Below are 64,914 nucleotides of genomic sequence, written 5' to 3' on the forward strand. Positions count from 1 at the left end.
GGCTGCTGTTTGTGGTTGTGAGGTCAGAGGTGGCTCAGTGCCTGCTAGGCCAGTGCTAGGTGCGTGGATGCTGTTTTCAATTGTGAGGTCACTTGTGGCTCAGTGCCTGCTAGGCCAGTGCTAGGTGCGTGGCTGCTGTTTTCAATTGTGAGGTCAGTGGTGGCTCAGTGCCTGCTAGGCCAGTGCTAGGTGCGTGGGTGCTGTTTGTGGTTGTGAGGTCAGTGGTGGCTCAGTGCCTGCTAGGCCAGTGCTAGGTGCGTGGATGCTGTTTTCAATTGTGAGGTCAGTGGTGGCTCAGTGCCTGCTAGGCCAGTGCCAGGTGCGTGGCTGCTGTTTTCAATTGTGAGGTCAGTGGTGGCTCAGTGCCTGCTAGGCCAGTGCTAGGTGCGTGGCTGCTGTTTGTGGTTGTGAGGTCAGTGGTGGCTCAGTGCCTGCTAGGCCAGTGCTAGGTGCGTGGCTGCTGTTTGTGGTTGTGAGGTCAGTGGTGGCTCAGTGCCTGCTAGGCCAGTGCTAGGTGCGTGGCTGCTGTTTGTGGTTTTAGGTCACCTGTGTCTCAGTGCCTGCTAGGCCAGTGCTAGGTGCGTGGGTGCTGTTTGTGGTTGTGAGGTCACTTGTGTCTCAGTGCCTGCTAGGCCAGTGCTAGGTGCGTGGGTGCTGTTTGTGGTTGTGAGGTCAGTGGTGGCTCAGTGCCTGCTAGGCCAGTGCTAGGTGCGTGGCTGCTGTTTGTGGTTGTGAGGTCAGTGGTGGCTCAGTGCCTGCTAGGCCAGTGGTAGGTGCGTGGCTGCTGTTTTCAATTGTGAGGTCACTTGTGTCTCAGTGCCTGCTAGGCCAGTGCTAGGTGCGTGGCTGCTGTTTTCAATTGTGAGGTCAGTGGTGGCTCAGTGCCTGCTAGGCCAGTGCTAGGTGCGTGGATGCTGTTTGTGGTTTTAGGTCACCTGTGTCTCAGTGCCTGCTAGGCCAGTGCTAGGTGCGTGGGTGCTGGTTGTGGTTGTGAGGTCAGTGGTGGCTCAGTGCCTGCTAGGCCAGTGCTAGGTGCGTGGGTGCTGTTTGTGGTTGTGAGGTCACTTGTGTCTCAGTGCCTGCTAGGCCAGTGCTAGGTGCGTGGGTGCTGTTTGTGGTTGTGAGGTCAGTGGTGGCTCAGTGCCTGCTAGGCCAGTGCTAGCTGCGTGGCTGCTGTTGGTGGTTGTGAGGTCAGTGGTGGCTCAGTGCCTGCTAGGCCAGTGCTAGGTGTTTGGCTGCTGTTTTCAATTGTGAGGTCAGTGGTGGCTCAGTGCCTGCTAGGCAAGTGCTAGGTGCGTGGCTGCTGTTTTCAATTGTGAGGTCAGTGGTGGCTCAGTGCCTGCTAGGCCAGTGCTAGGTGCGTGGTTGCTGGTTGTGGTTGTGAGGTCAGTGGTGGCTCAGTGCCTGCTAGGCCAGTGCTAGGTGCGTGGGTGCTGTTTGTGGTTGTGAGGTCAGTGGTGGCTCAGTGCCTGCTAGGCCAGTGCTAGGTGCGTGGCTGCTGGTTGTGGTTGTGAGGTCAGTGGTGGCTCAGTGCCTGCTAGGCCAGTGGTAGGTGCGTGGCTGCTGTTTTCAATTGTGAGGTCACTTGTGTCTCAGTGCCTGCTAGGCCAGTGCTAGGTGCGTGGCTGCTGTTTTCAATTGTGAGGTCAGTGGTGGCTCAGTGCCTGCTAGGCCAGTGCTAGGTGCGTGTGTGCTGTTGGTGGTTGTGAGGTCAGTGGTGGCTTGTGCCTGCTAGGCCAGTGCTAGGTGCGTGATTGCTGGTTGTGGCTGTGAGGTCAGTGGTGGCTCAGTGCCTGCTAGGCCAGTGCTAGGTGCGTGGCTGCTGTTTGTGGTTGTGAGGTCAGTGGTGGCTCAGTGCCTGCTAGGCCAGTGCTAGGTGCGTGGCTGCTGTTTGTGGTTGTGAGGTCAGTGGTGGCTCAGTGCCTGCTAGGCCAGTGCTAGGTGCGTGGGTGCTGTTTGTGGTTGTGAGGTCACTTGTGTCTCAGTGCCTGCTAGGCCAGTGCTAGGTGCGTGGGTGCTGTTTGTGGTTGTGAGGTCAGTGGTGGCTCAGTGCCTGCTAGGCCAGTGCTAGGTGCGTGGCTGCTGGTTGTGGTTGTGAGGTCAGTGGTGGCTCAGTGCCTGCTAGGCCAGTGGTAGGTGCGTGGCTGCTGTTTTCAATTGTGAGGTCACTTGTGTCTCAGTGCCTGCTAGGCCAGTGCTAGGTGCGTGGCTGCTGTTTTCAATTGTGAGGTCAGTGGTGGCTCAGTGCCTGCTAGGCCAGTGCTAGGTGCGTGGATGCTGTTTGTGGTTTTAGGTCACCTGTGTCTCAGTGCCTGCTAGGCCAGTGCTAGGTGCGTGGGTGCTGGTTGTGGTTGTGAGGTCAGTGGTGGCTCAGTGCCTGCTAGGCCAGTGCTAGGTGCGTGGGTGCTGTTTGTGGTTGTGAGGTCACTTGTGTCTCAGTGCCTGCTAGGCCAGTGCTAGGTGCGTGGGTGCTGTTTGTGGTTGTGAGGTCAGTGGTGGCTCAGTGCCTGCTAGGCCAGTGCTAGCTGCGTGGCTGCTGTTGGTGGTTGTGAGGTCAGTGGTGGCTCAGTGCCTGCTAGGCCAGTGCTAGGTGTTTGGCTGCTGTTTTCAATTGTGAGGTCAGTGGTGGCTCAGTGCCTGCTAGGCAAGTGCTAGGTGCGTGGCTGCTGTTTTCAATTGTGAGGTCAGTGGTGGCTCAGTGCCTGCTAGGCCAGTGCTAGGTGCGTGGTTGCTGGTTGTGGTTGTGAGGTCAGTGGTGGCTCAGTGCCTGCTAGGCCAGTGCTAGGTGCGTGGGTGCTGTTTGTGGTTGTGAGGTCAGTGGTGGCTCAGTGCCTGTTAGGCCAGTGGTAGGTGCGTGGCTGCTGTTTTCAATTGTGAGGTCACTTGTGTCTCAGTGCCTGCTAGGCCAGTGCTAGGTGCGTGGCTGCTGTTTTCAATTGTGAGGTCAGTGGTGGCTCAGTGCCTGCTAGGCCAGTGCTAGGTGCGTGTGTGCTGTTGGTGGTTGTGAGGTCAGTGGTGGCTTGTGCCTGCTAGGCCAGTGCTAGGTGCGTGATTGCTGGTTGTGGCTGTGAGGTCAGTGGTGGCTCAGTGCCTGCTAGGCCAGTGCTAGGTGCGTGGCTGCTGTTTGTGGTTGTGAGGTCAGTGGTGGCTCAGTGCCTGCTAGGCCAGTGCTAGGTGCGTGGCTGCTGTTTGTGGTTGTGAGGTCAGTGGTGGCTCAGTGCCTGCTAGGCCAGTGCTAGGTGTTTGGCTGCTGTTTTCAATTGTGAGGTCAGTGGTGGCTCAGTGCCTGCTAGGCCAGTGCTAGCTGCGTGGGTGCTGTTTTCAATTGTGAGGTCAGTGGTGGCTCAGTGCCTGCTAGGCCAGTGCTAGGTGCGTGGGTGCTGTTTTCAATTGTGAGGTCAGTGGTGGCTCAGTGCCTGCTAGGCCAGTGCTAGGTGCGTGGCTGCTGTTTGTGGTTGTGAGGTCAGTGGTGGCTCAGTGCCTGCTAGGCCAGTGCTAGGTGCGTGGCTGCTGGTTGTGGTTGTGAGGTCAGTGGTGGCTCAGTGCCTGCTAGGCCAGTGCTAGGTGCGTGGGTGCTGTTTTCAATTGTGAGGTCACTTGTGGCTCAGTGCCTGCTAGGCCAGTGCTAGGTGCGTGGCTGCTGTTTGTGGTTGTGAGGTCAGTGGTGGCTCAGTGCCTGCTAGGCGAGTGCTAGGTGCGTGGGTGCTGTTTGTGGTTGTGAGGTCCGTGGTGGCTCAGTGCCTGCTAGGCCAGTGCTAGGTGCGTGGCTGCTGTTTGTGGTTGTGAGGTCAGAGGTGGCTCAGTGCCTGCTAGGCGAGTGCTAGGTGCGTGGTTGCTGTTTGTGGTTGTGAGGTCAGTGGTGGCTCAGTGCCTGCTAGGCCAGTGCTAGGTGCGTGGGTGCTGTTTGTGGTTGTGAGGTCAGTGGTGGCTCAGTGCCTGCTAGGCCAGTGGTAGGTGCGTGGCTGCTGTTTTCAATTGTGAGGTCACTTGTGTCTCAGTGCCTGCTAGGCCAGTGCTAGGTGCGTGGCTGCTGTTTTCAATTATGAGGTCAGTGGTGGCTCAGTGCCTGCTAGGCCAGTGCTAGGTGCGTGTGTGCTGTTGGTGGTTGTGAGGTCAGTGGTGGCTTGTGCCTGCTAGGCCAGTGCTAGGTGCGTGATTGCTGGTTGTGGCTGTGAGGTCAGTGGTGGCTCAGTGCCTGCTAGGCCAGTGCTAGGTGCGTGGCTGCTGTTTGTGGTTGTGAGGTCAGTGGTGGCTCAGTGCCTGCTAGGCCAGTGCTAGGTGCGTGGCTGCTGTTTGTGGTTGTGAGGTCAGTGGTGGCTCAGTGCCTGCTAGGCCAGTGCTAGGTGTTTGGCTGCTGTTTTCAATTGTGAGGTCAGTGGTGGCTCAGTGCCTGCTAGGCAAGTGCTAGGTGCGTGGCTGCTGTTTGTGGTTGTGAGGTCAGTGGTGGCTCAGTGCCTGCTAGGCCATTGCTGGGTGCGTGTGTGCTGTTTGTGGTTGTGAGGTCAGTGGTGGCTCAGTGCCTGCTAGGCCAGTGCTAGGTGCGTGGGTGCTGTTGGTGGTTGTGAGGTCAGTGGTGGCTCAGTGCCTGCTAGGCCAGTGCTAGGTGCGTGGGTGCTGTTTGTGGTTGTGAGGTCAGTGGTGGCTCAGTGCCTGCTAGGCCAGTGCTAGGTGCGTGGGTGCTGTTTTCAATTGTGAGATCACTTGTGGATCAGTGCCTGCTAGGCCTGTGCTAGGTGCGTGGCTGCTGTTTGTGGTTGTGAGGTCAGTGGTGGCTCAGTGCCTGCTAGGCCAGTGCTAGGTGCGTGGCTGCTGTTTGTGGTTTTAGGTCACCTGTGTCTCAGTGCCTGCTAGGCCAGTGCTAGGTGCGTGGGTGCTGTTTGTGGTTGTGAGGTCAGTGGTGGCTCAGTGCCTGCTAGGCCAGTGCTAGGTGCGTGGCTGCTGTTTGTGGTTGTGAGGTCAGTGGTGGCTCAGTGCCTGCTAGGCCAGTGCTAGGTGCGTGGCTGCTGTTTTCAATTGTGAGGTCAGTGGTGGCTCAGTGCCTGCTAGGCAAGTGCTAGGTGCGTGGCTGCTGTTTGTGGTTGTGAGGTCAGTGGTGGCTCAGTGCCTGCTAGGCCAGTGCTAGGTGCGTGGGTGCTGTTTGTGGTTGTGAGGTCACTTGTGTCTCAGTGCCTGCTAGGCCAGTGCTAGGTGCGTGGGTGCTGTTTGTGGTTGTGAGGTCAGTGGTGGCTCAGTGCCTGCTAGGCCAGTGCTAGGTGCGTGGCTGCTGGTTGTGGTTGTGAGGTCAGTGGTGGCTCAGTGCCTGCTAGGCCAGTGGTAGGTGCGTGGCTGCTGTTTTCAATTGTGAGGTCACTTGTGTCTCAGTGCCTGCTAGGCCAGTGCTAGGTGCGTGGCTGCTGTTTTCAATTGTGAGGTCAGTGGTGGCTCAGTGCCTGCTAGGCCAGTGCTAGGTGCGTGTGTGCTGTTGGTGGTTGTGAGGTCAGTGGTGGCTTGTGCCTGCTAGGCCAGTGCTAGGTGCGTGATTGCTGGTTGTGGCTGTGAGGTCAGTGGTGGCTCAGTGCCTGCTAGGCCAGTGCTAGGTGCGTGGCTGCTGTTTGTGGTTGTGAGGTCAGTGGTGGCTCAGTGCCTGCTAGGCCAGTGCTAGGTGCGTGGCTGCTGTTTGTGGTTGTGAGGTCAGTGGTGGCTCAGTGCCTGCTAGGCCAGTGCTAGGTGCGTGGCTGCTGTTTGTGGTTGTGAGGTCAGTGGTGGCTCAGTGCCTGCTAGGCCAGTGCTAGGTGCGTGGCTGCTGTTTGTGGTTGTGAGGTCAGTGGTGGCTCAGTGCCTGCTAGGCCAGTGCTAGGTGTTTGGCTGCTGTTTTCAATTGTGAGGTCAGTGGTGGCTCGGTGCCTGCTAGGCAAGTGCTAGGTGTTTGGCTGCTGTTTGTGGTTGTGAGGTCAGTGGTGGCTCAGTGCCTGCTAGGCCATTGCTGGGTGCGTGGGTGCTGTTTGTGGTTGTGAGGTCAGTGGTGGCTCAGTGCCTGCTAGGCCAGTGCTAGGTGCGTGGCTGCTGTTTGTGGTTGTGAGGTCAGTGGTGGCTCAGTGCCTGCTAGGCCAGTGGTAGGTGCGTGGCTGCTGTTTTCAATTGTGAGGTCACTTGTGTCTCAGTGCCTGCTAGGCCAGTGCTAGGTGCGTGGCTGCTGTTTTCAATTGTGAGGTCAGTGGTGGCTCAGTGCCTGCTAGGCCAGTGCTAGGTGCGTGGATGCTGTTTGTGGTTGTGAGGTCAGAGGTGGCTCAGTGCCTGCTAGGCCAGTGCTAGGTGCGTGGGTGCTGTTGGTGGTTGTGAGGTCAGTGGTGGCTCAGTGCCTGCTAGGCCAGTGCTAGGTGCGTGGGTGCTGTTTGTGGTTGTGAGGTCAGTGGTGGCTCAGTGCCTGCTAGGCCAGTGCTAGGTGCGTGGCTGCTGTTTTCAATTGTGAGGTCAGTGGTGGCTCAGTGCCTGCTAGGCAAGTGCTAGGTGCGTGGCTGCTGTTTGTGGTTGTGAGGTCAGTGGTGGCTCAGTGCCTGCTAGGCCAGTGCTGGGTGCGTGGTTGCTGTTGGTGGTTGTGAGGTCAGTGGTGGCTCAGTGCCTGCTAGGCCAGTGCTAGGTGCGTGGCTGCTGTTTGTGGTTGTGAGGTCAGTGGTGGCTCAGTGCCTGCTAGGCCAGTGCTAGGTGCGTGGTTGCTGTTTTCAATTGTGAGGTCACTTGTGGCTCAGTGCCTGCTAGGCCAGTACTAGGTTCGTGGCTGCTGTTTGTGGTTGTGAGGTCAGTGGTGGCTCAGTGCCTGCTAGGCCAGTGCTAGGTGCGTGGCTGCTGTTTTCAATTGTGAGGTCAGTGGTGGCTCAGTGCCTGCTAGGCCAGTGCTAGGTGTGTGGCTGCTGTTTGTGGTTGTGAGGTCACTTGTGGCTCAGTGCCTGCTAGGCCAGTGCTAGGTGCGTGGGTGCTGTTTGTGGTTGTGAGGTCAGTGGTGGCTCAGTGCCTGCTAGGCCAGTGCTAGGTGCGTGGCTGCTCTTTTCAATTGCGAGGTCACTTGTGTCTCAGTGCCTGCTAGGCCAGTGCTAGGTGCGTGGCTGCTGTTTGTGGTTGTGAGGTCAGTGGTGGCTCAGTGCCTGCTAGGCCAGTGCTAGGTGCGTGGCTGCTGTTTTCAATTGTGAGGTCACTTGTGGCTCAGTGCCTGCTAGGCCACTGCTAGGTGCGTGGCTGCTGTTTGCAGTTGTGAGGTCAGTGGTTGCTCAGTGCCTGCTAGGCCAGTGCTAGGTGCGTGGCTGCTGTTTGTGGTTGTGAGGTCAGTGGTGGCTCAGTGCCTGCTAGGCCAGTGCTATGTGCCTGGCTGCTGTTGTTGTTGTGAGGTCAGTGCTGGCTCAGTGCCTGCTAGGCCAGTGCTAGGTGCGTGGCTGCTGTTTTCAATTGTGAGGTCAGTGGTGGCTCAGTGCCTGCTAGGCCAGTGCTAGGTGCGTGGCTGCTGTTTGTGGTTGTGAGGTCAGAGGTGGCTCAGTGCCTGCTAGGCCAGTGCTAGGTGCGTGGCTGCTGTTTTCAATTGTGAGGTCAGTGGTGGCTCAGTGCCTGCTAGGCCAGTGCTAGGTGCGTGGTTTCTGTTGGTGGTTGTGAGGTCAGTGGTGGCTCAGTGCCTGCTAGGCCAGTGCTAGGTGCGTGGCTGCTGTTTGTGGCTGTGAGGTCAGTGGTGGCTCAGTGCCTGCTAGGCCAGTGCTAGGTGTGTGGCTGCTGTTTGTTGTTGTGAGGTCAGTGGTGGCTCAGTGCCTGCTAGGCCAGTGCTAGGTGCGTGGCTGCTGTTTTCAATTGTGAGGTCAGTGGTGGCTCAGTGCCTGCTAGGCCAGTGCTAGGTGCGTGGGTGCTGTTTTCAATTGTGAGGTCAGTGGTGGCTCAGTGCCTGCTAGGCCAGTGCTAGCTGCGTGGCTGCTGTTTTCAATTGTGAGGTCAGTGGTGGCTCAGTGCCTGCTAGGCCAGTGCTAGGTGCGTGGCTGCTGTTTGTGGTTGTGAGGTCAGTGGTGGCTCAGTGCCTGCTAGGCCAGTGCTAGGTGCGTGGCTGCTGGTTGTGGTTGTGAGGTCAGTGGTGGCTCAGTGCCTGCTAGGCCAGTGCTAGGTGCGTGGCTGCTGTTTTCAATTGTGAGGTCAGTGGTGGCTCAGTGCCTGCTAGGCCAGTGCTAGGTGCGTGGCTGCTGTTTGTGGTTGTGAGGTCAGAGGTGGCTCAGTGCCTGCTAGGCCAGTGCTAGGTGCGTGGCTGCTGTTTGTGGTTGTGAGGTCACTTGTGGCTCAGTGCCTGCTAGGCCAGTGCTAGGTGCGTGGCTGCTGTTTTCAATTGTGAGGTCAGTGGTGGCTCAGTGCCTGCTAGGCAAGTGCTAGGTGCGTGGTTTCTGTTGGTGGTTGTGAGGTCAGTGGTGGCTCAGTGCCTGCTAGGCCAGTGCTAGGTGCGTGGCTGCTGTTTGTGGTTGTGAGGTCAGTGGTGGCTCAGTGCCTGCTAGGCCAGTGCTAGGTGCGTGGGTGCTGTTTTCAATTGTGAGGTCAGTGGTGGCTCAGTGCCTGCTAGGCCAGTGCTAGCTGCGTGGCTGCTGTTTTCAATTGTGAGGTCAGTGGTGGCTCAGTGCCTGCTAGGCCAGTGCTAGGTGCGTGGCTGCTGTTTGTGGTTGTGAGGTCAGTGGTGGCTCAGTGCCTGCTAGGCCAGTGCTAGGTGCATGGCTGCTGTTTGTGGTTGTGAGGTCAGTGGTGGCTCAGTGCCTGCTAGGCCAGTGCTAGGTGCGTGGCTGCTGTTTTCAATTGTGAGGTCAGTGGTGGCTCAGTGCCTGCTAGGCCAGTGCTAGGTGCGTGGCTGCTGTTTTCAATTGTGAGGTCACTTGTGTCTCAGTGCCTGCTAGGCCAGTGCTAGGTGCGTGGCTGCTGTTTTCAATTGTGAGGTCAGTGGTGGCTCAGTGCCTGCTAGGCCAGTGCTAGGTGCGTGGGTGCTGTTTGTGGTTGTGAGGTCAGTGGTGGCTCAGTGCCTGCTAGGCCAGTGCTAGGTGCGTGGCTGCTGTTTTCAATTGTGAGGTCAGTGGTGGCTCAGTGCCTGCTAGGCCAGTGCTAGGTGTGTGGCTGCTGTTTGTGGTTGTGAGGTCACTTGTGGCTCAGTGCCTGCTAGGCCAGTGCTAGGTGCGTGGCTGCTCTTTTCAATTGCGAGGTCACTTGTGTCTCAGTGCCTGCTAGGCCAGTGCTAGGTGCGTGGCTGCTGTTTGTGGTTGTGAGGTCAGTGGTGGCTCAGTGCCTGCTAGGCCAGTGCTAGGTGCGTGGCTGCTGTTTTCAACTGTGAGGTCAGTGGTGGCTCAGTGCCTGCTAGGCCAGTGCTGGGTGTGTGGCTGCTGTTTGTGGTTGTGAGGTCAGTGGTGGCTCAGTGCCTGCTAGGCCAGTGCTAGGTGCGTGGGTGCTGTTTGTGGTTGTGAGGTCAGTGGTGGCTCAGTGCCTGCTAGGCCAGTGCTAGGTGCGTGGGTGCTGTTTTCAACTGTGAGGTCAGTGGTGGCTCAGTGCCTGCTAGGCCAGTGCTAGCTGCGTGGCTGCTGTTTGTGGTTGTGAGGTCAGTGGTGGCTCAGTGCCTGCTAGGCCAGTGCTGGGTGCGTGGTTGCTGTTGGTGGTTGTGAGGTCAGTGGTGGCTCAGTGCCTGCTAGGCCAGTGCTAGGTGCGTGGCTGCTGTTTGTGGTTGTGAGGTCAGTGGTGGCTCAGTGCCTGCTAGGCCAGTGCTAGGTGCGTGGCTGCTGTTTTCAATTGTGAGGTCAGTGGTGGCTCAGTGCCTGCTAGGCAAGTGCTAGGTGCGTGGCTGCTGTTTGTGGTTGTGAGGTCAGTGGTGGCTCAGTGCCTGCTAGGCCAGTGCTGGGTGCGTGGTTGCTGTTGGTGGTTGTGAGGTCAGTGGTGGCTCAGTGCCTGCTAGGCCAGTGCTAGGTGCGTGGCTGCTGTTTGTGGTTGTGAGGTCAGTGGTGGCTCAGTGCCTGCTAGGCCAGTGCTAGGTGCGTGGTTGCTGTTTTCAATTGTGAGGTCACTTGTGGCTCAGTGCCTGCTAGGCCAGTACTAGGTTCGTGGCTGCTGTTTGTGGTTGTGAGGTCAGTGGTGGCTCAGTGCCTGCTAGGCCAGTGCTAGGTGCGTGGCTGCTGTTTTCAATTGTGAGGTCAGTGGTGGCTCAGTGCCTGCTAGGCCAGTGCTAGGTGTGTGGCTGCTGTTTGTGGTTGTGAGGTCACTTGTGGCTCAGTGCCTGCTAGGCCAGTGCTAGGTGCGTGGGTGCTGTTTGTGGTTGTGAGGTCAGTGGTGGCTCAGTGCCTGCTAGGCCAGTGCTAGGTGCGTGGCTGCTCTTTTCAATTGCGAGGTCACTTGTGTCTCAGTGCCTGCTAGGCCAGTGCTAGGTGCGTGGCTGCTGTTTGTGGTTGTGAGGTCAGTGGTGGCTCAGTGCCTGCTAGGCCAGTGCTAGGTGCGTGGCTGCTGTTTTCAATTGTGAGGTCACTTGTGGCTCAGTGCCTGCTAGGCCACTGCTAGGTGCGTGGCTGCTGTTTGCAGTTGTGAGGTCAGTGGTTGCTCAGTGCCTGCTAGGCCAGTGCTAGGTGCGTGGCTGCTGTTTGTGGTTGTGAGGTCAGTGGTGGCTCAGTGCCTGCTAGGCCAGTGCTATGTGCCTGGCTGCTGTTGTTGTTGTGAGGTCAGTGCTGGCTCAGTGCCTGCTAGGCCAGTGCTAGGTGCGTGGCTGCTGTTTTCAATTGTGAGGTCAGTGGTGGCTCAGTGCCTGCTAGGCCAGTGCTAGGTGCGTGGCTGCTGTTTGTGGTTGTGAGGTCAGAGGTGGCTCAGTGCCTGCTAGGCCAGTGCTAGGTGCGTGGCTGCTGTTTTCAATTGTGAGGTCAGTGGTGGCTCAGTGCCTGCTAGGCCAGTGCTAGGTGCGTGGTTTCTGTTGGTGGTTGTGAGGTCAGTGGTGGCTCAGTGCCTGCTAGGCCAGTGCTAGGTGCGTGGCTGCTGTTTGTGGCTGTGAGGTCAGTGGTGGCTCAGTGCCTGCTAGGCCAGTGCTAGGTGTGTGGCTGCTGTTTGTTGTTGTGAGGTCAGTGGTGGCTCAGTGCCTGCTAGGCCAGTGCTAGGTGCGTGGCTGCTGTTTTCAATTGTGAGGTCAGTGGTGGCTCAGTGCCTGCTAGGCCAGTGCTAGGTGCGTGGGTGCTGTTTTCAATTGTGAGGTCAGTGGTGGCTCAGTGCCTGCTAGGCCAGTGCTAGCTGCGTGGCTGCTGTTTTCAATTGTGAGGTCAGTGGTGGCTCAGTGCCTGCTAGGCCAGTGCTAGGTGCGTGGCTGCTGTTTGTGGTTGTGAGGTCAGTGGTGGCTCAGTGCCTGCTAGGCCAGTGCTAGGTGCGTGGCTGCTGGTTGTGGTTGTGAGGTCAGTGGTGGCTCAGTGCCTGCTAGGCCAGTGCTAGGTGCGTGGCTGCTGTTTTCAATTGTGAGGTCAGTGGTGGCTCAGTGCCTGCTAGGCCAGTGCTAGGTGCGTGGCTGCTGTTTGTGGTTGTGAGGTCAGAGGTGGCTCAGTGCCTGCTAGGCCAGTGCTAGGTGCGTGGCTGCTGTTTGTGGTTGTGAGGTCACTTGTGGCTCAGTGCCTGCTAGGCCAGTGCTAGGTGCGTGGCTGCTGTTTTCAATTGTGAGGTCAGTGGTGGCTCAGTGCCTGCTAGGCAAGTGCTAGGTGCGTGGTTTCTGTTGGTGGTTGTGAGGTCAGTGGTGGCTCAGTGCCTGCTAGGCCAGTGCTAGGTGCGTGGCTGCTGTTTGTGGTTGTGAGGTCAGTGGTGGCTCAGTGCCTGCTAGGCCAGTGCTAGGTGCGTGGGTGCTGTTTTCAATTGTGAGGTCAGTGGTGGCTCAGTGCCTGCTAGGCCAGTGCTAGCTGCGTGGCTGCTGTTTTCAATTGTGAGGTCAGTGGTGGCTCAGTGCCTGCTAGGCCAGTGCTAGGTGCGTGGCTGCTGTTTGTGGTTGTGAGGTCAGTGGTGGCTCAGTGCCTGCTAGGCCAGTGCTAGGTGCATGGCTGCTGTTTGTGGTTGTGAGGTCAGTGGTGGCTCAGTGCCTGCTAGGCCAGTGCTAGGTGCGTGGCTGCTGTTTTCAATTGTGAGGTCAGTGGTGGCTCAGTGCCTGCTAGGCCAGTGCTAGGTGCGTGGCTGCTGTTTTCAATTGTGAGGTCACTTGTGTCTCAGTGCCTGCTAGGCCAGTGCTAGGTGCGTGGCTGCTGTTTTCAATTGTGAGGTCAGTGGTGGCTCAGTGCCTGCTAGGCCAGTGCTAGGTGCGTGGGTGCTGTTTGTGGTTGTGAGGTCAGTGGTGGCTCAGTGCCTGCTAGGCCAGTGCTAGGTGCGTGGCTGCTGTTTTCAATTGTGAGGTCAGTGGTGGCTCAGTGCCTGCTAGGCCAGTGCTAGGTGTGTGGCTGCTGTTTGTGGTTGTGAGGTCACTTGTGGCTCAGTGCCTGCTAGGCCAGTGCTAGGTGCGTGGCTGCTCTTTTCAATTGCGAGGTCACTTGTGTCTCAGTGCCTGCTAGGCCAGTGCTAGGTGCGTGGCTGCTGTTTGTGGTTGTGAGGTCAGTGGTGGCTCAGTGCCTGCTAGGCCAGTGCTAGGTGCGTGGCTGCTGTTTTCAACTGTGAGGTCAGTGGTGGCTCAGTGCCTGCTAGGCCAGTGCTGGGTGTGTGGCTGCTGTTTGTGGTTGTGAGGTCAGTGGTGGCTCAGTGCCTGCTAGGCCAGTGCTAGGTGCGTGGGTGCTGTTTGTGGTTGTGAGGTCAGTGGTGGCTCAGTGCCTGCTAGGCCAGTGCTAGGTGCGTGGGTGCTGTTTTCAACTGTGAGGTCAGTGGTGGCTCAGTGCCTGCTAGGCCAGTGCTAGCTGCGTGGCTGCTGTTTGTGGTTGTGAGGTCAGTGGTGGCTCAGTGCCTGCTAGGCTAGTGCTAGGTGCGTGGTTGCTGTTGGTGGTTGTGAGGTCAGTGGTGGCTCAGTGCCTGCTAGGCCAGTGCTAGGTGCGTAGATGCTGTTTGTTGTTGTGAGGTCACTTGTGGCTCAGTGCCTGCTAGGCCAGTGCTAGGTGCGTGGGTGCTGTTTTCAATTGTGAGGTCAGTGGTGGCTCAGTGCCTGCTAGGCCAGTGCTAGGTGTGTGGCTGCTGTTTGTGGTTGTGAGGTCAGTGGTGGCTCAGTGCCTGCTAGGCCAGTGCTAGGTGCGTGGGTGCTGTTTTCAATTGTGAGGTCACCTGTGTCTCAGTGCCTGCTAGGCCAGTGCTAGGTGCGTGGCTGCTGTTTTCAATTGTGAGGTCACTTGTGTCTCAGTGCCTGCTAGGCCAGTGCTAGGTGCGTGGCTGCTGTTTTCAATTGTGAGGTCAGTGGTGGCTCAGTGCCTGCTAGGCCAGTGCTAGGTGCGTGGCTGCTGTTTGTGGTTGTGAGGTCAGTGGTGGCTCAGTGCCTGCTAGGCCAGTGCTAGGTGCGTGGTTGCTGTTTTCAATTGTGAGGTCAGTGGTGGCTCAGTGCCTGCTAGGCCAGTGCTAGGTGCGTGGCTGCTGTTTGTGGTTGTGAGGTCAGAGGTGGCTCAGTGCCTGCTAGGCCAGTGCTAGGTGCGTGGGTGATGTTTGTGGTTGTGAGGTCAGTGGTGGCTCAGTGCCTGCTAGGCCAGTGCTAGGTGCGTGGGTGCTGTTTGTGGTTGTGAGGTCAGTGGTGGCTCAGTGCCTGCTAGGCCAGTGCTAGGTGCGTGGGTGCTGTTTTCAACTGTGAGGTCAGTGGTGGCTCAGTGCCTGCTAGGCCAGTGCTAGCTGCGTGGCTGCTGTTTGTGGTTGTGAGGTCAGTGGTGGCTCAGTGCCTGCTAGGCTAGTGCTAGGTGCGTGGTTGCTGTTGGTGGTTGTGAGGTCAGTGGTGGCTCAGTGCCTGCTAGGCCAGTGCTAGGTGCGTAGATGCTGTTTGTTGTTGTGAGGTCACTTGTGGCTCAGTGCCTGCTAGGCCAGTGCTAGGTGCGTGGGTGCTGTTTTCAATTGTGAGGTCAGTGGTGGCTCAGTGCCTGCTAGGCCAGTGCTAGGTGTGTGGCTGCTGTTTGTGGTTGTGAGGTCAGTGGTGGCTCAGTGCCTGCTAGGCCAGTGCTAGGTGCGTGGCTGCTGTTTTCAATTGTGAGGTCACCTGTGTCTCAGTGCCTGCTAGGCCAGTGCTAGGTGCGTGGCTGCTGTTTTCAATTGTGAGGTCACTTGTGTCTCAGTGCCTGCTAGGCCAGTGCTAGGTGCGTGGCTGCTGTTTTCAATTGTGAGGTCAGTGGTGGCTCAGTGCCTGCTAGGCCAGTGCTAGGTGCGTGGATGCTGTTTGTGGTTGTGAGGTCAGTGGTGGCTCAGTGCCTGCTAGGCCAGTGCTAGGTGTGTGGCTGCTGTTTTCAATTGTGAGGTCAGTGGTGGCTCAGTGCCTGCTAGGCCAGTGCTAGGTGTGTGGCTGCTGTTTGTGGTTGTGAGGTCAGTGGTGGCTCAGTGCCTGCTAGGCCAGTGCTAGGTGCGTGGGTGCTGTTTGTGGTTGTGAGGTCAGTGGTGGCTCAGTGCCTGCTAGGCCAGTGCTAGGTGCGTGGCTGCTGGTTGTGGTTGTGAGGTCAGTGGTGGCTCAGTGCCTGCTAGGCCAGTGCTAGGTGCGTGGCTGCTGTTTGTGGTTGTGAGGTCAGTGGTGGCTCAGTGCCTGCTAGGCCAGTGCTAGGTGCGTGGCTGCTCTTTTCAATTGCGAGGTCACTTGTGTCTCAGTGCCTGCTAGGCCAGTGCTAGGTGCGTGGCTGCTGTTTGTGGTTGTGAGGTCAGTGGTGGCTCAGTGCCTGCTAGGCCAGTGCTAGGTGCGTGGGTGCTGTTTTCAATTGTGAGGTCACTTGTGGCTCAGTGCCTGCTAGGCCAGTGCTAGGTGCGTGGGTGCTGTTTTCAATTGTGAGGTCAGTGGTGGCTCAGTGCCTGCTAGGCCAGTGCTAGGTGTGTGGCTGCTGTTTGTGGTTGTGAGGTCAGTGGTGGCTCAGTGCCTGCTAGGCCAGTGCTAGGTGCGTGGCTGCTGTTTTCAATTGTGAGGTCAGTGGTGGCTCAGTGCCTGCTAGGCCAGTGCTAGGTGCGTGGCTGCTGTTTGTGGTTGTGAGGTCAGAGGTGGCTCAGTGCCTGCTAGGCCAGTGCTAGGTGCGTGGCTGCTGTTTTCAATTGTGAGGTCACTTGTGGCTCAGTGCCTGCTAGGCCAGTGCTAGGTGCGTGGCTGCTGTTTTCAATTGTGAGGTCACTTGTGTCTCAGTGCCTCCTAGGCCAGTGCTAGGTGCGTGGCTGCTGTTTTCAATTGTGAGGTCAGTGGTGGCTCAGTGCCTGCTAGGCCAGTGCTAGGTGCGTGGCTGCTGTTTGTGGTTGTGAGGTCAGTGGTGGCTCAGTGCCTGCTAGGCCAGTGCTAGGTGCGTGGCTGCTGTTTTCAATTGTGAGGTCAGTGGTGGCTCAGTGCCTGCTAGGCCAGTGCTAGGTGTGTGGCTGCTGTTTGTGGTTGTGAGGTCACTTGTGGCTCAGTGCCTGCTAGGCCAGTGCTAGGTGCGTGGCTGCTGTTTGTGGTTGTGAGGTCACTTGTGGCTCAGTGCCTGCTAGGCCAGTGCTAGGTGCGTGGCTGCTGTTTTCAATTGTGAGGTCACTTGTGGCTCAGTGCCTGCTAGGCCAGTGCTAGGTGCGTGGCTGCTGTTTTCAATTGTGAGGTCAGTGGTGGCTCAGTGCCTGCTATGCCAGTGCTAGGTGCGTGGGTGCTGTTTGTGGTTGTGAGGTCAGTGGTGGCTCAGTGCCTGCTAGGCCAGTGCTAGGTGCGTGGGTGCTGTTTGTGGTTGTGAGGTCAGTGGTGGCTCAGTGCCTGCTAGGCCAGTGCTAGGTGCGTGGGTGCTGTTTGTGGTTGTGAGGTCAGTGGTGGCTCAGTGCCTGCTAGGCCAGTGCTAGGTGCGTGGCTGCTCTTTTCAATTGCGAGGTCACTTGTGTCTCAGTGCCTGCTAGGCCAGTGCTAGGTGCGTGGCTGCTGTTTGTGGTTGTGAGGTCAGTGGTGGCTCAGTGCCTGCTAGGCCAGTGCTAGGTGCGTGGGTGCTGTTTTCAATTGTGAGGTCACTTGTGGCTCAGTGCCTGCTAGGCCACTGCTAGGTGCGTGGCTGCTGTTTGCAGTTGTGAGGTCAGTGGTTGCTCAGTGCCTGCTAGGCCAGTGCTAGGTGCGTGGCTGCTGTTTGTGGTTGTGAGGTCAGTGGTGGCTCAGTGCCTGCTAGGCCAGTGCTAGGTGCGTGGCTGCTCTTTTCAATTGTGAGGTCAGTTGTGGCTCAGTGCCTGCTAGGCCAGTGCTAGGTGCGTGGATTCTGTTTGTGGTTGTGAGCTCACTTGTGGCTCAGTGCCTGCTAGGCCAGTGCTAGGTGGGTGGATGCTGTTTGTGGTTGTGAGGTCAGTGGTGTCTCAGTGCCTGCTAGGCCAGTGCTAGGTGCGTGGGTGCTGTTTTCAATTGTGAGGTCAGTGGTGGCTCAGTGCCTGCTAGGCCAGTGCTAGCTGCGTGGCTGCTGTTTGTGGTTGTGAGGTCAGTGGTGGCTCAGTGCCTGCTAGGCTAGTGCTAGGTGCGTGGTTGCTGTTGGTGGTTGTGAGGTCAGTGGTGGCTCAGTGCCTGCTAGGCCAGTGCTAGGTGCGTGGATGCTGTTTGTTGTTGTGAGGTCACTTGTGGCTCAGTGCCTGCTAGGCCAGTGCTAGGTGCGTGGGTGCTGTTTTCAATTGTGAGGTCAGTGGTGTCTCAGTGCCTGCTAGGCCAGTGCTAGGTGTGTGGCTGCTGTTTGTGGTTGTGAGGTCAGTGGTGGCTCAGTGCCTGCTAGGCCAGTGCTAGGTGCGTGGCTGCTGTTTGCAGTTGTGAGGTCAGTGGTGGCTCAGTGCCTGCTAGGCCAGTGCTAGGTGCGTGGCTGCTGTTTGCAGTTGTGAGGTCAGTGGTGGCTCAGTGCCTGCTAGGCCAGTGCTAGGTGGGTGGCTGCTGTTTGTGGTTGTGAGGTCAGTGGTGGCTCAGTGCCTGCTAGGCCAGTGCTAGGTGCGTGGCTGCTCTTTTCAATTGCGAGGTCAGTGGTGGCTCAGTGCCTGCTAGGCCAGTGCTAGGTGCGTGGCTGCTGTTTGTGGTTGTGAGGTCAGTGGTGGCTCAGTGCCTGCTAGGCCAGTGCTAGGTGCGTGGCTGCTGTTTGTGGTTGTGAGGTCAGTGGTGGCTCAGTGCCTGCTAGGCCAGTGCTAGGTGCGTGGCTGCTGTTTGTGGTTGTGAGGTCAGTGGTGGCTCAGTGCCTGCTAGGCCAGTGCTAGGTGCGTGGCTGCTGTTTTCAATTGTGAGGTCAGTGGTGGCTCAGTGCCTGCTAGGCCAGTGCTAGGTGCGTGGGTGCTGTTTGTGGTTGTGAGGTCAGTGGTGGCTCAGTGCCTGCTAGGCCAGTGCTAGGTGCGTGGCTGCTGGTTGTGGTTGTGAGGTCAGTGGTGGCTCAGTGCCTGCTAGGCCAGTGCTAGGTGCGTGGGTGCTGTTTGTGGTTGTGAGGTCAGTGGTGGCTCAGTGCCTGCTAGGCCAGTGCTAGGTGCGTGGCTGCTGTTTTCAATGGTGAGGTCAGTGGTGGCTCAGTGCCTGCTAGGCCAGTGCTATGTGCGTGGCTGCTGTTTGTGGTTGTGAGGTCAGTGGTGGCTCAGTGCCTGCTAGGCCAGTGCTAGGTGCGTGGGTGCTGTTGGTGGTTGTGAGGTCAGTGGTGGCTCAGTGCCTGCTAGGCCAGTGCTAGGTGCGTGGCTGCTGTTGGTGGTTGTGAGGTCAGTGGTGGCTCAGTGCCTGCTAGGCCAGTGCTCGGTGCGTGGCTGCTGTTTGTGGTTGTGATGTCACCTGTGTCTCAGTGCCTGCTAGGCCAGTGCTAGGTGCGTGGGTGCTGTTTGTGGTTGTGAGGTCACTTGTGTCTCAGTGCCTGCTAGGCCAGTGCTAGGTGCGTGGCTGCTGTTTGTGGCTGTGAGGTCAGTGGTGGCTCAGTGCCTGCTAGGCCAGTGCTAGGTGCGTGGGTGCTGTTTGTGGTTGTGAGGTCAGTGGTGGCTCAGTGCCTGCTAGGCCAGTGCTAGGTGTGTGGCTGCTGTTTTCAATCGTGAGGTCAGTGGTGGCTCAGTGCCTGCTAGGCCAGTGCTAGGTGCGTGGCTGCTGTTGGTGGTTGTGAGGTCAGTGGTGGCTCAGTGCCTGCTAGGCCAGTGCTAGGTGCGTGGCTGCTGTTTGTGGTTGTGAGGTCAGTGGTGGCTCAGTGCCTGCTAGGCCAGTGCTAGGTGCGTGGTTGCTGTTTTCAATTGTGAGGTCAGTGGTGGCTCAGTGCCTGCTAGGCCAGTGCTAGGTGCGTGGCTGCTGTTTGTGGTTGTGAGGTCAGTGGTGGCTCAGTGCCTGCTAGGCCAGTGCTAGGTGTGTGGCTGCTGTTTTCAATTGTGAGGTCAGTGGTGGCTCAGTGCCTGCTAGGCCAGTGCTAGGTGCGTGGCTGCTGTTTTCAGTTGTGAGGTCAGTGGTGGTTCAGTGCCTGCTAGGCCAGTGCTAGGTGTGTGGCCGCTGTTTGTGGTTGTGAGGTCAGTGGTGGCTCAGTGCCTGCTAGGCCAGTGCTAGATGGGTGGCTGCTGTTTGTGGTTTTGAGGTCAGTGGTGGCTCAGTGCCTGCTAGGCCAGTGCTAGGTGTGTGGCTGCTCTTTTCAATTGCGAGGTCACTTGTGTCTCAGTGCCTGCTAGGCCAGTGCTAGTTGCGTGGCTGCTGTTGCTGGTTGTGAGGTCAGTGGTGGCTCAGTGCCTGCTAGGCCAGTGCTAGGTGCGTGGTTGCTGTTTGTGGTTGTGAGGTCAGTGGTGGCTCAGTGCCTGCTAGGCCAGTGCTAGGTGCGTGGCTGCTGTTTGTGGTTGTGAGGTCACTTGTGTCTCAGTGCCTGCTAGGCCAGTGCTAGGTGCGTGGCTGCTGTTTGTGGTTGTGAGGTCAGTGGTGGCTCAGTGCCTGCTAGGCCAGTGCTAGGTGCGTGGCTGCTGTTTGTGGTTGTGAGGTCAGTGGTGGCTCAGTGCCTGCTAGGTCAGTGCTAGGTGCGTGGCTGCTCTTTTCAATTGCGAGGTCTCTTGTGGCTCAGTGCCTGCTAGGCTAGTGCTAGGTGCGTGGTTCCTGTTTGTGGTTGTGAGGTCAGTGGTGGCTCAGTGCCTGCTAGGCCAGTGCTAGGTGCGTGGGGGCTGTTTTAATTGTGAGGTCAAAGGTGGCTCAGTGCCTGCTAGGCCAGTGCTAGGTGCGTGGGTGCTGTTTGTGGTTGAGGTCAGTGGTGGCTCAGTGCCTGCTAGGCCAGTGCTAGGTGTGTGGCTGCTGTTTGTGGTTGTGAGGTCAGTGGTGACTCAGTGCCTGCTAGGCCTGTGCTAGGTGCGTGGCTGCTGTTTGTGGTTGTGAGGTCAGTGGTGGCTCAGTGCCTGCTAGGCCAGTGCTAGGTGCGTGGCTGCTGTTTGTGGTTTTAGGTCACCTGTGTCTCAGTGCCTGCTAGGCCAGTGCTAGGTGCGTGGGTGCTGTTTGTGGTTGTGAGGTCACCTGTGTCTCAGTGCCTGCTAGGCCAGTGCTAGGTGCGTGGGTGCTGTTTGTGGTTGTGAGGTCAGTGGTGGCTCAGTGCCTGCTAGGCCAGTGCTAGGTGCGTGGCTGCTGTTTTCAATTGTGAGGTCAGTGGTGGCTCAGTGCCTGCTAGGCCAGTGCTAGGTGCGTGGCTGCTGTTGGTGGTTGTGAGGTCAGTGGTGGCTCAGTGCCTGCTAGGCCAGTGCTAGGTGGGTGGCTGCTGTTGGTGGTTGTGAGGTCAGTGGTGGCTCAGTGCCTGCTAGGCCAGTGCTAGGTGGGTGGCTGCTGTTTGTGGTTGTGAGGTCAGTGGTGGCTCAGTGCCTGCTAGGCCAGTGCTAGGTGCGTGGGTGCTGTTTGTGGTTGTGAGGTCAGTGGTGGCTCAGTGCCTGCTAGGCCAGTGCTAGGTGCGTGGCTGCTGTTTGTGGTTGTGAGGTCACTTGTGCCTCTGTGCCTGCTAGGCCAGTGCTAGGTGGGTGGCTGCTGTTTGTGGTTGTGAGGTCACTTGTGCATCTGTGCCTGCTAGGCCAGTGCTAGGTACGTGGCTGCTGTTTGTGGTTGTGAGGTCAGTGGTGGCTCAGTGCCTGCTAGGCCAGTGCTAGGTGCGTGGCTGCTGTTTGTGGTTGTGAGGTCACTTGTGCCTCTGTGCCTGCTAGGCCAGTGCTAGGTGGGTGGCTGCTGTTTGTGGTTGTGAGGTCACTTGTGCATCTGTGCCTGCTAGGCCAGTGCTAGGTACGTGGCTGCTGTTTGTGGTTGTGAGGTCAGTGGTGGCTCAGTGCCTGCTAGGCCAGTGCTAGGTGCGTGGCTGCTGTTTGTGGTTGTGAGGTCAGTGGTGACTCAGTGCCTGCTAGGCCAGTGCTAGGTGCGTGGCTGCTGTTTGTGGTTGTGAGGTCAGTGGTGGCTCAGTGCCTGCTAGGCCAGTGCTAGGTGCATGGTTGCTGTTTGTGGTTGTGAGGTCAGTGGTGACTCAGTGCCTGCTAGGCCAGTGCTAGGTGCGTGGCTGCTGTTTGTGGTTTTGAGGTCAGTGGTGGCTCAGTGCCTGCTAGGCCAGTGCTAGGTGTGTGGCTGCTCTTTTCAATTGCGAGGTCACTTGTGTCTCAGTGCCTGCTAGGCCAGTGCTAGTTGCGTGGCTGCTGTTGCTGGTTGTGAGGTCAGTGGTGGCTCAGTGCCTGCTAGGCCAGTGCTAGGTGCGTGGTTGCTGTTTGTGGTTGTGAGGTCAGTGGTGGCTCAGTGCCTGCTAGGCCAGTGCTAGGTGCGTGGCTGCTGTTTGTGGTTGTGAGGTCACTTGTGTCTCAGTGCCTGCTAGGCCAGTGCTAGGTGCTTGGTTGCTGTTTTCAGTTGTGAGGTCAGTGGTGGCTCAGTGCCTGCTAGGCCAGTGCTAGGTGCGTGGCTGCTGTTTGTGGTTGTGAAGTCAGTGGTGGCTCAGTGCCTGCTAGGCCAGTGCTAGGTGTGTGGAAGCTGTTTTCAACTGTGAGGTCAGTGGTGTCTCAGTGCCTGCTAGGCCAGTGCTAGATGGGTGGCTGCTGTTTGTGGTTGTGAGGTCAGTGGTGGCTCAGTGCCTGCTAGGCCAGTGCTAGGTGGGTGGCTGCTGTTGGTGGTTGTGAGGTCAGTGGTGGCTCAGTGCCTGCTAGGCCAGTGCTAGGTGGGTGGCTGCTGTTTGTGGTTGTGAGGTCAGTGGTGGCTCAGTGCCTGCTAGGCCAGTGCTAGGTGCGTGGGTGCTGTTTGTGGTTGTGAGGTCAGTGGTGGCTCAGTGCCTGCTAGGCCAGTGCTAGGTGCGTGGCTGCTGTTTGTGGTTGTGAGGTCACTTGTGCCTCTGTGCCTGCTAGGCCAGTGCTAGGTGGGTGGCTGCTGTTTGTGGTTGTGAGGTCACTTGTGCATCTGTGCCTGCTAGGCCAGTGCTAGGTACGTGGCTGCTGTTTGTGGTTGTGAGGTCAGTGGTGGCTCAGTGCCTGCTAGGCCAGTGCTAGGTGCGTGGCTGCTGTTTGTGGTTGTGAGGTCAGTGGTGACTCAGTGTCTGCTAGGCCAGTGCTAGGTGCGTGGCTGCTGTTTGTGGTTGTGAGGTCAGTGGTGGCTCAGTGCCTGCTAGGCCAGTGCTAGGTGGGTGGCTGCTGTTGGTGGTTGTGAGGTCAGTGGTGGCTCAGTGCCTGCTAGGCCAGTGCTAGGTGCATGGTTGCTGTTTGTGGTTGTGAGGTCAGTGGTGACTCAGTGCCTGCTAGGCCAGTGCTAGGTGCGTGGCTGCTGTTTGTGGTTGTGAGGTCAGTGGTGGCTCAGTGCCTGCTAGGCCAGTGCTAGGTGCGTGGCTGCTCTTTTCAATTGCGAGCTCACTTGTGTCTCAGTGCCTGCTAGGCCAGTGCTAGGTGCGTGGCTGCTGTTTGTGGTTGTGAGGTCAGTGGTGGCTCAGTGCCTGCTAGGCCAGTGCTAGGTGTGTGGCTGCTTTTTTCAATTGCGAGGTCAGTGGTGGCTCAGTGCCTGCTAGTCCAGTGCTAGCTGCGTGGCTGCTGTTTTCAATTGTGAGGTCAGTGGTGGCTCAGTGCCTGCTAGGCCAGTGCTAGGTGCGTGGTTGCTGTTTTCAATTGTGAGGTCAGGGGTGGCTCAGTGCCTGCTAGGCCAGTGCTAGGTGCGTGGCTGCTGGTTGTGGTTGTGAGGTCAGTGGTGGCTCAGTGCCTGCTAGGCCAGTGCTAGGTGCGTGGGTGCTGTTGGTGGTTGTGAGGTCAGTGGTGGCTCAGTGCCTGCTACGCCAGTGCTAGGTGCGTGGGTGCTGTTTGTGGTTGTGAGGTCAATTGTGGCTCAGTGCCTGCTAGGCCAGTGCTAGGTGCGTGGCTGCTGTTTGTGGTTGTGAGGTCAGAGGTGGCTCAGTGCCTGCTAGGCCAGTGCTAGGTGCGTGGCTGCTGTTTTCAATTGTGAGGTCACTTGTGGCTCAGTGCCTGCTAGGCCAGTGCTAGGTGCGTGGCTGCTGTTTTCAATTGTGAGGTCAGTGGTGGCTCAGTGCCTGCTAGGCCAGTGCTAGGTGCGTGGTTTCTGGTGGTGGTTGTGAGGTCAGTGGTGGCTCAGTGCCTGCTAGGCCAGTGCTAGGTGCGTGGCTGCTGTTTGTGGCTGTGAGGTCAGTGGTGGCTCAGTGCCTGCTAGGCCAGTGCTAGGTGCGTGGCTGCTGTTTGTTGTTGTGAGGTCAGTGGTGGCTCAGTGCCTGCTAGGCCAGTGCTAGGTGCGTGGCTGCTGTTTTCAATTGTGAGGTCAGTGGTGGCTCAGTGCCTGCTAGGCCAGTGCTAGGTGCGTGGGTGCTGTTTTCAATTGTGAGGTCAGTGGTGGCTCAGTGCCTGCTAGGCCAGTGCTAGCTGCGTGGCTGCTGTTTTCAATTGTGAGGTCAGTGGTGGCTCAGTGCCTGCTAGGCCAGTGCTAGGTGCGTGGCTGCTGTTTGTGGTTGTGAGGTCAGTGGTGGCTCAGTGCCTGCTAGGCCAGTGCTAGGTGCGTGGCTGCTGGTTGTGGTTGTGAGGTCAGTGGTGGCTCAGTGCCTGCTAGGCCAGTGGTAGGTGCGTGGCTGCTGTTTTCAATTGTGAGGTCAGTGGTGGCTCAGTGCCTGCTAGGCCAGTGCTAGGTGCGTGGCTGCTGTTTTCAATTGTGAGGTCACTTGTGTCTCAGTGCCTGCTAGGCCAGTGCTAGGTGCGTGGCTGCTGTTTTCAATTGTGAGGTCAGTGGTTGCTCAGTGCCTGCTAGGCCAGTGCTAGGTGCCTGGGTGCTGTTTGTGGTTGTGAGGTCAGATGTTGCTCAGTGCCTGCTAGGCCAGTGCTATGTGCCTGGCTGCTGTTGTTGTTGTGAGGTCAGTGCTGGCTCAGTGCCTGCTAGGCCAGTGCTAGGTGCGTGGCTGCTCTTTTCAATTGTGAGGTCAGTGGTGGCTCAGTGCCTGCTAGGCCAGTGCTAGGTGCGTGGCTGCTGTTTGTGGTTGTGAGGTCAGAGGTGGCTCAGTGCCTGCTAGGCCAGTGCTAGGTGCGTGGCTGCTGTTTGTGGTTGTGAGGTCACTTGTGGCTCAGTGCCTGCTAGGCCAGTGCTAGGTGCGTGGCTGCTGTTTGTGGTTGTGAGGTCACTGGTGGCTCAGTGCCTGCTAGGCCAGTGCTAGGTGCGTGGCTGCTGTTTGTGGTTGTGAGGTCACTTGTGCCTCTGTGCCTGCTAGGCCAGTGCTAGGTGGGTGGCTGCTGTTTGTGGTTGTGAGGTCACTTGTGCATCTGTGCCTGCTAGGCCAGTGCTAGGTACGTGGCTGCTGTTTGTGGTTGTGAGGTCAGTGGTGGCTCAGTGCCTGCTAGGCCAGTGCTAGGTGCGTGGCTGCTGTTTGTGGTTGTGAGGTCAGTGGTGACTCAGTGTCTGCTAGGCCAGTGCTAGGTGCGTGGCTGCTGTTTGTGGTTGTGAGGTCAGTGGTGGCTCAGTGCCTGCTAGGCCAGTGCTAGGTGGGTGGCTGCTGTTGGTGGTTGTGAGGTCAGTGGTGGCTCAGTGCCTGCTAGGCCAGTGCTAGGTGCGTGGATGCTGTTTGTGGTTGTGAGGTCACCTGTGTCTCAGTGCCTGCTAGGCCAGTGCTAGGTGCGTGGGTGCTGTTGGTGGTTGTGAGGTCAGTGGTGGCTCAGTGCCTGCTAGGCCAGTGCTAGGTGCGTGGGTGCTGTTTGTGGTTGTGAGGTCAGTGGTGGCTCAGTGCCTGCTAGGCCAGTGCTAGGTGCGTGGCTGCTGTTTTCAATTGTGAGGTCAGTGGTGGCTCAGTGCCTGCTAGGCAAGTGCTAGGTGCGTGGCTGCTGTTTGTGGTTGTGAGGTCAGTGGTGGCTCAGTGCCTGCTAGGCCAGTGCTGGGTGCGTGGTTGCTGTTGGTGGTTGTGAGGTCAGTGGTGGCTCAGTGCCTGCTAGGCCAGTGCTAGGTGCGTGGCTGCTGTTTGTGGTTGTGAGGTCAGTGGTGGCTCAGTGCCTGCTAGGCCAGTGCTAGGTGCGTGGTTGCTGTTTTCAATTGTGAGGTCACTTGTGGCTCAGTGCCTGCTAGGCCAGTACTAGGTTCATGGCTGCTGTTTGTGGTTGTGAGGTCAGTGGTGGCTCAGTGCCTGCTAGGCCAGTGCTAGGTGCGTGGCTGCTGTTTGTGGTTGTGAGGTCAGTGGTGGCTCAGTGCCTGCTAGGCCAGTGCTAGGTGCGTGGGTGCTGTTTGTGGTTGTGAGGTCAGTGGTGGCTCAGTGCCTGCTAGGCCAGTGCTGGGTGCGTGGTTGCTGTTGGTGGTTGTGAGGTCAGTGGTGGCTCAGTGCCTGCTAGGCCAGTGCTAGGTGCGTGGCTGCTGTTTGTGGTTGTGAGGTCAGAGGTGGCTCAGTGCCTGCTAGGCCAGTGCTAGGTGCGTGGCTGCTGTTTTCAATTGTGAGGTCAGTGGTGGCTCAGTGCCTGCTAGGCCAGTGCTAGGTGCGTGGCTGCTGTTTTCAATTGTGAGGTCAGTGGTGGCTCAGTGCCTGCTAGGCCAGTGCTAGGTGCGTGGGTGCTGTTGGTGGTTGTGAGGTCAGTGGTGGCTCAGTGCCTGCTAGGCCAGTGCTAGGTGCGTGGGTGCTGTTTGTGGTTGTGAGGTGAGTGGTGGCTCAGTGCCTGCTAGGCCAGTGCTAGGTGCGTGGGTGCTGTTTGTGGTTGTGAGGTCAGTGGTGGCTCAGTGCCTGCTAGGCCAGTGCTAGGTGCGTGGTTGCTGTTTTCAATTGTGAGGTCACTTGTGGCTCAGTGCCTGCTAGGCCAGTACTAGGTTCATGGCTGCTGTTTGTGGTTGTGAGGTCAGTGGTGGCTCAGTGCCTGCTAGGCCAGTGCTAGGTGCGTGGGTGCTGTTTGTGGTTGTGAGGTCAGTGGTGGCTCAGTGCCTGCTAGGCCAGTGCTGGGTGCGTGGCTGCTGTTTGTGGTTGTGAGGTCAGTGGTGGCTCAGTGCCTGATGGGCCAGTGCTGGGTGCGTGGCTGCTGTTTGTGGTTGTGAGGTCAGTGGTGGCTCAGTGCCTGCTAGGCCATTGCTAGGTGCGTGGCTGCTGTTTTCAATTGTGAGGTCAGTGGTGGCTCAGTGCCTGCTAGGCCAGTGCTAGGTGCGTGGGTGCTGTTTGTGGTTGTGAGGTCAGTGGTGGCTCAGTGCCTGCTAGGCCAGTGCTAGGTGCGTGGCTGCTCTTTTCAATTGCGAGGTCACTTGTGTCTCAGTGCCTGCTAGGCCAGTGCTAGGTGCGTGGCTGCTGTTTGTGGTTGTGAGGTCAGTGGTGGCTCAGTGCCTGCTAGGCCAGTGCTAGGTGCGTGGGTGCTGTTTTCAATTGTGAGGTCACTTGTGGCTCAGTGCCTGCTAGGCCACTGCTAGGTGCGTGGCTGCTGTTTGCAGTTGTGAGGTCAGTGGTTGCTCAGTGCCTGCTAGGCCAGTGCTAGGTGGGTGGCTGCTGTTTGTGGTTGTGAGGTCAGTGGTGGCTCAGTGCCTGCTAGGCCAGTGCTATGTGCCTGGCTGCTGTTGTTGTTGTGAGGTCAGTGCTGGCTCAGTGCCTGCTAGGCCAGTGCTAGGTGCGTGGCTGCTGTTTTCAATTGTGAGGTCAGTGGTGGCTCAGTGCCTGCTAGGCCAGTGCTAGGTGCGTGGCTGCTGTTTTCAATTGTGAGGTCAGTGGTGGCTCAGTGCCTGCTAGGCCAGTGCTAGGTGCGTGGCTGCTGTTTGTGGTTGTGAAGTCAGTGGTGGCTCAGTGCCTGCTAGGCCAGTGCTAGGTGTGTGGAAGCTGTTTTCAACTGTGAGGTCAGTGGTGTCTCAGTGCCTGCTAGGCCAGTGCTAGATGGGTGGCTGCTGTTTGTGGTTGTGAGGTCAGTGGTGGCTCAGTGCCTGCTAGGCCAGTGCTAGGTGGGTGGCTGCTGTTGGTGGTTGTGAGGTCAGTGGTGGCTCAGTGCCTGCTAGGCCAGTGCTAGGTGGGTGGCTGCTGTTTGTGGTTGTGAGGTCAGTGGTGGCTCAGTGCCTGCTAGGCCAGTGCTAGGTGCGTGGGTGCTGTTTGTGGTTGTGAGGTCAGTGGTGGCTCAGTGCCTGCTAGGCCAGTGCTAGGTGCGTGGCTGCTGTTTGTGGTTGTGAGGTCACTTGTGCCTCTGTGCCTGCTAGGCCAGTGCTAGGTGGGTGGCTGCTGTTTGTGGTTGTGAGGTCACTTGTGCATCTGTGCCTGCTAGGCCAGTGCTAGGTACGTGGCTGCTGTTTGTGGTTGTGAGGTCAGTGGTGGCTCAGTGCCTGCTAGGCCAGTGCTAGGTGCGTGGCTGCTGTTTGTGGTTGTGAGGTCAGTGGTGACTCAGTGTCTGCTAGGCCAGTGCTAGGTGCGTGGCTGCTGTTTGTGGTTGTGAGGTCAGTGGTGGCTCAGTGCCTGCTAGGCCAGTGCTAGGTGGGTGGCTGCTGTTGGTGGTTGTGAGGTCAGTGGTGGCTCAGTGCCTGCTAGGCCAGTGCTAGGTGCATGGTTGCTGTTTGTGGTTGTGAGGTCAGTGGTGACTCAGTGCCTGCTAGGCCAGTGCTAGGTGCGTGGCTGCTGTTTGTGGTTGTGAGGTCAGTGGTGGCTCAGTGCCTGCTAGGCCAGTGCTAGGTGCGTGGCTGCTCTTTTCAATTGCGAGCTCACTTGTGTCTCAGTGCCTGCTAGGCCAGTGCTAGGTGCGTGGCTGCTGTTTGTGGTTGTGAGGTCAGTGGTGGCTCAGTGCCTGCTAGGCCAGTGCTAGGTGTGTGGCTGCTTTTTTCAATTGCGAGGTCAGTGGTGGCTCAGTGCCTGCTAGGCCAGTGCTAGCTGCGTGGCTGCTGTTTTCAATTGTGAGGTCAGTGGTGGCTCAGTGCCTGCTAGGCCAGTGCTAGGTGCGTGGTTGCTGTTTTCAATTGTGAGGTCAGGGGTGGCTCAGTGCCTGCTAGGCCAGTGCTAGGTGCGTGGCTGCTGGTTGTGGTTGTGAGGTCAGTGGTGGCTCAGTGCCTGCTAGGCCAGTGCTAGGTGCGTGGGTGCTGTTGGTGGTTGTGAGGTCAGTGGTGGCTCAGTGCCTGCTACGCCAGTGCTAGGTGCGTGGGTGCTGTTTGTGGTTGTGAGGTCAATTGTGGCTCAGTGCCTGCTAGGCCAGTGCTAGGTGCGTGGCTGCTGTTTGTGGTTGTGAGGTCAGAGGTGGCTCAGTGCCTGCTAGGCCAGTGCTAGGTGCGTGGCTGCTGTTTTCAATTGTGAGGTCACTTGTGGCTCAGTGCCTGCTAGGCCAGTGCTAGGTGCGTGGCTGCTGTTTTCAATTGTGAGGTCAGTGGTGGCTCAGTGCCTGCTAGGCCAGTGCTAGGTGCGTGGTTTCTGGTGGTGGTTGTGAGGTCAGTGGTGGCTCAGTGCCTGCTAGGCCAGTGCTAGGTGCGTGGCTGCTGTTTGTGGCTGTGAGGTCAGTGGTGGCTCAGTGCCTGCTAGGCCAGTGCTAGGTGCGTGGCTGCTGTTTGTTGTTGTGAGGTCAGTGGTGGCTCAGTGCCTGCTAGGCCAGTGCTAGGTGCGTGGCTGCTGTTTTCAATTGTGAGGTCAGTGGTGGCTCAGTGCCTGCTAGGCCAGTGCTAGGTGCGTGGGTGCTGTTTTCAATTGTGAGGTCAGTGGTGGCTCAGTGCCTGCTAGGCCAGTGCTAGCTGCGTGGCTGCTGTTTTCAATTGTGAGGTCAGTGGTGGCTCAGTGCCTGCTAGGCCAGTGCTAGGTGCGTGGCTGCTGTTTGTGGTTGTGAGGTCAGTGGTGGCTCAGTGCCTGCTAGGCCAGTGCTAGGTGCGTGGCTGCTGGTTGTGGTTGTGAGGTCAGTGGTGGCTCAGTGCCTGCTAGGCCAGTGGTAGGTGCGTGGCTGCTGTTTTCAATTGTGAGGTCAGTGGTGGCTCAGTGCCTGCTAGGCCAGTGCTAGGTGCGTGGCTGCTGTTTTCAATTGTGAGGTCACTTGTGTCTCAGTGCCTGCTAGGCCAGTGCTAGGTGCGTGGCTGCTGTTTTCAATTGTGAGGTCAGTGGTTGCTCAGTGCCTGCTAGGCCAGTGCTAGGTGCCTGGGTGCTGTTTGTGGTTGTGAGGTCAGATGTTGCTCAGTGCCTGCTAGGCCAGTGCTATGTGCCTGGCTGCTGTTGTTGTTGTGAGGTCAGTGCTGGCTCAGTGCCTGCTAGGCCAGTGCTAGGTGCGTGGCTGCTCTTTTCAATTGTGAGGTCAGTGGTGGCTCAGTGCCTGCTAGGCCAGTGCTAGGTGCGTGGCTGCTGTTTGTGGTTGTGAGGTCAGAGGTGGCTCAGTGCCTGCTAGGCCAGTGCTAGGTGCGTGGCTGCTGTTTGTGGTTGTGAGGTCACTTGTGGCTCAGTGCCTGCTAGGCCAGTGCTAGGTGCGTGGCTGCTGTTTGTGGTTGTGAGGTCACTGGTGGCTCAGTGCCTGCTAGGCCAGTGCTAGGTGCGTGGCTGCTGTTTGTGGTTGTGAGGTCACTTGTGCCTCTGTGCCTGCTAGGCCAGTGCTAGGTGGGTGGCTGCTGTTTGTGGTTGTGAGGTCACTTGTGCATCTGTGCCTGCTAGGCCAGTGCTAGGTACGTGGCTGCTGTTTGTGGTTGTGAGGTCAGTGGTGGCTCAGTGCCTGCTAGGCCAGTGCTAGGTGCGTGGCTGCTGTTTGTGGTTGTGAGGTCAGTGGTGACTCAGTGTCTGCTAGGCCAGTGCTAGGTGCGTGGCTGCTGTTTGTGGTTGTGAGGTCAGTGGTGGCTCAGTGCCTGCTAGGCCAGTGCTAGGTGGGTGGCTGCTGTTGGTGGTTGTGAGGTCAGTGGTGGCTCAGTGCCTGCTAGGCCAGTGCTAGGTGCGTGGATGCTGTTTGTGGTTGTGAGGTCACCTGTGTCTCAGTGCCTGCTAGGCCAGTGCTAGGTGCGTGGGTGCTGTTGGTGGTTGTGAGGTCAGTGGTGGCTCAGTGCCTGCTAGGCCAGTGCTAGGTGCGTGGGTGCTGTTTGTGGTTGTGAGGTCAGTGGTGGCTCAGTGCCTGCTAGGCCAGTGCTAGGTGCGTGGCTGCTGTTTTCAATTGTGAGGTCAGTGGTGGCTCAGTGCCTGCTAGGCAAGTGCTAGGTGCGTGGCTGCTGTTTGTGGTTGTGAGGTCAGTGGTGGCTCAGTGCCTGCTAGGCCAGTGCTGGGTGCGTGGTTGCTGTTGGTGGTTGTGAGGTCAGTGGTGGCTCAGTGCCTGCTAGGCCAGTGCTAGGTGCGTGGCTGCTGTTTGTGGTTGTGAGGTCAGTGGTGGCTCAGTGCCTGCTAGGCCAGTGCTAGGTGCGTGGTTGCTGTTTTCAATTGTGAGGTCACTTGTGGCTCAGTGCCTGCTAGGCCAGTACTAGGTTCATGGCTGCTGTTTGTGGTTGTGAGGTCAGTGGTGGCTCAGTGCCTGCTAGGCCAGTGCTAGGTGCGTGGCTGCTGTTTGTGGTTGTGAGGTCAGTGGTGGCTCAGTGCCTGCTAGGCCAGTGCTAGGTGCGTGGGTGCTGTTTGTGGTTGTGAGGTCAGTGGTGGCTCAGTGCCTGCTAGGCCAGTGCTGGGTGCGTGGTTGCTGTTGGTGGTTGTGAGGTCAGTGGTGGCTCAGTGCCTGCTAGGCCAGTGCTAGGTGCGTGGCTGCTGTTTGTGGTTGTGAGGTCAGAGGTGGCTCAGTGCCTGCTAGGCCAGTGCTAGGTGCGTGGCTGCTGTTTTCAATTGTGAGGTCAGTGGTGGCTCAGTGCCTGCTAGGCCAGTGCTAGGTGCGTGGCTGCTGTTTTCAATTGTGAGGTCAGTGGTGGCTCAGTGCCTGCTAGGCCAGTGCTAGGTGCGTGGGTGCTGTTGGTGGTTGTGAGGTCAGTGGTGGCTCAGTGCCTGCTAGGCCAGTGCTAGGTGCGTGGGTGCTGTTTGTGGTTGTGAGGTGAGTGGTGGCTCAGTGCCTGCTAGGCCAGTGCTAGGTGCGTGGGTGCTGTTTGTGGTTGTGAGGTCAGTGGTGGCTCAGTGCCTGCTAGGCCAGTGCTAGGTGCGTGGTTGCTGTTTTCAATTGTGAGGTCACTTGTGGCTCAGTGCCTGCTAGGCCAGTACTAGGTTCATGGCTGCTGTTTGTGGTTGTGAGGTCAGTGGTGGCTCAGTGCCTGCTAGGCCAGTGCTAGGTGCGTGGGTGCTGTTTGTGGTTGTGAGGTCAGTGGTGGCTCAGTGCCTGCTAGGCCAGTGCTGGGTGCGTGGCTGCTGTTTGTGGTTGTGAGGTCAGTGGTGGCTCAGTGCCTGATGGGCCAGTGCTGGGTGCGTGGCTGCTGTTTGTGGTTGTGAGGTCAGTGGTGGCTCAGTGCCTGCTAGGCCATTGCTAGGTGCGTGGCTGCTGTTTTCAATTGTGAGGTCAGTGGTGGCTCAGTGCCTGCTAGGCCAGTGCTAGGTGCGTGGGTGCTGTTTGTGGTTGTGAGGTCAGTGGTGGCTCAGTGCCTGCTAGGCCAGTGCTAGGTGCGTGGCTGCTCTTTTCAATTGCGAGGTCACTTGTGTCTCAGTGCCTGCTAGGCCAGTGCTAGGTGCGTGGCTGCTGTTTGTGGTTGTGAGGTCAGTGGTGGCTCAGTGCCTGCTAGGCCAGTGCTAGGTGCGTGGGTGCTGTTTTCAATTGTGAGGTCACTTGTGGCTCAGTGCCTGCTAGGCCACTGCTAGGTGCGTGGCTGCTGTTTGCAGTTGTGAGGTCAGTGGTTGCTCAGTGCCTGCTAGGCCAGTGCTAGGTGGGTGGCTGCTGTTTGTGGTTGTGAGGTCAGTGGTGGCTCAGTGCCTGCTAGGCCAGTGCTATGTGCCTGGCTGCTGTTGTTGTTGTGAGGTCAGTGCTGGCTCAGTGCCTGCTAGGCCAGTGCTAGGTGCGTGGCTGCTGTTTTCAATTGTGAGGTCAGTGGTGGCTCAGTGCCTGCTAGGCCAGTGCTAGGTGCGTGGCTGCTGTTTGTGGTTGTGAGGTCAGAGGTGGCTCAGTGCCTGCTAGGCCAGTGCTAGGTGCGTGGCTGCTGTTTTCAATTGTGAGGTCAGTGGTGGCTCAGTGCCTGCTAGGCCAGTGCTAGGTGCGTGGCTGCTGTTTTCAATTGTGAGGTCAGTGGTGGCTCAGTGCCTGCTAGGCCAGTGCTAGGTGCGTGGCTGCTGTTTGTGGTTGTGAGGTCAGTGGTGGCTCAGTGCCTGCTAGGCCAGTGCTAGGTGCGTGGGTGCTGTTTGTGGTTGTGAGGTCAGTGGTGGCTCAGTGCCTGCTAGGCCAGTGCTGGGTGCGTGGCTGCTGTTTGTGGTTGTGAGGTCAGTGGTGGCTCAGTGCCTGATGGGCCAGTGCTGGGTGCGTGGCTGCTGTTTGTGGTTGTGAGGTCACTTGTGTCTCAGTGCCTGCTAGGCCAGTGCTAGGTGCTTGGTTGCTGTTTTCAGTTGTGAGGTCAGTGGTGGCTCAGTGCCTGCTAGGCCAGTGCTAGGTGCGTGGCTGCTGTTTGTGGTTGTGAGGTCAGTGGTGACTCAGTGCCTGCTAGGCCAGTGCTAGGTGCGTGGCTGCTGTTTGTGGTTGTGAGGTCAGTGGTGGCTCAGTGCCTGCTAGGCCAGTGCTAGGTGCATGGTTGCTGTTTGTGGTTGTGAGGTCAGTGGTGACTCAGTGCCTGCTAGGCCAGTGCTAGGTGCGTGGCTGCTGTTTGTGGTTTTGAGGTCAGTGGTGGCTCAGTGCCTGCTAGGCCAGTGCTAGGTGTGTGGCTGCTCTTTTCAATTGCGAGGTCACTTGTGTCTCAGTGCCTGCTAGGCCAGTGCTAGTTGCGTGGCTGCTGTTTGTGGTTGTGAGGTCAGTGGTGGCTCAGTGCCTGCTAGGCCAGTGCTAGGTGCGTGGTTGCTGTTTGTGGTTGTGAGGTCAGTGGTGGCTCAGTGCCTGCTAGGCCAGTGCTAGGTGCGTGGCTGCTGTTTGTGGTTGTGAGGTCACTTGTGTCTCAGTGCCTGCTAGGCCAGTGCTAGGTGCTTGGTTGCTGTTTTCAGTTGTGAGGTCAGTGGTGGCTCAGTGCCTGCTAGGCCAGTGCTAGGTGCGTGGCTGCTGTTTGTGGTTGTGAAGTCAGTGGTGGCTCAGTGCCTGCTAGGCCAGTGCTAGGTGTGTGGAAGCTGTTTTCAACTGTGAGGTCAGTGGTGTCTCAGTGCCTGCTAGGCCAGTGCTAGGTGCGTGGGTGCTGTTTGTGGTTGTGAGGTCAGTGGTGGCTCAGTGCCTGCTAGGCCAGTGCTAGGTGGGTGGCTGCTGTTGGTGGTTGTGAGGTCAGTGGTGGCTCAGTGCCTGCTAGGCCAGTGCTAGGTGGGTGGCTGCTGTTTGTGGTTGTGAGGTCAGTGGTGGCTCAGTGCCTGCTAGGCCAGTGCTAGGTGCGTGGGTGCTGTTTGTGGTTGTGAGGTCAGTGGTGGCTCAGTGCCTGCTAGGCCAGTGCTAGGTGCGTGGCTGCTGTTTGTGGTTGTGAGGTCACTTGTGCCTCTGTGCCTGCTAGGCCAGTGCTAGGTGGGTGGCTGCTGTTTGTGGTTGTGAGGTCACTTGTGCATCTGTGCCTGCTAGGCCAGTGCTAGGTACGTGGCTGCTGTTTGTGGTTGTGAGGTCAGTGGTGGCTCAGTGCCTGCTAGGCCAGTGCTAGGTGCGTGGCTGCTGTTTGTGGTTGTGAGGTCAGTGGTGACTCAGTGCCTGCTAGGCCAGTGCTAGGTGCGTGGCTGCTGTTTGTGGTTGTGAGGTCAGTGGTGGCTCAGTGCCTGCTAGGCCAGTGCTAGGTGGGTGGCTGCTGTTGGTGGTTGTGAGGTCAGTGGTGGCTCAGTGCCTGCTAGGCCAGTGCTAGGTGCATGGTTGCTGTTTGTGGTTGTGAGGTCAGTGGTGACTCAGTGCCTGCTAGGCCAGTGCTAGGTGCGTGGCTGCTGTTTGTGGTTGTGAGGTCAGTGGTGGCTCAGTGCCTGCTAGGCCAGTGCTAGGTGCGTGGCTGCTCTTTTCAATTGCGAGCTCACTTGTGTCTCAGTGCCTGCTAGGCCAGTGCTAGGTGCGTGGCTGCTGTTTGTGGTTGTGAGGTCAGTGGTGGCTCAGTGCCTGCTAGGCCAGTGCTAGGTGTGTGGCTGCTTTTTTCAATTGCGAGGTCAGTGGTGGCTCAGTGCCTGCTAGGCCAGTGCTAGCTGCGTGGCTGCTGTTTTCAATTGTGAGGTCAGTGGTGGCTCAGTGCCTGCTAGGCCAGTGCTAGGTGCGTGGTTGCTGTTTTCAATTGTGAGGTCAGGGGTGGCTCAGTGCCTGCTAGGCCAGTGCTAGGTGCGTGGCTGCTGGTTGTGGTTGTGAGGTCAGTGGTGGCTCAGTGCCTGCTAGGCCAGTGCTAGGTGCGTGGGTGCTGTTGGTGGTTGTGAGGTCAGTGGTGGCTCAGTGCCTGCTACGCCAGTGCTAGGTGCGTGGGTGCTGTTTGTGGTTGTGAGGTCAATTGTGGCTCAGTGCCTGCTAGGCCAGTGCTAGGTGCGTGGCTGCTGTTTGTGGTTGTGAGGTCAGAGGTGGCTCAGTGCCTGCTAGGCCAGTGCTAGGTGCGTGGCTGCTGTTTTCAATTGTGAGGTCACTTGTGGCTCAGTGCCTGCTAGGCCAGTGCTAGGTGCGTGGCTGCTGTTTTCAATTGTGAGGTCAGTGGTGGCTCAGTGCCTGCTAGGCCAGTGCTAGGTGCGTGGTTTCTGTTGGTGGTTGTGAGGTCAGTGGTGGCTCAGTGCCTGCTAGGCCAGTGCTAGGTGCGTGGCTGCTGTTTGTGGCTGTGAGGTCAGTGGTGGCTCAGTGCCTGCTAGGCCAGTGCTAGGTGCGTGGCTGCTGTTTGTTGTTGTGAGGTCAGTGGTGGCTCAGTGCCTGCTAGGCCAGTGCTAGGTGCGTGGCTGCTGTTTTCAATTGTGAGGTCAGTGGTGGCTCAGTGCCTGCTAGGCCAGTGCTAGGTGCGTGGGTGCTGTTTTCAATTGTGAGGTCAGTGGTGGCTCAGTGCCTGCTAGGCCAGTGCTAGCTGCGTGGCTGCTGTTTTCAATTGTGAGGTCAGTGGTGGCTCAGTGCCTGCTAGGCCAGTGCTAGGTGCGTGGCTGCTGTTTGTGGTTGTGAGGTCAGTGGTGGCTCAGTGCCTGCTAGGCCAGTGCTAGGTGCGTGGCTGCTGGTTGTGGTTGTGAGGTCAGTGGTGGCTCAGTGCCTGCTAGGCCAGTGGTAGGTGCGTGGCTGCTGTTTTCAATTGTGAGGTCAGTGGTGGCTCAGTGCCTGCTAGGCCAGTGCTAGGTGCGTGGCTGCTGTTTTCAATTGTGAGGTCACTTGTGTCTCAGTGCCTGCTAGGCCAGTGCTAGGTGCGTGGCTGCTGTTTTCAATTGTGAGGTCAGTGGTTGCTCAGTGCCTGCTAGGCCAGTGCTAGGTGCGTGGGTGCTGTTTGTGGTTGTGAGGTCAGTGGTGGCTCAGTGCCTGCTAGGCCAGTGCTATGTGCCTGGCTGCTGTTGTTGTTGTGAGGTCAGTGCTGGCTCAGTGCCTGCTAGGCCAGTGCTAGGTGCGTGGCTGCTCTTTTCAATTGTGAGGTCAGTGGTGGCTCAGTGCCTGCTAGGCCAGTGCTAGGTGCGTGGCTGCTGTTTGTGGTTGTGAGGTCAGAGGTGGCTCAGTGCCTGCTAGGCCAGTGCTAGGTGCGTGGCTGCTGTTTGTGGTTGTGAGGTCACTTGTGGCTCAGTGCCTGCTAGGCCAGTGCTAGGTGCGTGGCTGCTGTTTTCAATTGTGAGGTCAGTGGTGGCTCAGTGCCTGCTAGGCCAGTACTAGGTTCGTGGCTGCTGTTTGTGGTTGTGAGGTCAGTGGTGGCTCAGTGCCTGCTAGGCCAGTGCTAGGTGCGTGGCTGCTGTTTGTGGTTGTGAGGTCAGTGGTGGCTCAGTGCCTGCTAGGCCAGTGCTAGGTGCGTGGCTGCTGTTTGTGGTTGTGAGGTCAGTGGTGGCTCAGTGCCTGCTAGGCCAGTGCTAGGTGTTTGGCTGCTGTTTTCAATTGTGAGGTCAGTGGTGGCTCAGTGCCTGCTAGGCAAGTGCTAGGTGCGTGGCTGCTGTTTGTGGTTGTGAGGTCAGTGGTGGCTCAGTGCCTGCTAGGCCAGTGCTAGGTGCGTGGGTGCTGTTTGTGGTTGTGAGGTCAGTGGTGGCTCAGTGCCTGCTAGGCCAGTGCTAGGTGCGTGGCTGCTGGTTGTGGTTGTGAGGTCAGTGGTGGCTCAGTGCCTGCTAGGCCAGTGGTAGGTGCGTGGCTGCTGTTTTCAATTGTGAGGTCACTTGTGTCTCAGTGCCTGCTAGGCCAGTGCTAGGTGGGTGGGTGCTATTTGTGGTTGTGAGGTCAGTGGTGGCTCAGTGCCTGCTAGGCCAGTGCTAGGTGCGTGGATGCTGTTTGTGGTTGTGAGGTCACCTGTGTCTCAGTGCCTGCTAGGCCAGTGCTAGGTGCGTGGGTGCTGTTGGTGGTTGTGAGGTCAGTGGTGGCTCAGTGCCTGCTAGGCCAGTGCTAGGTGCGTGGGTGCTGTTTGTGGTTGTGAGGTCAGTGGTGGCTCAGTGCCTGCTAGGCCAGTGCTAGGTGCGTGGCTGCTGTTTTCAATTGTGAGGTCAGTGGTGGCTCAGTGCCTGCTAGGCAAGTGCTAGGTGCGTGGCTGCTGTTTGTGGTTGTGAGGTCAGTGGTGGCTCAGTGCCTGCTAGGCCAGTGCTGGGTGCGTGGTTGCTGTTGGTGGTTGTGAGGTCAGTGGTGGCTCAGTGCCTGCTAGGCCAGTGCTAGGTGCGTGGCTGCTGTTTGTGGTTGTGAGGTCAGTGGTGGCTCAGTGCCTGCTAGGCCAGTGCTAGGTGCGTGGTTGCTGTTTTCAATTGTGAGGTCACTTGTGGCTCAGTGCCTGCTAGGCCAGTACTAGGTTCATGGCTGCTGTTTGTGGTTGTGAGGTCAGTGGTGGCTCAGTGCCTGCTAGGCCAGTGCTAGGTGCGTGGCTGCTGTTTGTGGTTGTGAGGTCAGTGGTGGCTCAGTGCCTGCTAGGCCAGTGCTAGGTGCGTGGGTGCTGTTTGTGGTTGTGAGGTCAGTGGTGGCTCAGTGCCTGCTAGGCCAGTGCTGGGTGCGTGGTTGCTGTTGGTGGTTGTGAGGTCAGTGGTGGCTCAGTGCCTGCTAGGCCAGTGCTAGGTGCGTGGCTGCTGTTTGTGGTTGTGAGGTCAGAGGTGGCTCAGTGCCTGCTAGGCCAGTGCTAGGTGCGTGGCTGCTGTTTTCAATTGTGAGGTCAGTGGTGGCTCAGTGCCTGCTAGGCCAGTGCTAGGTGCGTGGCTGCTGTTTTCAATTGTGAGGTCAGTGGTGGCTCAGTGCCTGCTAGGCCAGTGCTAGGTGCGTGGGTGCTGTTGGTGGTTGTGAGGTCAGTGGTGGCTCAGTGCCTGCTAGGCCAGTGCTAGGTGCGTGGGTGCTGTTTGTGGTTGTGAGGTGAGTGGTGGCTCAGTGCCTGCTAGGCCAGTGCTAGGTGCGTGGGTGCTGTTTGTGGTTGTGAGGTCAGTGGTGGCTCAGTGCCTGCTAGGCCAGTGCTAGGTGCGTGGTTGCTGTTTTCAATTGTGAGGTCACTTGTGGCTCAGTGCCTGCTAGGCCAGTACTAGGTTCATGGCTGCTGTTTGTGGTTGTGAGGTCAGTGGTGGCTCAGTGCCTGCTAGGCCAGTGCTAGGTGCGTGGGTGCTGTTTGTGGTTGTGAGGTCAGTGGTGGCTCAGTGCCTGCTAGGCCAGTGCTGGGTGCGTGGCTGCTGTTTGTGGTTGTGAGGTCAGTGGTGGCTCAGTGCCTGATGGGCCAGTGCTGGGTGCGTGGCTGCTGTTTGTGGTTGTGAGGTCAGTGGTGGCTCAGTGCCTGCTAGGCCATTGCTAGGTGCGTGGCTGCTGTTTTCAATTGTGAGGTCAGTGGTGGCTCAGTGCCTGCTAGGCCAGTGCTAGGTGCGTGGGTGCTGTTTGTGGTTGTGAGGTCAGTGGTGGCTCAGTGCCTGCTAGGCCAGTGCTAGGTGCGTGGCTGCTCTTTTCAATTGCGAGGTCACTTGTGTCTCAGTGCCTGCTAGGCCAGTGCTAGGTGCGTGGCTGCTGTTTGTGGTTGTGAGGTCAGTGGTGGCTCAGTGCCTGCTAGGCCAGTGCTAGGTGCGTGGGTGCTGTTTTCAATTGTGAGGTCACTTGTGGCTCAGTGCCTGCTAGGCCACTGCTAGGTGCGTGGCTGCTGTTTGCAGTTGTGAGGTCAGTGGTTGCTCAGTGCCTGCTAGGCCAGTGCTAGGTGGGTGGCTGCTGTTTGTGGTTGTGAGGTCAGTGGTGGCTCAGTGCCTGCTAGGCCAGTGCTATGTGCCTGGCTGCTGTTGTTGTTGTGAGGTCAGTGCTGGCTCAGTGCCTGCTAGGCCAGTGCTAGGTGCGTGGCTGCTGTTTTCAATTGTGAGGTCAGTGGTGGCTCAGTGCCTGCTAGGCCAGTGCTAGGTGCGTGGCTGCTGTTTGTGGTTGTGAGGTCAGAGGTGGCTCAGTGCCTGCTAGGCCAGTGCTAGGTGCGTGGCTGCTGTTTTCAATTGTGAGGTCAGTGGTGGCTCAGTGCCTGCTAGGCCAGTGCTAGGTGCGTGGCTGCTGTTTTCAATTGTGAGGTCAGTGGTGGCTCAGTGCCTGCTAGGCCAGTGCTAGGTGCGTGGCTGCTGTTTGTGGTTGTGAGGTCAGTGGTGGCTCAGTGCCTGCTAGGCCAGTGCTAGGTGCGTGGGTGCTGTTTGTGGTTGTGAGGTCAGTGGTGGCTCAGTGCCTGCTAGGCCAGTGCTGGGTGCGTGGCTGCTGTTTGTGGTTGTGAGGTCAGTGGTGGCTCAGTGCCTGATGGGCCAGTGCTGGGTGCGTGGCTGCTGTTTGTGGTTGTGAGGTCACTTGTGTCTCAGTGCCTGCTAGGCCAGTGCTAGGTGCTTGGTTGCTGTTTTCAGTTGTGAGGTCAGTGGTGGCTCAGTGCCTGCTAGGCCAGTGCTAGGTGCGTGGCTGCTGTTTGTGGTTGTGAAGTCAGTGGTGGCTCAGTGCCTGCTAGGCCAGTGCTAGGTGTGTGGAAGCTGTTTTCAACTGTGAGGTCAGTGGTGTCTCAGTGCCTGCTAGGCCAGTGCTAGATGGGTGGCTGCTGTTTGTGGTTGTGAGGTCAGTGGTGGCTCAGTGCCTGCTAGGCCAGTGCTAGGTGGGTGGCTGCTGTTGGTGGTTGTGAGGTCAGTGGTGGCTCAGTGCCTGCTAGGCCAGTGCTAGGTGGGTGGCTGCTGTTTGTGGTTGTGAGGTCAGTGGTGGCTCAGTGCCTGCTAGGCCAGTGCTAGGTGCGTGGGTGCTGTTTGTGGTTGTGAGGTCAGTGGTGGCTCAGTGCCTGCTAGGCCAGTGCTAGGTGCGTGGCTGCTGTTTGTGGTTGTGAGGTCACTTGTGCCTCTGTGCCTGCTAGGCCAGTGCTAGGTGGGTGGCTGCTGTTTGTGGTTGTGAGGTCACTTGTGCATCTGTGCCTGCTAGGCCAGTGCTAGGTACGTGGCTGCTGTTTGTGGTTGTGAGGTCAGTGGTGGCTCAGTGCCTGCTAGGCCAGTGCTAGGTGCGTGGCTGCTGTTTGTGGTTGTGAGGTCAGTGGTGACTCAGTGCCTGCTAGGCCAGTGCTAGGTGCGTGGCTGCTGTTTGTGGTTGTGAGGTCAGTGGTGGCTCAGTGCCTGCTAGGCCAGTGCTAGGTGGGTGGCTGCTGTTGGTGGTTGTGAGGTCAGTGGTGGCTCAGTGCCTGCTAGGCCAGTGCTAGGTGCATGGTTGCTGTTTGTGGTTGTGAGGTCAGTGGTGACTCAGTGCCTGCTAGGCCAGTGCTAGGTGCGTGGCTGCTGTTTGTGGTTGTGAGGTCAGTGGTGGCTCAGTGCCTGCTAGGCCAGTGCTAGGTGCGTGGCTGCTCTTTTCAATTGCGAGCTCACTTGTGTCTCAGTGCCTGCTAGGCCAGTGCTAGGTGCGTGGCTGCTGTTTTCAATTGTGAGGTCAGTGGTGGCTCAGTGCCTGCTAGGCCAGTGCTAGGTGTGTGGCTGCTTTTTTCAATTGCGAGGTCAGTGGTGGCTCAGTGCCTGCTAGGCCAGTGCTAGCTGCGTGGCTGCTGTTTGTGGTTGTGAGGTCAGTGGTGGCTCAGTGCCTGCTAGGCCAGTGCTAGGTGCGTGGTTGCTGTTTTCAATTGTGAGGTCAGGGGTGGCTCAGTGCCTGCTAGGCCAGTGCTAGGTGCGTGGGTGCTGTTTGTGGTTGTGAGGTCAGTGGTGGCTCAGTGCCTGCTAGGCCAGTGCTAGGTGCGTGGCTGCTGTTTTCAATTGTGAGGTCAGTGGTGGCTCAGTGCCTGCTAGGCAAGTGCTAGGTGCGTGGCTGCTGTTTGTGGTTGTGAGGTCAGTGGTGGCTCAGTGCCTGCTAGGCCAGTGCTGGGTGCGTGGTTGCTGTTGGTGGTTGTGAGGTCAGTGGTGGCTCAGTGCCTGCTAGGCCAGTGCTAGGTGCGTGGGTGCTGTTTGTGGTTGTGAGGTCAGTGGTGGCTCAGTGCCTGCTAGGCCAGTGCTAGGTGCGTGGTTGCTGTTTTCAATTGTGAGGTCACTTGTGGCTCAGTGCCTGCTAGGCCAGTACTAGGTTCATGGCTGCTGTTTGTGGTTGTGAGGTCAGTGGTGGCTCAGTGCCTGCTAGGCCAGTGCTAGGTGCGTGGGTGCTGTTTGTGGTTGTGAGGTCAGTGGTGGCTCAGTGCCTGCTAGGCCAGTGCTAGGTGCGTGGGTGCTGTTTGTGGTTGTGAGGTCAGTGGTGGCTCAGTGCCTGCTAGGCCAGTGCTGGGTGCGTGGTTGCTGTTGGTGGTTGTGAGGTCAGTGGTGGCTCAGTGCCTGCTAGGCCAGTGCTAGGTGCGTGGCTGCTGTTTGTGGTTGTGAGGTCAGAGGTGGCTCAGTGCCTGCTAGGCCAGTGCTAGGTGCGTGGCTGCTGTTTTCAATTGTGAGGTCACTTGTGGCTCAGTGCCTGCTAGGCCAGTGCTAGGTGCGTGGCTGCTGTTTTCAATTGTGAGGTCAGTGGTGGCTCAGTGCCTGCTAGGCCAGTGCTAGGTGCGTGGGTGCTGTTGGTGGTTGTGAGGTCAGTGGTGGCTCAGTGCCTGCTAGGCCAGTGCTAGGTGCGTGGCTGCTGTTTGTGGCTGTGAGGTCAGTGGTGGCTCAGTGCCTGCTAGGCCAGTGCTAGGTGTGTGGCTGCTGTTTGTGGTTGTGAGGTCAGTGGTGGCTCAGTGCCTGCTAGGCCAGTGCTAGGTGCGTGGGTGCTGTTTTCAATTGTGAGGTCAGTGGTGGCTCAGTGCCTGCTAGGCCAGTGCTAGGTGCGTGGGTGCTGTTTTCAATTGTGAGGTCAGTGGTGGCTCAGTGCCTGCTAGGCCAGTGCTAGGTGCGTGGGTGCTGTTTTCAATTGTGAGGTCAGTGGTGGCTCAGTGCCTGCTAGGCCAGTGCTAGGTGCGTGGCTGCTGTTTGTGGTTGTGAGGTCAGTGGTGGCTCAGTGCCTGCTAGGCCAGTGCTAGGTGCGTGGCTGCTGGTTGTGGTTGTGAGGTCAGTGGTGGCTCAGTGCCTGCTAGGCCAGTGCTAGGTGCGTGGCTGCTGTTTTCAATTGTGAGGTCAGTGGTGGCTCAGTGCCTGCTAGGCCAGTGCTAGGTGCGTGGCTGCTGTTTTCAATTGTGAGGTCACTTGTTTCTCAGTGCCTGCTAGGCCAGTGCTAGGTGCGTGGGTGCTGTTTGTGGTTGTGAGGTCAGTGGTGGCTCAGTGCCTGCTAGGCCAGTGCTAGGTGCGTGGGTGCTGTTTGTGGTTGTGAGGTCAGTGGTGGCTCAGTGCCTGCTAGGCCAGTGCTGGGTGCGTGGCTGCTGTTTGTGGTTGTGAGGTCAGTGGTGGCTCAGTGCCTGATGGGCCAGTGCTGGGTGCGTGGCTGCTGTTTGTGGTTGTGAGGTCAGTGGTGGCTCAGTGCCTGCTAGGCCATTGCTAGGTGCGTGGCTGCTGTTTTCAATTGTGAGGTCAGTGGTGGCTCAGTGCCTGCTAGGCCAGTGCTAGGTGCGTGGGTGCTGTTTGTGGTTGTGAGGTCAGTGGTGGCTCAGTGCCTGCTAGGCCAGTGCTAGGTGCGTGGCTGCTCTTTTCAATTGCGAGGTCACTTGTGTCTCAGTGCCTGCTAGGCCAGTGCTAGGTGCGTGTGTGCTGTTTGTGGTTGTGAGGTCAGTGGTGGCTCAGTGCCTGCTAGGCCAGTGCTAGGTGCGTGGGTGCTGTTTTCAATTGTGAGGTCACTTGTGGCTCAGTGCCTGCTAGGCCACTGCTAGGTGCGTGGCTGCTGTTTGCAGTTGTGAGGTCAGTGGTTGCTCAGTGCCTGCTAGGCCAGTGCTAGGTGCGTGGCTGCTGTTTGTGGTTGTGAGGTCAGTGGTGGCTCAGTGCCTGCTAGGCCAGTGCTATGTGCCTGGCTGCTGTTGTTGTTGTGAGGTCAGTGCTGGCTCAGTGCCTGCTAGGCCAGTGCTAGGTGCGTGGCTGCTGTTTTCAATTGTGAGGTCAGTGGTGGCTCAGTGCCTGCTAGGCCAGTGCTAGGTGCGTGGCTGCTGTTTGTGGTTGTGAGGTCAGAGGTGGCTCAGTGCCTGCTAGGCCAGTGCTAGGTGCGTGGCTGCTGTTTTCAATTGTGAGGTCAGTGGTGGCTCAGTGCCTGCTAGGCCAGTGCTAGGTGCGTGGCTGCTGTTTGTGGTTGTGAGGTCAGTGGTGGCTCAGTGCCTGCTAGGCCAGTGCTAGGTGCGTGGGTGCTGTTTGTGGTTGTGAGGTCAGTGGTGGCTCAGTGCCTGCTAGGCCAGTGCTGGGTGCGTGGCTGCTGTTTGTGGTTGTGAGGTCAGTGGTGGCTCAGTGCCTGATGGGCCAGTGCTGGGTGCGTGGCTGCTGTTTGTGGTTGTGAGGTCAGTGGTGGCTCAGTGCCTGCTAGGCCATTGCTAGGTGCGTGGCTGCTGTTTTCAATTGTGAGGTCAGTGGTGGCTCAGTGCCTGCTAGGCCAGTGCTAGGTGTGTGGGTGCTGTTTGTGGTTGTGAGGTCAGTGGTGGCTCAGTGCCTGCTAGGCCAGTGCTAGGTGCGTGGCTGCTCTTTTCAATTGCGAGGTCACTTGTGTCTCAGTGCCTGCTAGGCCAGTGCTAGGTGCGTGGCTGCTGTTTGTGGTTGTGAGGTCAGTGGTGGCTCAGTGCCTGCTAGGCCAGTGCTAGGTGCGTGGGTGCTGTTTTCAATTGTGAGGTCACTTGTGGCTCAGTGCCTGCTAGGCCACTGCTAGGTGCGTGGCTGCTGTTTGCAGTTGTGAGGTCAGTGGTTGCTCAGTGCCTGCTAGGCCAGTGCTAGGTGCGTGGCTGCTGTTTGTGGTTGTGAGGTCAGTGGTGGCTCAGTGCCTGCTAGGCCAGTGCTATGTGCCTGGCTGCTGTTGTTGTTGTGAGGTCAGTGCTGGCTCAGTGCCTGCTAGGCCAGTGCTAGGTGCGTGGCTGCTGTTTTCAATTGTGAGGTCAGTGGTGGCTCAGTGCCTGCTAGGCCAGTGCTAGGTGCGTGGCTGCTGTTTGTGGTTGTGAGGTCAGAGGTGGCTCAGTGCCTGCTAGGCCAGTGCTAGGTGCGTGGCTGCTGTTTTCAATTGTGAGGTCAGTGGTGGCTCAGTGCCTGCTAGGCCAGTGCTAGGTGCGTGGCTGCTGTTTTCAATTGTGAGGTCAGTGGTGGCTCAGTGCCTGCTAGGCCAGTGCTAGGTGCGTGGTTTCTGTTGGTGGTTGTGAGGTCAGTGGTGGATCAGTGCCTGCTAGGCCAGTGCTAGGTGCGTGGCTGCTGTTTGTGGCTGTGAGGTCAGTGGTGGCTCAGTGCCTGCTAGGCCAGTGCTAGGTGCGTGGCTGCTGTTTGTTGTTGTGAGGTCAGTGGTGGCTCAGTGCCTGCTAGGCCAGTGCTAGGTGCGTGGCTGCTGTTTTCAATTGTGAGGTCAGTGGTGGCTCAGTGCCTGCTAGGCCAGTGCTAGGTGCGTGGGTGCTGTTTTCAATTGTGAGGTCAGTGGTGGCTCAGTGCCTGCTAGGCCAGTGCTAGCTGCGTGGCTGCTGTTTGTGGTTGTGAGGTCAGTGGTGGCTCAGTGCCTGCTAGGCCAGTGCTAGGTGCGTGGCTGCTGGTTGTGGTTTTGAGGTCAGTGGTGGCTCAGTGCCTGCTAGGCCAGTGCTAGGTGCGTGGCTGCTGTTTTCAATTGTGAGGTCAGTGGTGGCTCAGTGCCTGCTAGGCCAGTGCTAGGTGCGTGGCTGCTGTTTTCAATTGTGAGGTCACTTGTGTCTCAGTGCCTGCTAGGCCAGTGCTAGGTGCGTGGCTGCTGTTTTCAATTGTGAGGTCAGTGGTTGCTCAGTGCCTGCTAGGCCAGTGCTAGGTGCGTGGGTGCTGTTTGTGGTTGTGAGGTCAGTGCTGGCTCAGTGCCTGCTAGGCCAGTGCTAGGTGCGTGGCTGCTCTTTTCAATTGTGAGGTCAGTGGTGGCTCAGTGCCTGCTAGGCCAGTGCTAGGTGCGTGGCTGCTGTTTGTGGTTGTGAGGTCAGAGGTGGCTCAGTGCCTGCTAGGCCAGTGCTAGGTGCGTGGGTGCTGTTGGTGGTTGTGAGGTCAGTGGTGGCTCAGTGCCTGCTAGGCCAGTGCTAGGTGCGTGGCTGCTGTTTGTGGCTGTGAGGTCAGTGGTGGCTCAGTGCCTGCTAGGCCAGTGCTAGGTGCGTGGGTGCTGTTTTCAATTGTGAGGTCAGTGGTGGCTCAGTGCCTGCTAGGCCAGTGCTAGCTGCGTGGCTGCTGTTTTCAATTGTGAGGTCAGTGGTGGCTCAGTGCCTGCTAGGCCAGTGCTAGGTGCGTGGCTGCTGTTTGTGGTTGTGAGGTCAGTGGTGGCTCAGTGCCTGCTAGGCCAGTGCTAGGTGCGTGGCTGCTGTTTTCAATTGTGAGGTCAGTGGTGGCTCAGTGCCTGCTAGGCCAGTGCTAGGTGCGTGGCTGCTGTTTTCAATTGTGAGGTCACTTGTGTCTCAGTGCCTGCTAGGCCAGTGCTAGGTGCGTGGCTGCTGTTTTCAATTGTGAGGTCAGTGGTTGCTCAGTGCCTGCTAGGCCAGTGCTAGGTGCGTGGCTGCTGTTTGTGGTTGTGAGGTCAGTGCTGGCTCAGTGCCTGCTAGGCCAGTGCTAGGTGCGTGGCTGCTCTTTTCAATTGTGAGGTCAGTGGTGGCTCAGTGCCTGCTAGGCCAGTGCTAGGTGCGTGGCTGCTGTTTGTGGTTGTGAGGTCAGAGGTGGCTCAGTGCCTGCTAGGCCAGTGCTAGGTGCGTGGCTGCTGTTTGTGGTTGTGAGGTCAGAGGTGGCTCAGTGCCTGCTAGGCCAGTGCTAGGTGCGTGGCTGCTGTTTTCAATTGTGAGGTCAGTGGTGGCTCAGTGCCTGCTAGGCAAGTGCTAGGTGCGTGGTTTCTGTTGGTGGTTGTGAGGTCAGTGGTGGCTCAGTGCCTGCTAGGCCAGTGCTAGGTGCGTGGCTGCTGTTTTCAATTGTGAGGTCAGTGGTGGCTCAGTGCCTGCTAGGCCAGTGCTAGGTGCGTGGCTGCTGTTTTCAATTGTGAGGTCACTTGTGTCTCAGTGCCTGCTAGGCCAGTGCTAGGTGCGTGGCTGCTGTTTTCAATTGTGAGGTCAGTGGTGGCTCAGTGCCTGCTAGGCCAGTGCTAGGTGCGTGGCTGCTGTTTGTGGTTGTGAGGTCAGTGGTGGCTCAGTGCCTGCTAGGCCAGTGCTAGGTGCGTGGCTGCTGTTTTCAATTGTGAGGTCAGTGGTGGCTCAGTGCCTGCTAGGCCAGTGCTAGGTGCGTGGCTGCTGTTTGTGGTTGTGAGGTCACTTGTGGCTCAGTGCCTGCTAGGCCAGTGCTAGGTGCGTGGCTGCTGTTTGTGGTTGTGAGGTCACTTGTGTCTCAGTGCCTGCTAGGCCAGTGCTAGGTGCGTGGCTGCTGTTTTCAATTGTGAGGTCACTTGTGGCTCAGTGCCTGCTAGGCCAGTGCTAGGTGCGTGGGTGCTGTTTGTGGTTGTGAGGTCAGTGGTGGCTCAGTGCCTGCTAGGCCAGTGCTAGGTGCGTGGGTGCTGTTTGTGGTTGTGAGGTCAGTGGTGGCTCAGTGCCTGCTAGGCCAGTGCTAGGTGCGTGGCTGCTGGTTGTGGTTGTGAGGTCAGTGGTGGCTCAGTGCCTGCTAGGCCAGTGCTAGGTGCGTGGGTGCTGTTTGTGGTTGTGAGGTCAGTGGTGGCTCAGTGCCTGCTAGGCCAGTGCTAGGTGCGTGGCTGCTGTTTTCAACTGTGAGGTCAGTGGTGGCTCAGTGCCTGCTAGGCCAGTGCTAGGTGCGTGGCTGCTGTTTGTGGTTGTGAGGTCAGTGGTGGCTCAGTGCCTGCTAGGCCAGTGCTAGGTGCGTGGGTGCTGTTTGTGGTTGTGAGGTCAGTGGTGGCTCAGTGCCTGCTAGGCCAGTGCTAGGTGCGTGGGTGCTGTTTTCAACTGTGAGGTCAGTGGTGGCTCAGTGCCTGCTAGGCCAGTGCTAGGTGCGTGGTTGCTGTTGGTGGTTGTGAGGTCAGTGGTGGCTCAGTGCCTGCTAGGCCAGTGCTAGGTGCGTAGATGCTGTTTGTTGTTGTGAGGTCACTTGTGGCTCAGTGCCTGCTAGGCCAGTGCTAGGTGCGTGGGTGCTGTTTTCAATTGTGAGGTCAGTGGTGGCTCAGTGCCTGCTAGGCCAGTGCTAGGTGTGTGGCTGCTGTTTGTGGTTGTGAGGTCAGTGGTGGCTCAGTGCCTGCTAGGCCAGTGCTAGGTGCGTGGCTGCTGTTTTCAATTGTGAGGTCACCTGTGTCTCAGTGCCTGCTAGGCCAGTGCTAGGTGCGTGGCTGCTGTTTTCAATTGTGAGGTCACTTGTGTCTCAGTGCCTGCTAGGCCAGTGCTAGGTGCGTGGCTGCTGTTTTCAATTGTGAGGTCAGTGGTGGCTCAGTGCCTGCTAGGCCAGTGCTAGGTGCGTGGATGCTGTTTGTGGTTGTGAGGTCAGTGGTGGCTCAGTGCCTGCTAGGCCAGTGCTAGGTGTGTGGCTGCTGTTTTCAATTGTGAGGTCAGTGGTGGCTCAGTGCCTGCTAGGCCAGTGCTAGGTGCGTGGCTGCTGTTTGTGGTTGTGAGATCACTTGTGGCTCAGTGCCTGCTAGGCCAGTGCTAGGTGCGTGGCTGCTGTTTTCAATTGTGTGGTCACTTGTGGCTCAGTGCCTGCTAGGCCAGTGCTAGGTGCGTGGCTGCTGTTTGTGGTTGTGAGGTCAGTGGTGGCTCAGTGCCTGCTAGGCCAGTGCTAGGTGCGTGGGTGCTGGTTGTGGTTGTGAGGTCAGTGGTGGCTCAGTGCCTGCTAGGCCAGTGCTAGGTGCGTGGCTGCTGGTTGTGGTTGTGAGGTCAGTGGTGGCTCAGTGCCTGCTAGGCCAGTGCTAGGTGCGTGGCTGCTCTTTTCAATTGCGAGGTCAGTGGTGGCTCAGTGCCTGCTAGGCCAGTGCTAGGTGTGTGGGTGCTGTTTGTGGTTGTGAGGTCAGTGGTGGCTCAGTGCCTGCTAGGCCAGTGCTAGGTGCGTGGCTGCTGTTTTCAATTGTGAGGTCAGTGGTGGCTCAGTGCCTGCTAGGCCAGTGCTAGGTGCGTGGCTGCTGTTTGTGGTTGTGAGGTCAGTGGTGGCTCAGTGCCTGCTAGGCCAGTGCTAGGTGCGTGGGTGCTGTTTTCAATTGTGAGGTCACTTGTGGCTCAGTGCCTGCTAGGCCACTGCTAGGTGCGTGGCTGCTGTTTGCAGTTGTGAGGTCAGTGGTTGCTCAGTGCCTGCTAGGCCAGTGCTAGGTGCGTGGCTGCTGTTTGTGGTTGTGAGGTCAGTGGTGGCTCAGTGCCTGCTAGGCCAGTGCTATGTGCCTGGCTGCTGTTGTTGTTGTGAGGTCAGTGGGGGCTCAGTGCCTGCTAGGCCAGTGCTAGGTGCGTGGGTGCTGTTTGTGGTTGTGAGGTCAGTGGTGGCTCAGTGCCTGCTAGGCCAGTGCTAGGTGCGTGGCTGCTGTTTGTGGTTGTGAGGTCAGAGGTGGCTCAGTGCCTGCTAGGCCAGTGCTAGGTGCGTGGCTGCTGTTTTCAATTGTGAGGTCAGTGGTGGCTCAGTGCCTGCTAGGCCAGTGCTAGGTGCGTGGCTGCTGTTTTCAATTGTGAGGTCAGTGGTGGCTCAGTGCCTGCTAGGCCAGTGCTAGGTGCGTGGCTGCTGTTTGTGGTTGTGAGGTCAGTGGTGGATCAGTGCCTGCTAGGCCAGTGCTAGGTGCGTGGCTGCTGTTTGTGGCTGTGAGGTCAGTGGTGGCTCAGTGCCTGCTAGGCCAGTGCTAGGTGTGTGGCTGCTGTTTGTTGTTGTGAGGTCAGTGGTGGCTCAGTGCCTGCTAGGCCAGTGCTAGGTGCGTGGCTGCTGTTTTCAATTGTGAGGTCAGTGGTGGCTCAGTGCCTGCTAGGCCAGTGCTAGGTGCGTGGGTGCTGTTTTCAATTGTGAGGTCACTTGTGGCTCAGTGCCTGCTAGGCCAGTGCTAGCTGCGTGGCTGCTGTTTGTGGTTGTGAGGTCAGTGGTGGCTCAGTGCCTGCTAGGCCAGTGCTAGGTGCGTGGCTGCTGGTTGTGGTTGTGAGGTCAGTGGTGGCTCAGTGCCTGCTAGGCCAGTGCTAGGTGCGTGGCTGCTGTTTTCAATTGTGAGGTCAGTGGTGGCTCAGTGCCTGCTAGGCCAGTGCTAGGTGCGTGGCTGCTGTTTTCAATTGTGAGGTCACTTGTGTCTCAGTGCCTGCTAGGCCAGTGCTAGGTGCGTGGCTGCTGTTTTCAATTGTGAGGTCAGTGGTTGCTCAGTGCCTGCTAGGCCAGTGCTAGGTGCGTGGGTGCTGTTTGTGGTTGTGAGGTCAGTGCTGGCTCAGTGCCTGCTAGGCCAGTGCTAGGTGCGTGGCTGCTCTTTTCAATTGTGAGGTCAGTGGTGGCTCAGTGCCTGCTAGGCCAGTGCTAGGTGCGTGGCTGCTGTTTGTGGTTGTGAGGTCAGAGGTGGCTCAGTGCCTGCTAGGCCAGTGCTAGGTGCGTGGGTGCTGTTGGTGGTTGTGAGGTCAGTGGTGGCTCAGTGCCTGCTAGGCCAGTGCTAGGTGCGTGGCTGCTGTTTGTGGCTGTGAGGTCAGTGGTGGCTCAGTGCCTGCTAGGCCAGTGCTAGGTGCGTGGGTGCTGTTTTCAATTGTGAGGTCAGTGGTGGCTCAGTGCCTGCTAGGCCAGTGCTAGCTGCGTGGCTGCTGTTTTCAATTGTGAGGTCAGTGGTGGCTCAGTGCCTGCTAGGCCAGTGCTAGGTGCGTGGCTGCTGTTTGTGGTTGTGAGGTCAGTGGTGGCTCAGTGCCTGCTAGGCCAGTGCTAGGTGCGTGGCTGCTGTTTTCAATTGTGAGGTCAGTGGTGGCTCAGTGCCTGCTAGGCCAGTGCTAGGTGCGTGGCTGCTGTTTTCAATTGTGAGGTCACTTGTGTCTCAGTGCCTGCTAGGCCAGTGCTAGGTGCGTGGCTGCTGTTTTCAATTGTGAGGTCAGTGGTTGCTCAGTGCCTGCTAGGCCAGTGCTAGGTGCGTGGCTGCTGTTTGTGGTTGTGAGGTCAGTGCTGGCTCAGTGCCTGCTAGGCCAGTGCTAGGTGCGTGGCTGCTCTTTTCAATTGTGAGGTCAGTGGTGGCTCAGTGCCTGCTAGGCCAGTGCTAGGTGCGTGGCTGCTGTTTGTGGTTGTGAGGTCAGAGGTGGCTCAGTGCCTGCTAGGCCAGTGCTAGGTGCGTGGCTGCTGTTTGTGGTTGTGAGGTCACTTGTGGCTCAGTGCCTGCTAGGCCAGTGCTAGGTGCGTGGCTGCTGTTTTCAATTGTGAGGTCAGTGGTGGCTCAGTGCCTGCTAGGCAAGTGCTAGGTGCGTGGTTTCTGTTGGTGGTTGTGAGGTCAGTGGTGGCTCAGTGCCTGCTAGGCCAGTGCTAGGTGCGTGGCTGCTGTTTGTGGCTGTGAGGTCAGTGGTGGCTCAGTGCCTGCTAGGCCAGTGCTAGGTGCGTGGGTGCTGTTTTCAATTGTGAGGTCAGTGGTGGCTCAGTGCCTGCTAGGCCAGTGCTAGGTGCGTGGCTGCTGTTTTCAATTGTGAGGTCACTTGTGTCTCAGTGCCTGCTAGGCCAGTGCTAGGTGCGTGGCTGCTCTTTTCAATTGTGAGGTCAGTGGTGGCTCAGTGCCTGCTAGGCCAGTGCTAGGTGCGTGGCTGCTGTTTGTGGTTGTGAGGTCAGTGGTGGCTCAGTGCCTGCTAGGCCAGTGCTAGGTGCGTGGCTGCTGTTTTCAATTGTGAGGTCAGTGGTGGCTCAGTGCCTGCTAGGCCAGTGCTAGGTGCGTGGCTGCTGTTTGTGGTTGTGAGGTCACTTGTGGCTCAGTGCCTGCTAGGCCAGTGCTAGGTGCGTGGCTGCTGTTTGTGGTTGTGAGGTCACTTGTGTCTCAGTGCCTGCTAGGCCAGTGCTAGGTGCGTGGCTGCTGTTTTCAATTGTGAGGTCACTTGTGGCTCAGTGCCTGCTAGGCCAGTGCTAGGTGCGTGGGTGCTGTTTGTGGTTGTGAGGTCAGTGGTGGCTCAGTGCCTGCTAGGCCAGTGCTAGGTGCGTGGGTGCTGTTTGTGGTTGTGAGGTCAGTGGTGGCTCAGTGCCTGCTAGGCCAGTGCTAGGTGCGTGGGTGCTGGTTGTGGTTGTGAGGTCAGTGGTGGCTCAGTGCCTGCTAGGCCAGTGCTAGGTGCGTGGGTGCTGTTTGTGGTTGTGAGGTCAGTGGTGGCTCAGTGCCTGCTAGGCCAGTGCTAGGTGCGTGGCTGCTCTTTTCAATTGCGAGGTCACTTGTGTCTCAGTGCCTGCTAGGCCAGTGCTAGGTGCGTGGCTGCTGTTTGTGGTTGTGAGGTCAGTGGTGGCTCAGTGCCTGCTAGGCCAGTGCTAGGTGCGTGGCTGCTGTTTTCAACTGTGAGGTCAGTGGTGGCTCAGTGCCTGCTAGGCCAGTGCTAGGTGCGTGGCTGCTGTTTGTGGTTGTGAGGTCAGTGGTGGCTCAGTGCCTGCTAGGCCAGTGCTAGGTGCGTGGGTGCTGTTTGTGGTTGTGAGGTCAGTGGTGGCTCAGTGCCTGCTAGGCCAGTGCTAGGTGCGTGGGTGCTGTTTTCAACTGTGAGGTCAGTGGTGGCTCAGTGCCTGCTAGGCCAGTGCTAGGTGCGTGGTTGCTGTTGGTGGTTGTGAGGTCAGTGGTGGCTCAGTGCCTGCTAGGCCAGTGCTAGGTGCGTAGATGCTGTTTGTTGTTGTGAGGTCACTTGTGGCTCAGTGCCTGCTAGGCCAGTGCTAGGTGCGTGGGTGCTGTTTTCAATTGTGAGGTCAGTGGTGGCTCAGTGCCTGCTAGGCCAGTGCTAGGTGTGTGGCTGCTGTTTGTGGTTGTGAGGTCAGTGGTGGCTCAGTGCCTGCTAGGCCAGTGCTAGGTGCGTGGCTGCTGTTTTCAATTGTGAGGTCACCTGTGTCTCAGTGCCTGCTAGGCCAGTGCTAGGTGCGTGGCTGCTGTTTTCAATTGTGAGGTCACTTGTGTCTCAGTGCCTGCTAGGCCAGTGCTAGGTGCGTGGCTGCTGTTTTCAATTGTGAGGTCAGTGGTGGCTCAGTGCCTGCTAGGCCAGTGCTAGGTGCGTGGATGCTGTTTGTGGTTGTGAGGTCAGTGGTGGCTCAGTGCCTGCTAGGCCAGTGCTAGGTGTGTGGCTGCTGTTTTCAATTGTGAGGTCAGTGGTGGCTCAGTGCCTGCTAGGCCAGTGCTAGGTGTGTGGCTGCTGTTTGTGGTTGTGAGGTCAGTGGTGGCTCAGTGCCTGCTAGGCCAGTGCTAGGTGCGTGGCTGCTGTTTGTGGTTGTGAGATCACTTGTGGCTCAGTGCCTGCTAGGCCAGTGCTAGGTGCGTGGCTGCTGTTTTCAATTGTGAGGTCAGTGGTGGCTCAGTGCCTGCTAGGCCAGTGCTAGGTGCGTGGGTGCTGTTTGTGGTTGTGAGGTCAGTGGTGGCTCAGTGCCTGCTAGGCCAGTGCTAGGTGCGTGGGTGCTGGTTGTGGTTGTGAGGTCAGTGGTGGCTCAGTGCCTGCTAGGCCAGTGCTAGGTGCGTGGCTGCTGGTTGTGGTTGTGAGGTCAGTGGTGGCTCAGTGCCTGCTAGGCCAGTGCTAGGTGCGTGGCTGCTTTTTGTGGTTGTGAGGTCAGCGGTGGCTCAGTGCCTGCTAGGCCAGTGCTAGGTGCGTGGCTGCTCTTTTCAATTGCGAGGTCACTTGTGTCTCAGTGCCTGCTAGGCCAGTGCTAGGTGCGTGGCTGCTGTTTGTGGTTGTGAGGTCAGTGGTGGCTCAGTGCCTGCTAGGCCAGTGCTAGGTGCGTGGGTGCTGTTTTCAATTGTGAGGTCACTTGTGGCTCAGTGCCTGCTAGGCCACTGCTAGGTGCGTGGCTGCTGTTTGCAGTTGTGAGGTCAGTGGTTGCTCAGTGCCTGCTAGGCCAGTGCTAGGTGCGTGGCTGCTGTTTGTGGTTGTGAGGTCAGTGGTGGCTCAGTGCCTGCTAGGCCAGTGCTAGGTGCGTGGCTGCTCTTTTCAATTGTGAGGTCAGTGGTGGCTCAGTGCCTGCTAGGCCAGTGCTAGGTGCGTGGCTGCTGTTTGTGGTTGTGAGGTCAGAGGTGGCTCAGTGCCTGCTAGGCCAGTGCTAGGTGCGTGGCTGCTGTTTTCAATTGTGAGGTCACTTGTGGCTCAGTGCCTGCTAGGCCAGTGCTAGGTGCGTGGCTGCTGTTTTCAATTGTGAGGTCACTTGTGTCTCAGTGCCTGCTAGGCCAGTGCTAGGTGCGTGGGTGCTGTTTTCAATTGTGAGGTCAGTGGTGGCTCAGTGCCTGCTAGGCCAGTGCTAGGTGCGTGGCTGCTGTTTGTGGTTGTGAGGTCAGTGGTGGCTCAGTGCCTGCTAGGCCAGTGCTAGGTGCGTGGCTGCTGTTTTCAATTGCGAGGTCACTTGTGTCTCAGTGCCTGCTAGGCCAGTGCTAGTTGCGTGGCTGCTGTTTGTGGTTGTGAGGTCAGTGGTGGCTCAGTGCCTGCTAGGCCAGTGCTAGGTGCGTGGTTGCTGTTTGTGGTTGTGAGGTCAGTGGTGGCTCAGTGCCTGCTAGGCCAGTGCTAGGTGCGTGGCTGCTGTTTGTGGTTGTGAGGTCAGTGGTGGCTCAGTGCCTGCTAGGCCAGTGCTAGGTGCTTGGTTGCTGTTTTCAGTTGTGAGGTCAGTGGTGGCTCAGTGCCTGCTAGGCCAGTGCTAGGTGCGTGGCTGCTGTTTGTGGTTGTGAAGTCAGTGGTGGCTCAGTGCCTGCTAGGCCAGTGCTAGGTGTGTGGATGCTGTTTTCAATTGCGAGCTCACTTGTGTCTCAGTGCCTGCTAGGCCAGTGCTAGGTGCGTGGTTGCTGTTTGTGGTTGTGAGGTCAGTGGTGGCTCAGTGCCTGCTAGGCCAGTGCTAGGTGGGTGGCTGCTGTTGGTGGTTGTGAGGTCAGTGGTGGCTCAGTGCCTGCTAGGCCAGTGCTAGGTGGGTGGCTGCTGTTTGTGGTTGTGAGGTCAGTGGTGGCTCAGTGCCTGCTAGGCCAGTGCTAGGTGCGTGGCTGCTGTTTTCAACTGTGAGGTCAGTGGTGGCTCAGTGCCTGCTAGGCCACTGCTAGGTGCGTGGCTGCTGTTTGTGGTTGTGAGGTCACTTGTGCCTCTGTGCCTGCTAGGCCAGTGCTAGGTGGGTGGCTGCTGTTTGTGGTTGTGAGGTCACTTGTGCATCTGTGCCTGCTAGGCCAGTGCTAGGTACGTGGCTGCTGTTTGTGGTTGTGAGGTCAGTGGTGGCTCAGTGCCTGCTAGGCCAGTGCTAGGTGCGTGGCTGCTGTTTGTGGTTGTGAGGTCAGTGGTGACTCAGTGCCTGCTAGGCCAGTGCTAGGTGCGTGGCTGCTGTTTGTGGTTGTGAGGTCAGTGGTGGCTCAGTGCCTGCTAGGCCAGTGCTAGGTGGGTGGCTGCTGTTGGTGGTTGTGAGGTCAGTGGTGGCTCAGTGCCTGCTAGGCCAGTGCTAGGTGCATGGTTGCTGTTTGTGGTTGTGAGGTCAGTGGTGGCTCAGTGCCTGCTAGGCCAGTGCTAGGTGCATGGTTGCTGTTTGTGGCTGTGAGGTCAGTGGTGGCTCAGTGCCTGCTAGGCCAGTGCTAGGTGCGTGGCTGCTCTTTTCAATTGCGAGCTCACTTGTGTCTCAGTGCCTGCTAGGCCAGTGCTAGGTGCGTGGCTGCTGTTTGTGGTTGTGAGGTCAGTGGTGGCTCAGTGCCTGCTAGGCCAGTGCTAGGTGTGTGGCTGCTTTTTTCAATTGCGAGGTCAGTGGTGGCTCAGTGCCTGCTAGGCCAGTGCTAGGTGCGTGGCTGCTGTTTGTGGTTGTGAGGTCAGTGGTGGCTCAGTGCCTGCTAGGCCAGTGCTAGGTGCGTGGCTGCTGTTTGTGGTTGTGAGGTCAGTGGTGGCTCAGTGCCTGCTAGGCCAGTGCTAGGTGTGTGGCTGCTCTTTTCAATTGCGAGGTCAGTGGTGGCTCAGTGCCTGCTAGGCCAGTGCTAGGTGCGTGGGTGCTGTTTGTGGTTGTGAGGTCAGTGGTGGCTCAGTGCCTGCTAGGCCAGTGCTAGGTGCGTGGCTGCTGTTTGTGGTTGTGAGGTCAGTGGTGGCTCAGTGCCTGCTAGGCCAGTGCTAGGTGCGTGGCTGCTGGTTGTGGTTGTGAGGTCCCTTGTGGCTCAGTGCCTGCTAGGCCAGTGCTAGGTGCGTGGCTGCTGTTTGTGGTTGTGAGGTCAGTGGTGGCTCAGTGCCTGCTAGGCCAGTGCTAAGTGCATGGTTGCTGTTTGTGGCTGTGAGGTCAGTGGTGGCTCAGTGCCTGCTAGGCCAGTGCTAGGTGCGTGGGTGCTGTTTGTGGTTGTGAGGTCAGTGGTGGCTCAGTGCCTGCTAGGCCAGTGCTGGGTGCGTGGCTGCTGTTTGTGGTTGTGAGGTCATTTGTGCCTCTGTGCCTGCTAGGCCAGTGCTAGGTGCGTGGCTGCTGTTTGTGGTTGTGAGGTCAGTGGTGGCTCAGTGCCTGCTAGGCCAGTGCTAGGTGCGTGGCTGCTGTTTGTGGTTGTGAGGTCACTTGTGCCTCTGTGCCTGCTAGGCCAGTGCTAGGTGCGTGGCTGCTGTTTGTGGTTGTGAGGTCAGTGGTGGCTCAGTGCCTGCTAGGCCAGTGCTAGCTGCGTGGGTGCTGTTTGTGGTTGTGAGGTCCCTTGTGGCTCAGTGCCTGCTAGGCCAGTGCTAGGTGCGTGGGTGCTGTTTGTGGTTGTGAGGTCAGTGGTGGCTCAGTGCCTGCTAGGCCAGTGCTAGGTGCGTGGCTGCTGTTTGTGGTTGTGAGGTCCCTTGTGGCTCAGTGCCTGCTAGGCCAGTGCTAGGTGCGTGGCTGCTGTTTGTGGTTGTGATGTCAGTGGTGGCTCAGTGCCTGCTAGGCCAGTGCTAAGTGCATGGTTGCTGTTTGTGGCTGTGAGGTCAGTGGTGGCTCAGTGCCTGCTAGGCCAGTGCTAGGTGCGTGGCTGCTGTTTGTGGTTGTGAGGTCAGAGGTGGCTCAGTGCCTGCTAGGCCAGTGCTAGGTGCGTGGCTGCTGTTTGTGGCTGTGAGGTCAGTGGTGGCTCAGTGCCTGCTAGGCCAGTGCTAGGTGCGTGGGTGCTGTTTGTGGTTGTGAGGTCAGTGGTGGCTCAGTGCCTGCTAGGCCAGTGCTAGGTGCGTGGCTGCTGTTTGTGGTTGTGAGGTCAGTGGTGGCTCAGTGCCTGCTAGGTCAGTGCTAGGTGCGTGGCTGCTCTTTTCAATTGCGAGGTCTCTTGTGGCTCAGTGCCTGCTAGGCTAGTGCTAGGTGCGTGGTTCCAGTTTGTGGTTGTGAGTTCAGTGGTGGCTCAGTGCCTGCTAGGCCAGTGCTAGGTGCGTGGGGGCTGTTTTAATTGTGAGGTCAAAGGTGGCTCAGTGCCTGCTATTCCAGTGCTAGGTGCGTGGCTGCTGTTTGTGGTTGTGAGGTCAGTGGTGTCTCAGTGCCTGCTAGGCCAGTGCTAGGTGCGTGGGTGCTGTTTGTGGTTGTGAGGTCAGTGGTGGCTCAGTGCCTGCTAGGCCAGTGCTAGGTGCGTGGGTGCTGTTTGTGGTAGTGAGGTCACTTGTGGCTCAGTGCCTGCTAGGCCAGTGCTAGGTGCGTGGGTGCTGTTTGTGGTTGTGAGGTCAGTGGTGGCTCAGTGCCTGCTAGGCCAGTGCTAGGTGCGTGTGTGCTGTTTGTGGTTGTGAGGTCAGTGGTGGCTCAGTGCCTGCTAGGCCAGTGCTAGGTGCGTGGCTGCTGTTTGTGGTTGTGAGGTCAGTGGTGGCTCAGTGCCTGCTAGGCCAGTGCTAGGTGCGTGGCTGCTGTTTGTGGTTGTGAGGTCAGTGGTGGCTCAGTGCCTGCTAGGCCAGTGCTAGGTGCGTGGCTGCTGTTTTCAATTGTGAGGTCAGTGGTGGCTCAGTGCCTGCTAGGCCAGTGCTAGGTGGGTGGGTGCTGTTTTCAATTGTGAGGTCAGTGGTGGCTCAGTGCCTGCTAGGCCAGTGCTAGGTGCGTGTGTGCTGTTGGTGGTTGTGAGGTCAGTGGTGGCTTGTGCCTGCTAGGCCAGTGCTAGGTGCGTGGGTGCTGTTTGTGGTTGTGAGGTCAGTGGTGGCTCAGTGCCTGCTAGGCCAGTGCTAGGTGCGTGGGTGCTGTTTGTGGTTGTGAGGTCAGTGGTGGCTCAGTGCCTGCTAGGCCAGTGCTGGGTGCGTGGCTGCTGTTTGTGGTTGTGAGGTCAGTGGTGGCTCAGTGCCTGATGGGCCAGTGCTGGGTGCGTGGCTGCTGTTTGTGGTTGTGAGGTCACTTGTGCCTCTGTGCCTGCTAGGCCAGTGCTAGGTGCGTGGCTGCTGTTTGTGGTTGTGAGGTCAGTGGTGGCTCAGTGCCTGCTAGGCCAGTGCTAGCTGCGTGGGTGCTGTTTGTGGTTGTGAGGTCACTTGTGTCTCAGTGCCTGCTAGGCCAGTGCTAGGTGCGTGGGTGCTGTTGGTGGTTGTGAGGTCAGTGGTGGCTCAGTGCCTGCTAGGCCAGTGCTAGGTGCGTGGCTGCTGTTTGTGGCTGTGAGGTCAGTGGTGGCTCAGTGCCTGCTAGGCCAGTGCTAGGTGTGTGGCTGCTGTTTTCAATCGTGAGGTCAGTGGTGGCTCAGTGCCTGCTAGGCCAGTGCTAGGTGCGTGGGTGCTGTTTGTGGTTGTGAGGTCAGTGGTGGCTCAGTGCCTGCTAGGCCAGTGCTAGGTGCGTGGGTGCTGTTTGTGGTTGTGAGGTCAGTGGTGGCTCAGTGCCTGCTAGGCCAGTGCTAGGTGCATGGGTGCTGTTTGTGGTTGTGAGGTCAGTGGTGGCTCAGTGCCTGCTAGGCCAGTGCTAGGTGCGTGGTTGCTGTTTTCAATTGTGAGGTCAGTGGTGGCTCAGTGCCTGCTAGGCCAGTGCTAGGTGCGTGGCTGCTGTTTGTGGTTGTGAGGTCAGTGGTGGCTCAGTGCCTGCTAGGCCAGTGCTAGGTGTGTGGCTGCTGTTTGTGGTTGTGAGGTCAGTGGTGGCTCAGTGCCTGCTAGGCCAGTGCTAGGTGCGTGGCTGCTGTTTTCAGTTGTGAGGTCAGTGGTGGTTCAGTGCCTGCTAGGCCAGTGCTAGGTGGGTGGCCGCTGTTTGTGGTTGTGAGGTCAGTGGTGGCTCAGTGCCTGCTAGGCCAGTGCTAGATGGGTGGCTGCTGTTTGTGGTTGTGAGGTCAGTGGTGGCTCAGTGCCTGCTAGGCCAGTGCTAGGTGCGTGGCTGCTCTTTTCAATTGCGAGGTCACTTGTGTCTCAGTGCCTGCTAGGCCAGTGCTAGTTGCGTGGCTGCTGTTTGTGGTTGTGAGGTCAGTGGTGGCTCAGTGCCTGCTAGGCCAGTGCTAGGTGCGTGGTTGCTGTTTGTGGTTGTGAGGTCAGTGGTGGCTCAGTGCCTGCTAGGCCAGTGCTAGGTGCGTGGCTGCTGTTTGTGGTTGTGAGGTCACTTGTGTCTCAGTGCCTGCTAGGCCAGTGCTAGGTGCTTGGTTGCTGTTTTCAGTTGTGAGGTCAGTGGTGGCTCAGTGCCTGCTAGGCCAGTGCTAGGTGCGTGGCTGCTGTTTGTGGTTGTGAAGTCAGTGGTGGCTCAGTGCCTGCTAGGCCAGTGCTAGGTGTGTGGATGCTGTTTTCAACTGTGAGGTCAGTGGTGTCTCAGTGCCTGCTAGGCCAGTGCTAGGTGCGTGGTTGCTGTTTGTGGTTTTGAGGTCAGTGGTGGCTCAGTGCCTGCTAGGCCAGTGCTAGGTGGGTGGCTGCTGTTGGTGGTTGTGAGGTCAGTGGTGGCTCAGTGCCTGCTAGGCCAGTGCTAGGTGTGTGGCTGCTGTTTGTGGTTGTGAGGTCAGTGGTGGCTCAGTGCCTGCTAGGCCAGTGCTAGGTGCGTGGCTGCTGTTTGTGGTTGTGAGGTCACTTGTGCCTCTGTGCCTGCTAGGCCAGTGCTAGGTGGGTGGCTGCTGTTTGTGGTTGTGAGGTCACTTGTGCATCTGTGCCTGCTAGGCCAGTGCTAGGTACGTGGCTGCTGTTTGTGGTTGTGAGGTCAGTGGTGGCTCAGTGCCTGCTAGGCCAGTGCTAGGTGCGTGGCTGCTGTTTGTGGTTGTGAGGTCAGTGGTGACTCAGTGCCTGCTAGGCCAGTGCTAGCTGCGTGGCTGCTGTTTGTGGTTGTGAGGTCAGTGGTGGCTCAGTGCCTGCTAGGCCAGTGCTAGGTGTGTGGCTGCTGTTGGTGGTTGTGAGGTCAGTGGTGGCTCAGTGCCTGCTAGGCCAGTGCTAGGTGCATGGTTGCTGTTTGTGGTTGTGAGGTCAGTGGTGGCTCAGTGCCTGCTAGGCCAGTGCTAGGTGCATGGTTGCTGTTTCTGGCTGTGAGGTCAGTGGTGGCTCAGTGCCTGCTAGGCCAGTGCTAGGTGTGTGGCTGCTGTTTGTGGTTGTGAGGTCAGTGGTGGCTCAGTGCCTGCTAGGCCAGTGCTAGGTGCGTGGCTGCTGTTTGTGGTTGTGAGGTCACTTGTGCCTCTGTGCCTGCTAGGCCAGTGCTAGGTGGGTGGCTGCTGTTTGTGGTTGTGAGGTCACTTGTGCATCTGTGCCTGCTAGGCCAGTGCTAGGTACGTGGCTGCTGTTTGTGGTTGTGAGGTCAGTGGTGGCTCAGTGCCTGCTAGGCCAGTGCTAGGTGCGTGGCTGCTGTTTGTGGTTGTGAGGTCAGTGGTGACTCAGTGCCTGCTAGGCCAGTGCTAGCTGCGTGGCTGCTGTTTGTGGTTGTGAGGTCAGTGGTGGCTCAGTGCCTGCTAGGCCAGTGCTAGGTGGGTGGCTGCTGTTGGTGGTTGTGAGGTCAGTGGTGGCTCAGTGCCTGCTAGGCCAGTGCTAGGTGCATGGTTGCTGTTTGTGGTTGTGAGGTCAGTGGTGGCTCAGTGCCTGCTAGGCCAGTGCTAGGTGCATGGTTGCTGTTTGTGGTTGTGAGGTCCGTGGTGGCTCAGTGCCTGCTAGGCCAGTGCTAGGTGCGTGGCTGCTGTTTGTGGTTGTGAGGTCAGAGGTGGCTCAGTGCCTGCTAGGCGAGTGCTAGGTGCGTGGGTGCTGTTTGTGGTTGTGAGGTCAGTGGTGGCTCAGTGCCTGCTAGGCCAGTGCTAGGTGCGTGGGTGCTGTTTGTGGTTGTGAGGTCAGTGGTGGCTCAGTGCCTGCTAGGCCAGTGCTAGGTGCGTGGGTGCTGTTTGTGGTTGTGAGGTCAGTGGTGGCTCAGTGCCTGCTAGGCCAGTGCTAGGTGCATGGGTGCTGTTTGTGGTTGTGAGGTCAGTGGTGGCTCAGTGCCTGCTAGGCCAGTGCTAGGTGCGTGGTTGCTGTTTTCAATTGTGAGGTCAGTGGTGGCTCAGTGCCTGCTAGGCCAGTGCTAGGTGCGTGGCTGCTGTTTGTGGTTGTGAGGTCAGTGGTGGCTCAGTGCCTGCTAGGCCAGTGCTAGGTGTGTGGCTGCTGTTTGTGGTTGTGAGGTCAGTGGTGGCTCAGTGCCTGCTAGGCCAGTGCTAGGTGCGTGGCTGCTGTTTTCAGTTGTGAGGTCAGTGGTGGTTCAGTGCCTGCTAGGCCAGTGCTAGGTGGGTGGCCGCTGTTTGTGGTTGTGAGGTCAGTGGTGGCTCAGTGCCTGCTAGGCCAGTGCTAGATGGGTGGCTGCTGTTTGTGGTTGTGAGGTCAGTGGTGGCTCAGTGCCTGCTAGGCCAGTGCTAGGTGCGTGGCTGCTCTTTTCAATTGCGAGGTCACTTGTGTCTCAGTGCCTGCTAGGCCAGTGCTAGTTGCGTGGCTGCTGTTTGTGGTTGTGAGGTCAGTGGTGGCTCAGTGCCTGCTAGGCCAGTGCTAGGTGCGTGGTTGCTGTTTGTGGTTGTGAGGTCAGTGGTGGCTCAGTGCCTGCTAGGCCAGTGCTAGGTGCGTGGCTGCTGTTTGTGGTTGTGAGGTCACTTGTGTCTCAGTGCCTGCTAGGCCAGTGCTAGGTGCTTGGTTGCTGTTTTCAGTTGTGAGGTCAGTGGTGGCTCAGTGCCTGCTAGGCCAGTGCTAGGTGCGTGGCTGCTGTTTGTGGTTGTGAAGTCAGTGGTGGCTCAGTGCCTGCTAGGCCAGTGCTAGGTGTGTGGATGCTGTTTTCAACTGTGAGGTCAGTGGTGTCTCAGTGCCTGCTAGGCCAGTGCTAGGTGCGTGGTTGCTGTTTGTGGTTTTGAGGTCAGTGGTGGCTCAGTGCCTGCTAGGCCAGTGCTAGGTGGGTGGCTGCTGTTGGTGGTTGTGAGGTCAGTGGTGGCTCAGTGCCTGCTAGGCCAGTGCTAGGTGTGTGGCTGCTGTTTGTGGTTGTGAGGTCAGTGGTGGCTCAGTGCCTGCTAGGCCAGTGCTAGGTGCGTGGCTGCTGTTTGTGGTTGTGAGGTCACTTGTGCCTCTGTGCCTGCTAGGCCAGTGCTAGGTGGGTGGCTGCTGTTTGTGGTTGTGAGGTCACTTGTGCATCTGTGCCTGCTAGGCCAGTGCTAGGTACGTGGCTGCTGTTTGTGGTTGTGAGGTCAGTGGTGGCTCAGTGCCTGCTAGGCCAGTGCTAGGTGCGTGGCTGCTGTTTGTGGTTGTGAGGTCAGTGGTGACTCAGTGCCTGCTAGGCCAGTGCTAGCTGCGTGGCTGCTGTTTGTGGTTGTGAGGTCAGTGGTGGCTCAGTGCCTGCTAGGCCAGTGCTAGGTGGGTGGCTGCTGTTGGTGGTTGTGAGGTCAGTGGTGGCTCAGTGCCTGCTAGGCCAGTGCTAGGTGCATGGTTGCTGTTTGTGGTTGTGAGGTCAGTGGTGGCTCAGTGCCTGCTAGGCCAGTGCTAGGTGCATGGTTGCTGTTTCTGGCTGTGAGGTCAGTGGTGGCTCAGTGCCTGCTAGGCCAGTGCTAGGTGCGTGGCTGCTCTTTTCAATTGCGAGCTCACTTGTGTCTCAGTGCCTGCTAGGCCAGTGCTAGGTGCGTGGCTGCTGTTTGTGGTTGTGAGGTCAGTGGTGGCTCAGTGCCTGCTAGGCCAGTGCTAGGTGTGTGGCTGCTTTTTTCAATTGCGAGGTCAGTGGTGGCTCAGTGCCTGCTAGGCCAGTGCTAGGTGCGTGGCTGCTGTTTGTGGTTGTGAGGTCAGTGGTGGCTCAGTGCCTGCTAGGCCAGTGCTAGGTGCGTGGCTGCTGTTTGTGGTTGTGAGGTCAGTGGTGGCTCAGTGCCTGCTAGGCCAGTGCTAGGTGCGTGGCTGCTGTTTGTGGTTGTGAGGTCAGTGGTGGCTCAGTGCCTGCTAGGCCAGTGCTAGGTGTGTGGCTGCTCTTTTCAATTGCGAGGTCAGTGGTGGCTCAGTGCCTGCTAGGCCAGTGCTAGCTGCGTGGCTGCTGTTTGTGGTTGTGAGGTCCCTTGTGGCTCAGTGCCTGCTAGGCCAGTGCTAGGTGCGTGGCTGCTGTTTGTGGTTGTGAGGTCAGTGGTGGCTCAGTGCCTGCTAGGCCAGTGCTAAGTGCATGGTTGCTGTTTGTGGCTGTGAGGTCAGTGGTGGCTCAGTGCCTGCTAGGCCAGTGCTAGGTGCGTGGGTGCTGTTTGTGGTTGTGAGGTCAGTGGTGGCTCAGTGCCTGCTAGGCCAGTGCTGGGTGCGTGGCTGCTGTTTGTGGTTGTGAGGTCACTTGTGCCTCTGTGCCTGCTAGGCCAGTGCTAGGTGCGTGGCTGCTGTTTGTGGTTGTGAGGTCAGTGGTGGCTCAGTGCCTGCTAGGCCAGTGCTAGGTGCGTGGGTGCTGTTTGTGGTTGTGAGGTCACTTGTGCCTCTGTGCCTGCTAGGCCAGTGCTAGGTGCGTGGCTGCTGTTTGTGGTTGTGAGGTCAGTGGTGGCTCAGTGCCTGCTAGGCCAGTGCTAGCTGCGTGGGTGCTGTTTGTGGTTGTGAGGTCCCTTGTGGCTCAGTGCCTGCTAGGCCAGTGCTAGGTGCGTGGGTGCTGTTTGTGGTTGTGAGGTCAGTGGTGGCTCAGTGCCTGCTAGGCCAGTGCTAGGTGCGTGGCTGCTGTTTGTGGTTGTGAGGTCCCTTGTGGCTCAGTGCCTGCTAGGCCAGTGCTAGGTGCTTGGTTGCTGTTTTCAGTTGTGAGGTCAGTGGTGGCTCAGTGCCTGCTAGGCCAGTGCTAGGTGCGTGGCTGCTGTTTGTGGTTGTGAGGTCAGTGGTGGCTCAGTGCCTGCTAGGCCAGTGCTAGGTGTGTGGATGCTGTTTTCAACTGTGAGGTCAGTGGTGTCTCAGTGCCTGCTAGGCCAGTGCTAGGTGCGTGGTTGCTGTTTGTGGTTGTGAGGTCAGTGGTGGCTCAGTGCCTGCTAGGCCAGTGCTAGGTGGGTGGCTGCTGTTGGTGGTTGTGAGGTCAGTGGTGGCTCAGTGCCTGCTAGGCCAGTGCTAGGTGGGTGGCTGCTGTTTGTGGTTGTGAGGTCAGTGGTGGCTCAGTGCCTGCTAGGCCAGTGCTAGGTGCGTGGGTGCTGTTTGTGGTTGTGAGGTCAGTGGTGGCTCAGTGCCTGCTAGGCCAGTGCTAGGTGGGTGGCTGCTGTTTGTGGTTGTGAGGTCACTTGTGCCTCTGTGCCTGCTAGGCCAGTGCTAGGTGGGTGGCTGCTGTTGGTGGTTGTGAGGTCACTTGTGCATCTGTGCCTGCTAGGCCAGTGCTAGGTACGTGGCTGCTGTTTGTGGTTGTGAGGTCAGTGGTGGCTCAGTGCCTGCTAGGCCAGTGCTAGGTGCGTGGCTGCTGTTTGTGGTTGTGAGGTCAGTGGTGACTCAGTGCCTGCTAGGCCAGTGCTAGGTGCGTGGCTGCTGTTTGTGGTTGTGAGGTCAGTGGTGGCTCAGTGCCTGCTAGGCCAGTGCTAGGTGGGTGGCTGCTGTTGGTGGTTGTGAGGTCAGTGGTGGCTCAGTGCCTGCTAGGCCAGTGCTAGGTGCATGGTTGCTGTTTGTGGTTGTGAGGTCAGTGGTGGCTCAGTGCCTGCTAGGCCAGTGCTAGGTGCATGGTTGCTGTTTGTGGCTGTGAGGTCAGTGGTGGCTCAGTGCCTGCTAGGCCAGTGCTAGGTGCGTGGCTGCTCTTTTCAATTGCGAGCTCACTTGTGTCTCAGTGCCTGCTAGGCCAGTGCTAGGTGTGTGGCTGCTTTTTTCAATTGCGAGGTCAGTGGTGGCTCAGTGCCTGCTAGGCCAGTGCTAGGTGCGTGTGTGCTGTTTGTGGTTGTGAGGTCAGTGGTGGCTCAGTGCCTGCTAGGCCAGTGCTAGGTGCGTGGCTGCTCTTTGTGGTTGTGAGGTCAGTGGTGGCTCAGTGTCTGCTAGGCCAGTGCTAGGTGCGTGGCTGCTGTTTGTGGTTGTGAGGTCCCTTGTGGCTCAGTGCCTGCTAGGCCAGTGCTAGGTGCGTGGGTGCTGTTTGTGGTTGTGAGGTCAGTGGTGGCTCAGTGCCTGCTAGGCCAGTGCTAGCTGCGTGGCTGCTGTTTGTGGTTGTGAGGTCAGTGGTGGCTCAGTGCCTGCTAGGCCAGTGCTAGGTGCGTGGCTGCTGTTTGTGGTTGTGAGGTCAGTGGTGGCTCAGTGCCTGCTAGGCCAGTGCTAAGTGCATGGTTGCTGTTTGTGGCTGTGAGGTCAGTGGTGGCTCAGTGCCTGCTAGGCCAGTGCTAGGTGCGTGGGTGCTGTTTGTGGTTGTGAGGTCAGTGGTGGCTCAGTGCCTGCTAGGCCAGTGCTGGGTGCGTGGCTGCTGTTTGTGGTTGTGAGGTCACTTGTGCCTCTGTGCCTGCTAGGCCAGTGCTAGGTGCGTGGGTGCTGTTTGTGGTTGTGAGGTCAGTGGTGGCTCAGTGCCTGCTAGGCCAGTGCTAGGTGCGTGGCTGCTGTTTGTGGTTGTGAGGTCAGTGGTGGCTCAGTGCCTGCTAGGTCAGTGCTAGGTGCGTGGCTGCTCTTTTCAATTGCGAGGTCTCTTGTGGCTCAGTGCCTGCTAGGCTAGTGCTAGGTGCGTGGTTCCAGTTTGTGGTTGTGAGTTCAATGGTGGCTCAGTGCCTGCTAGGCCAGTGCTAGGTGCGTGGGGGCTGTTTTAATTGTGAGGTCAAAGGTGGCTCAGTGCCTGCTAGGCCAGTGCTAGGTGCGTGGCTGCTGTTTGTGGTTGTGAGGTCAGTGGTGTCTCAGTGCCTGCTAGGCCAGTGCTAGGTGCGTGGGTGCTGTTTGTGGTTGTGAGGTCAGTGGTGGCTCAGTGCCTGCTAGGCCAGTGCTAGGTGCGTGGGTGCTGTTTGTGGTAGTGAGGTCACTTGTGGCTCAGTGCCTGCTAGGCCAGTGCTAGGTGCGTGGGTGCTGTTTGTGGTTGTGAGGTCAGTGGTGGCTCAGTGCCTGCTAGGCCAGTGCTAGGTGCGTGGCTGCTGTTTGTGGTTGTGAGGTCACTGGTGGCTCAGTGCCTGCTAGGCCAGTGCTAGGTGCGTGGCTGCTGTTTTCAATTGTGAGGTCAGTGGTGGCTCAGTGCCTGCTAGGCCAGTGCTAGGTGGGTGGCTGCTGTTTGTGGTTGTGAGGTCACTTGTGCCTCTGTGCCTGCTAGGCCAGTGCTAGGTGCGTGGCTGCTGTTTGTGGTTGTGAGGTCAGTGGTGGCTCAGTGCCTGCTAGGCCAGTGCTAGCTGCGTGGCTGCTCTTTTCAAATGCGAGTTCACTTGTGTCTCAGTGCCTGCTAGGCCAGTGCTAGGTGCGTGGCTGCTGTTGGTGGTTGTGAGGTCAGTGGTGGCTCAGTGCCTGCTAGGCCAGTGCTAGCTGCGTGGGTGCTGTTTGTGGTTGTGAGGTCAGTGGTGGCTCAGTGCCTGCTAGGCCAGTGCTAGGTGCGTGGCTGCTGGTTGTGGTTGTGAGGTCCCTTGTGGCTCAGTGCCTGCTAGGCCAGTGCTAGGTGCGTGGGTGCTGTTTGTGGTTGTGAGGTCAGTGGTGGCTCAGTGCCTGCTAGGCCAGTGCTAAGTGCATGGTTG

Source organism: Apteryx mantelli, chromosome 11, assembly GCF_036417845.1.
Source record: "Apteryx mantelli isolate bAptMan1 chromosome 11, bAptMan1.hap1, whole genome shotgun sequence".
NCBI lineage: Eukaryota > Metazoa > Chordata > Aves > Apterygiformes > Apterygidae > Apteryx > Apteryx mantelli.